At 38.4% G+C, this 72,089-nt stretch overlaps 2 protein-coding genes, 1 long non-coding RNA gene and 1 other non-coding gene across 4 annotated transcripts; 2 read left to right on the top strand and 2 right to left on the bottom strand.

The window, feature by feature from the left end:
* Positions 1-34,396: 34,396 nt before the first annotated feature.
* LOC121986516 (premnaspirodiene oxygenase-like) lies at positions 34,397-35,407 on the top strand. The gene is made up of 2 exons (XM_042540485.1): positions 34,397-35,285; positions 35,364-35,407. The coding sequence occupies exons 1-2, from the start codon at positions 34,397-34,399 to the stop codon at positions 35,405-35,407; spliced, it is 933 nt and encodes a 310-aa protein (XP_042396419.1).
* Positions 35,408-35,481: 74 nt separating this feature from the next.
* On the top strand, positions 35,482-35,997 carry LOC121986515 (alpha-humulene 10-hydroxylase-like). The gene has a single exon (XM_042540484.1). The coding sequence runs from the start codon at positions 35,482-35,484 to the stop codon at positions 35,995-35,997; it is 516 nt and encodes a 171-aa protein (XP_042396418.1).
* A 21,661-nt stretch (positions 35,998-57,658) lies between these two features.
* On the bottom strand, positions 57,659-59,035 carry LOC121984143. The gene is made up of 3 exons (XR_006112795.1): positions 58,553-59,035; positions 58,207-58,477; positions 57,659-57,757 (listed from the first exon to the last, which is right to left on the bottom strand). It is a non-coding gene; the product is annotated as an uncharacterized LOC121984143 (long non-coding RNA).
* Positions 59,036-70,260: 11,225 nt separating this feature from the next.
* On the bottom strand, positions 70,261-70,366 carry LOC121988130. Its single transcript, XR_006113884.1, has one exon. It is a non-coding gene; the product is annotated as a small nucleolar RNA R71 (small nucleolar RNA).
* Positions 70,367-72,089: the final 1,723 nt, after the last annotated feature.

The raw sequence follows: 72,089 nt of genomic DNA, 5'->3' as shown, positions 1-72,089 counted from the left end.
AAATTGAAATTAACAAAATTAAAGATTTGTTAGAAAATTTCACAACTAGATCTAAAAATTTGGACCTAATATTAAATAATCAAAAAGCAATATACAATAAATCCGGGCTTGGTTACAAGCCAAATTCAATAAATAAATCATTTATGCCACTAATAACTCAAGATAAAACACAAACTAAAGCTTGGGTTCTGAAATGATATCTAACCACGCAAGTAAGAATTAATCAATACTATATACCTAAAAATAAAGTAAATTATGTAAAAACAAATAACCCAATTTAGAATCCTAATTATAAAATTAAATCAACTAAACCAAAATCAAATAATAGAAATAACTACAGAATCAAATCAAACCCAAACTATCATCAAGTTCATTACAATCATAAAAGTAATCGACATAAACCCAAAACTAAAATTTAATCTACATCAATAATTCAGGAGGAGGCTCCAAACTAGTTGACACCTCCAAAACTAACCTACCCGACAGAGTAATTAGGATTAGCTTAAAAAGGGACAAAGTTTAACTTGACGTATGGTACTGGTGAAGTTTTGGATGATAGTGTTGGTTGCTACTCGGAAAGCCTAGAGGTTCTACTGTACAAAAATTTTGTACAAAGGTCTGAACCTTTTCCTAGCTACCATGTGTTCTTTTAAATTAAATTTTGGATCGCCTGCGGAACTTAGCACGTTTGATCCAAAACTTAATCTATTTGTTCTTTTAGGTTTTGACTTGGATCTCCTGCGGAACTTAACACGTTCGACCCAAATCACCTTAAGTTATTAATTCCATTAAATATTAATTTCCATAATCGATTCCCAGTACTGACGTGGCGAGGCACATGGCCTTCTTGGATATGGGAGCAACCACCACCGACTAGACAAAACCTTTTATAGAAATCTAATATTTAATTTCCTAAAATAACTTTAGGTTAACCGAAGAGAACAATCAAATCACAAGGAAAAGAAAAAACAAAAGAACACAACATCGAAAAACATATTCGAAATTCTAGAACGTAAGCCTCTTGTATTTGATATTATTTCCATAAATAACTAGTATGATGCGGAAAGAAAAATTACTAGTTATACCTTGTAGAAAAACCTCTTGATCTTCTACCGTATTCCTCTTCTAACCTCGGACGTTGTGTGGGCAATGATCTTCCAAGATGAGAAATCACCAACCACCTTCTTCTCCTCCTAGCTAGGTTCGGCCAACAATAAGGAAGCTTCACCAAGGAAGAAGATCAAAACACCAACCAAGCTCCAAGAGATGCTAGCTTTCTCTCCTTCTTCTTCTTCTTCTCCAAGTAGTATCCGGCCACCACAAGAACTCCAAGAGGGATGAAGTGTTCGGCCACCAAAAGAGGAAGAGAGGAAGAAGATGATGGTCGGCCACAACACCAAGGAAAAGAGGGAGAGAAAATAATAGAGGTTGTGTTTTATGAAGGCACTCTCACCCCTTCTTTTATATTCCTTGGCCTAGGCAAATTAGGAAATTTAATTACAATAAAATTTCCTTAATTCCCTTGACATGATTTAATTGAGAAAAATAAAATAAAATTTCCCCAATTAATCTCTAATGGCCGGCCACATCAAAGGAGTAAAATTAGACAAGTTTTAATCAACAATTAAAACTTCCTAATTTGTTTTCAGAAATTTTAAAATTAAAATTTCTATTTAAAAATCTCTTCATGGTTGATAAAAGGAAATTTCTATAATTTTAATTCTATCAACATGTGGATAATTTGAAAGAGAAAATAAAATATCTCACCAATCTACAAATAAGGAAAGAGATCAAATCTCTTTCTTTAATCTTTTGTAGATCTTTTACAAGAGAGATATTTTAATTTTAATTCTCTTTAATAAATTATTTCTTCCACATAATAAAAATTAAAATTAAAATTCCTTTTTAATTTAATTTGGCCGGCCCCCACTAGCTTGGGTTCAAGCTAGGGCCGGCCACCCAATTATACCGGCCCTAGCTTGGTTCCCAAGCTAGCTTGGCCGGCCCCCTATTGGTGGGTATAGAAGGTGGGTATAGGTGGATATAGTACTCTATAAATAAGAGGCTACGATAGGGACCGAGAGGAGGAATTGGTTTTGGTCTCCCGATAAAATTAAGCATCCCGTGTTCGCCCCAAACACACAACTTAATTTTATCAATAATAATTCATTCCACTAGAGAACTATTATTGAACTACCGCACCAATCCCAAATTACATTTTTGGGCTCCTTCTTATTATGAGTGTGTTAGTCTCCCTGTGTTTATGATATCGAATGCCCACTAATTAAGTGAGTTACTGACAACTCATTTAATTAATATCTAAGTCCAAGAGTAGTACCACTCAACCTTATCGTCATGTCGGACTAAGTCCACCTGCAGGGTTTAATATGACAATCCTTATGAGCTCCTCTTGGGGACATTATCAACCTAGTATCTCTAGGACACAGTTTCCTTCTATAATCAACAACACACACTATAAGTGATATCATTTCCCAACTTATCGGGCTTATTGATTCATCGAACTAAATCTCACCCATTGATAAATTAAAGAAATAAATATCAAATATATATGCTTGTTATTATATTAGGATTAAGAGTACACACTTCCATAATAACCGAGGTCTTTGTTCCTTTATAAAGTCAGTATAAAAGAAACGACCTCAAATGACCCTACTCAATACACTCTGAGTGTACTAGTGTAATTATATAGTCAAGATAAACTAATACCTAATTACACTACGACCTTCTAATGATTTGTTCCTTTCCATTTTGGTCGTGAGCTACTGTTTATAATTTATAAGGTACTGATAACATCATCTTCTGCATGTGACACCACATACTATGTTATCTACAATATAAATTAAATGAACAACTACAAACAAATGTAGACAATTTGACCAAATGTGATTCTTTATTCATAATGAATGTTTACAAAGCTTAGGCTTTTAATATACATTCCAACAATCTCCCACTTATACTAATGACTAAGCTGCCATATCTTCTACCATACATCTGATTCCCATTCCCTCCACATGCCGATCGAAAGCTTTTGCCGGAAGGGCCTTAGTGAAAGGATCTGCAAGGTTATCCGCTGATGCAATCTTGGCGATGACAACTTCTCCTCGCTTCACGATATCTCGTATCAGGTGGTACTTGCGCTCTATATGTTTACTTGCCTTATGAGCTCGTGGTTCCTTCGAGTTTGCAACTGCACCACTATTATCACAATAAATTGTGATGATTTTGGGCAAACCAGGAATCACATCTAAGTCCATTAGAAAGTTCCTGAGCCATACTGCTTCTTTAGCTGCCTTAGAGGCTGCTACATACTCAGCTTCCATGGTTGAGTCCGATACGCATTTCTACTTAACACTCCTCCATGAAATGGCTCCACCTCCTAAAGTAAACACATAGCCTGATGTAGACTTACTGTTATCCCTATCTGATTGGAAATCTGAATCCGTGTAACCCACAGGGAGCAAATCATCTGCTTGATAAACTAGCATATAATCTCTAGTCCTTCTTAGGTACTTTAATATATGCTTTACCGCAGTCCAATGTCCTTGTCCAGGGTTACTCTAATATCTGCTAACCATGCCCACGGCAAAACAGATATCAGGTCTCGTACATAGCATTGCATACATTAGGCTTCCTACAGCCGAGGCATAAGGAACTGCTTTCATGTCCTCTATATCTTTTGATGTCTTCGGAGACATCCCTTTAGATAGAACTATTCCATGCCTAAAAGGTAAGAAACCTTTCTTGGAATCCTGCATGCTAAAACGAGCAAGGATTGTATCTATATATGAAGCTTGGGACAGACACAACATTCTTTTCTTACGATCCCTTATAACTTTGATCCCGAGAATGTGTGCACAATCTCCTAAGTCCTTCATATCAAATTGTTTGGACAACCATACCCTTACGTCTGATAATACCTTGACATTGTTGCCAATTAACAAAATATCATCTACGTATAGTACAAGAAATACCACCACGTTTCCGTTACACTTCTTGTATACACAAGACTCATCTGGACACTGAATAAATTCATATGACTGGATTACATCATTAAACCGGATGTTCCAAGACCTTGAAGCTTGCTTCAGTCCATAAATGGACCGATTGAGCTTGCACACTAGATGTTCTTTGCCTTTTTCAATGAACCCTTTTGGTTGCTTCATATGGATGTTCTCTTCAAGACTTCCATTAAGGAAAGCTGTCTTGACATCAATTTGCCAAATCTCATAATCTATATAAGCAGCAATGGATAAGAGTATCCGGATAGACTTAAGCATGACTACCGGTGAAAAAGTTTCCTCATAATCGATTCCCTCTTTCTGAGTGTACCCTTTCGCAACAAGCCTAGCTTTGAAAGTTTCTACCTTCCCGTCTGTCCCTCTTTTCCTTTTGTAGATCCACTTGCATCCAACGGCTTTTACACCATCAGGTGGTTCTACAAGCTCCCAGACCTTATTAGAGTACATAGACTCTATTTCAGAATTCATTGCCCTTTGCCGATATCTGCATCTATATCTTGGAGTGCTTCATCATATGTTCAGGGATCAGGTTCATGTTTACTGGATCAAGTCCGAAGACTCTCCCAAAACATGAATCTTAGGTTGCTTTACAACCCTCCCACTACGACGAGGCACTGTCTGTGGTTGTGTATCATGTGTGACACGTGTTGCAGTCTCTTGTGGTACTTCATCTTGTACTGTTGGTACTAAAGTAGACGTGTCCTCTTTAAGTTCTTCTAAAACAACTTTTCTACTGGGCTTGTGATCCATTATATAGTCTTCTTCTAAAAACTGGGCATTGGTGCTAACAATGACCTTCTGGTCTTTAGGACTATAAAATAAACCACCTTTCGTTCCTTTGGGATATCCTACAAACACGCGAACTTCTGTACGGGATTCTAACTTATCAGCATCTGGTTTCAGCACATGTGCTGGACTACCCCAAATCCGAATATGTCTTAGACTGGGTTTTCGCCCATTCCACAATTCTATGGGAGTAGAAAAAACTGATTTAGAAGGTACTAAGTTCAGAACGTATATTGCTGTTTCCAGAGCATATCCCCAAAACGAATTTGGTAATTCTGAATAACTCATCATCGATCTAACCATCTCCATAAGAGTCCTGTTCCTTCGTTCTGCTACACCATTCTGTTGGGGTGTTCCAAGTGCAGACAATTGGGATTGAATCCCGGCCTCTGATAAGTAATTCCTAAACTCTCCTAAGAGGTATTCGCCACCACGATCAGACCGTAGTGTCTTGATACTTTTACCTAGTCGTTTCTCCACATCAGCCTTGTATTCTTTGAACTTATCAAAGCACTCGGACTTGCGGCGCATTAGGTAAATGTATCCGTATCTTGAATAATCGTCTATAAAAGAGACAAAATATTCAAAACCACCTCTTGCTTGGACAGACATAGGACCACACAAATCAGAATGAACCAATTCTAACACTTCTTTGGCTCTATACCCCTTGGCCTTGAACGACCTCTTGGTCATTTTACTTTCTAAGCAAGATTCACAAGTTGAAAAATTTTCCAACTCTAATGAACTCAAAAGTCCATCGGCTATAAGCCTCTGAATCCTACTTAAGTTAATATGACCAAGCCTTAGATGCCAAAGATATGCTTGATTCATTTCCGAAGGTTCTTTTCTCTTATTAGAATTAGAAGATGAGTTATAAATTTCCATGTTTTGCTTTGTGGAAGAAATTGGATTTAAAGTATACAAATTGCCAACTAATGCACCAGAACAGATAATCACTTTATTTCTTTTAATAACTACATCGTTACTGAAAGAAACTGAATATCCATCTAAAAACAGTTTAGAAACTGAAATTAAATTCTTTCTAAAACTAGGTACATAAAGACAATTTCTTAAAATCAAATTTCTATTTCTACTAAAAGATAAGTAGACGTCTCCCACTGCAACAGCTGCCACCTTAGTAGCATTGCCCATGTAGACGATAATCTCTCCTTCAGATAGTCATCGGGTTTCCTGGAACCCCTGCAGAGAATTGCAGACATGATCAGTGGCTCCCGTATCTACACACCAGGTGCTGGTAGATAACACCGCTAAACATGTTTCAACAACTAGAGCATGAGATATACCTTTGCTTTGGTTCCTACGAGGACAGTCCGCCTTCCAATGTCCTGCCTGCTTGCAGATGAAGCATTTGCCCTTCGGCTTCTTCACTCCAGCTTTAAATCCCGTACTCTGAGTTTATTCACTTTCTTTGCTGAACCAGCTTGTTTCTTCTTCTTCTTTCCTCTCGGTTTAGAAGTAGAACCATTTTCAGCATAGTGAATTTGAGCATTGTGACGAAATAATCCTTCTGCTGCTTAATAAGTAGTTCCGCTAATGAATAAATCCTCTTATTCATATTATAGTTCAGTGACTGCTCAAAACTTCTAGGTAGCGTTGGAGGATCATATCGATCCGGGTTTCCCATCAATTTCTCCTCCAAGGATCTGATCTCATTCGGATAAGCCATCATCTTTAGGATATGATCCCTCACGAGTACCCTCATGGTGGCGGTCATTATCTTTCTCATGGCTTCTTGCCTAGAAGCCCTATCCTGATGACCAAAGAGTTCCTTGAGATTGTTCATAATATCATAGGCTGTTGGTAAATCTTGATGCTGATGTTGCAATACATTTGACATTGAAGCCAAAATGTAACACCGCGCCATCTCATCTGCTTTTACCCATTTCCTATGATATTCAATCTCCTCTTGGGTAGATTCACCATTAGGTGCTTCAGGGCACTGCTCAGTTAGTACAAATTTATAGCTCTCAGCAGTAAGGACAATGTCCAGGTTCCTTTTCCAATCTATGTAATTAGGTCCAGTAAGTCTATTCTGTTGAAGTATGATGGACAGTGGGTTGAAAGTCATCCTAAGAATCACAAATAACTTTTGGTCAGAACTCTAAATTTAGAATAATATTGATTCCTCAAACAATACTATTTTAAATTAACCAACACCTCAAAACACCGTGAATTTTGTATGCCACGTTAGTGTGGACGTATACTAATTCAACATTTGTAAAAGGAGGGTTTTAACCCATTAATTTTATTATCTTGTCAACCTAACTTTTTGACAAATAAAATTAATAGTTGGTATCATTTGGTCACACAAATAATAGCAGTGACTCCGATGGGGAGGATACTATTAAATGTGTCTAAGTGTATACCACTACTTGACACTAAGTCCATTAATAAGATTATGCCCCTTCCGTTGGGGAAGATCACACACTCTTAATTAACTTCCTATAGTCATCCAAAAATGGAAGTCTGTTCTAGTGATCCGCAAACAAGCTCATCCGTTATGGAGGAAGGCACTCAGAGCCAACGCGCAAGCTTGTTTGCATCACCTACAAACCAGTAATGGAGACCATGGGATTTACTTAAAAATCCCTCTCCCACTTAGTTATTTATAAATGAGGAATTTTAACTATGATAGCCTACTAAACTTGTAAACTAACATGCACACACAGCACAATATAAAAGCAATAAATAGAAAATCTAATTTTCAACTATTATGACTTTTGTCTCTAGTTGTCCTCCGTGTGTTGTCATCCCAAGCTGCTGCCATATTTGGCCACCGCCACCGGGTCTAGCTGTCGTATCCATCTTGCTCCTAGTTCCGCTACGCCTCTGGTCCTTAGAAGGTTCCACGCTTTGCAAGATTTGATCCGCGACATAAATAGAATTTTACATTTTTGATCCTATATTCCATAAAAGGAATGTACATGTATCTAGATCAAAAATAAAATCCTAATAAAATTAAATACAGCTCCTGCTGTATTTTAATACAATCATGCACACACATATAAATACCCTTGACATGTCCAAGGGTCCAATCACACACATAATAACTAAAAGCCATAATAGTTGGATCCTGCATCCACAAAGTTAGCACATCCTACTATTAACCTACCTAAATTATGTATGACATGTGCATAATTAACCTAATACCAAATACACAGAGGCAAAACCCTAGCTCTGATACCAATTGTTGGTTGCTACTCGGAAAGCCTAGAGGTTCCACTGTACAAAAATTTTGTACAAAGGTCTGAACCTTTTCCTAGCTACCATGTGTTCTTTTAAATTAAATTTTGGATCGCCTGTGGAACTTAACACGTTTGATCCAAAACTTAATATATTTGTTCTTTTAGGTTTTGACTTGGATCTCCTGCGGAACTTAACACGTTCGACCCAAATCACCTTAAGTTATTAATTCCATTAAATATTAATTTCCATAATCGGTTCCCAGTACTGACGTGGCGAGGCACATGACCTTCTTGGATATGGGAGCAACCACCACCGACTAGACAAAACCTTTTATAGAAATCTAATATTTAATTTCCTAAAATAACTTTAGGTTAACCGAAGAGAACAATCAAATCACAAGGAAAAGGAAAAACAAAAGAACACAACATCGAAAAACATATTCGAAATTCTAGAACGTAAGCCTCTTGTATTTGATATTATTTCCATAAATAACTAGTATGATGCGGAAAGAAAAATTACTAGTTATACCTTGTAGAAAAACCTCTTGATCTTCTACCGTATTCCTCTTCTAACCTCGGACGTTGTGTGGGCAATGATCTTCCAAGATGAGAAATCACCAACCACCTTCTTCTCCTCCTAGCTAGGTTCGGCCAACAATAAGGAAGCTTCACCAAGGAAGAAGATCAAAACACCAACCAAGCTCCAAGAGATGCTAGCTTTCTCTCCTTCTTCTTCTTCTTCTCCAGGTAGTATCCGGCCACCACAAGAACTCCAAGAGGGATGAAGTGTTCGGCCACCACAAGAGGAAGAGAGGAAGAAGAGGATGGCCGGCCACAACACCAAGGAGAAGAGGGAGAGAAAATAATAGAGGTTGTGTCTTATGAAGGCACCCTCACCCCTTCTTTTATATTCCTTGGCCTAGGCAAATTAGGAAATTTAATTACAATAAAATTTCCTTAATTCCCTTGACATGATTTAATTGAGAAAAATAAAATAAAATTTCCCCAATTAATCTCTAATGGTCGGCCACATCAAAGGAGTAAAATTAGACAAGTTTTAATCAACAATTAAAACTTCCTAATTTGTTTCCAGAAATTTTAAAATTAAAATTTCTATTTAAAAATCTCTTCATGGTTGATAAAAGGAAATTTCTATAATTTTAATTCTATCAACATGTGGATAATTTGAAAGAGAAAATAAAATATCTCACCAATCTACAAATAAGGAAAGAGATCAAATCTCTTTCTTTAATCTTTTGTAGATCTTTTACAAGAGAGATATTTTAATTTTAATTCTCTTTAATAAATTATTTCTTCCACATAATAAAAATTAAAATTAAAATTCCTTTTTAATTTAATTTGGCCGGCCCCACTAGCTTGGGTTCAAGCTAGGGCCGGCCACCCAATCCTAGCTAGCTTGGCCGGCCCCCTATTGGTGGGTATAGAAGGTGGGTATAGGTGGGTATAGTACTCTATAAATAAGAGGCTACGATAGAGACCGAGAGGAGGAATTGGTTTTGGTCTCCCGATAAAATTAAGCATCCCGTGTTCGCCCCGAACACACAACTTAATTTTATCAATAATAATTCATTCCACTAGAGAACTATTATTGAACTACCGCACCAATCCCAAATTACATTTTTGGGCTCCTTCTTATTATGAGTGTGTTAGTCTCCCTGTGTTTAAGATATCGAATGCCCACTAATTAAGTGAGTTACTGACAACTCATTTAATTAATATCTAAGTCCAAGAGTAGTACCACTCAACCTTATCGTCATGTCGGACTAAGTCCACCTGCAGGGTTTAACATGACAATCCTTATGAGCTCCTCTTGGGGACATTATCAACCTAGTATCTCTAGGACACAGTTTCCTTCTATAATCAACAACACACACTATAAGTGATATCATTTCCCAACTTATCGGACTTATTGATTCATCGAACTAAATCTCACCCATTGATAAATTAAAGAAATAAATATCAAATATATATGCTTGTTATTATATTAGGATTAAGAGTACACACTTCCATAATAACCGAGGTCTTTGTTCCTTTATAAAGTCAGTATAAAAGAAACGACCTCAAATGGCCCTACTCAATACACTCTGAGTGTACTAGTGTAATTATATAGTCAAGATAAACTAATACCTAATTACACTACGACCTTCTAATGATTTGTTCCTTTCCATTTTGGTCGTGAGCTACTGTTTATAATTTATAAGGTACTGATAACATCATCTTCTGCATGTGACACCACATACTATGTTATCTACAATATAAATTAAATGAACAACTACAAACAAATGTAGACAATTTGACCAAATGTGATTCTTTATTCATAATGAATGTTTACAAAGCTTAGGCTTTTAGTATACATTCCAACAGATAGTAGGTTAGGGAAGGTCTGTCTATGCATGTCTAGGAAGATATGGTTTCTACCTGGTACATTTGGCTGAGTGGAACTAACTGAAGCTATCCCTTACGGATCCTAACTAATTAGACTAAGGTTTTATATTAAGTTCAGTGGATAGGACTATTTGGAAAAACTTGAAAGCATGGTTACTATAATGATCTCCAGGTGACTCACCATAACTTAGAAGTTTATCCAAAGAATGTTTATTTGTTGAGCCCAAAGCTAAACCTGAATCTAACACAAAGTAAACCAAACCTTAAAATTGAACTTAACTCATCTCACAAAAATTATAGGATTCCCTTATTGAAAAACATAGATCAGGTGAGATGACTAAGAACTTTAAATTAAATTTAAAATTAAAACCAAATTAAATTAAATTTAAAATTAAATAAAATCAAACTAAAATTAAATTAAAATTAAATTAAATTAAATTAAAAATTATATCAAATTAAACTAAATCAAATTAAATTTAATTTAAAATTAAATTGAAAATTTAATTTCAAATTATTTTAAAATTTATTTTAACTTTAAAAAATTATCTTAAAAATTATTTTAAAAATTATTTTAACTTAAAAATTATTATTTTAACTAAAAATTATTTTAATTATTATTTCAACTTAAAACTTATCTTTTAAATTTATTTTAACTTAAAAATTATCTTTAAAATTATTTTAACTTAAAAATTATTTTAACTTAAAAAATTATTTTAAAAATTATTATTTTAACTTAAAAATTATCTTAAAAATTATTTTAACTTAAAAATTATTATTTTAACTTAAAAATTATTTTATTTATTATTTTAACTTAAAAATTATATTTTAAATTTATTTTAACTTAAAAATTATCTTCAAAATTATTTTAACGTAAAAATTATTTTAACTTAAAAAAATTATTTTAAAAATTATTAAAAAAATTATTTTAACTTAATAAATATTTTAGCTTAAAAAATTATTTTAATTTAAAAATTAGTTTAAAAAAAAAAAAAAAAAAAAAATGAAGGCGCCTCGAGAGGGCACCTCCCGAAGGCGCCTTTGGGAGTGGCGGTAGAAATCTCACCAAAGCGGTGGAAGGTGCCTTCCACTGATAGAAGGAGCCTTCCATGGGTTATGGAAGGCGCCCTCCATACAGATAGAAGGTGCCTTTAAACTGGAATTTTCCAACGAATAGAGGTCATCTCTGTTTGTTAATTTCCGCGATTTCAGCCACACCAAGGCGCCTTCCAGCCCCGTTTTTCATCATCATCCTCTCCACAACCTTTGAAAATGCCTCCTAGGTATAATCTACCTTAGTATATTACTTCAATACTTAATTTATATGCATTTTTTTGTATTTATGCCTGTATGTTTGTATAAACATTAGGAAGAGACAACATGTTGCCCCTAGACCTAACAATGGCCCATCTACTGATGCTAGGTTCCCTTCTTAGCAGCTTAGATTGTCCTTTTTACAGCATACATATGTTCCATTGAAATCTAGATACTTGAGTAGGACCTTTTTCACCCAGTATTGCAATCCTATCATACAGGTCATTGAGCATTACCAGCTAGAAAAACTGGTTTACTGTAATCATGCAGTAAATCTCAAATTATGTGCTCAGTTCTATAATAACTTAGAAAAAAATGGATGACCTGACTTACTCTACCAGAGTTGGTGGAATGGATTTTTAGTTTTCTCCTACCTTATTATGTACCACCCTAGGACTCAGGCTATCTACATGTCCATTTTTGTATTAACCTGGTAGGGATCTGTCATTTGGCGAGCCCTACTCCCATATTATATTAGATACCATCTATATGTATTTTTTGGGGGAGGAGAGACCACTTGTAGTGGCTGACTTCAGGTCACTCTCTCTTAGGGTCTAGGACTATATCTTGTATCGAGTCTTGACTACCTGCATTTTGTTGATCACATCTCGTGACATTACAATGATGTGACCCTCCCACTCTTTCTTTTTGTATGCTCTTTGTCAGCGTCTAGACATTGACATTACATTACATATGTTTTATAATGTCATACATGCATCCAGTCTAGTCACTAGGCATCAGATTCATATGCCCTATTGTCACATCCTGACATATATATATTTTCCACCATAGGAGTAGATATGACCTAGGGTACGTCTATCTCCCTTAGTGCATATGATGAGTTTAGACATCCTCAGCTAGCTCTAGAGCATATAGACAACACTACTCAGGGGATCCTAGCCTGGAGAGGTGGGCCATAGCCAGCTGCTTCAGTTGAGGATGAGATTTTTGTTCCAGCCGAGGGAGATGAGTGGATAGAGTTCACAGTTGAGGAGATATTTGGACATCCCCCCACTCTGGCACTACCCTCGACTTCGACCCAACCCTCGACTTCACTTTCCGTCGAGGATCGACTCGCTCATCTCGAGGAGTCTTTTGCGCAGATTCGGCAATCAATCTCGGATAGTTTCAGCACACTTCGGGGAAAGATGACCTCTGGATTCACTTCTCTCCAAGATGACATGACCACCAGATTAGCTGAGATCCTTCAGATTCTGCGCGCACCCAAGCAACCCCTACCTCCACCTCCAACTAACGATAATCAGACTTGATCAGACTACATACATTATTATGCATTATATATATTTGGCTTGCTTTTATAGACAGTTTATTTTGGTCTATTTAATAAATTAGGAATGTACTTAATAGAATAGGACCTTTACTTTCAAAATTATTTTCAAAATTTTTCTTTGAAATTCTAGGATAAAGCTTTTTTATTCATATATCTCAAAGTTTCCTATTTTTAGAATTTTCAAAATCAGTTTTAGCTTTAGAGCATCCACATCAGTATCCTCATCCAAAATCTAAAATTTAGGGTAAAAGAACTACTTTATTAAATTTAGATATCTATTTTTCACCACATGATACATCAGTTTCCCTATAATTTATCATATATTTATTTTTTTATTATTTTTTCTCTTTCCTTCATATTTTTTATTATTAGATGGAGGAAAGAGATAAAGGAGAGAGAAATTTTTTATTATTAGAGGAAGGGGAGAGAAGTTTTTTATTATTAAAGGGAGGAGAGAGAAATAGTATTTTAATGTTTAGGGAATGAATTTCATTCCCTAAATTTAAAGAACTACTATTCATAAAATGTATATTTAGGGAATGAGTAGGGTACCTGATGCGGATGTTTTTTTAATGCAAAATGTAAAATTTAAGGTAAAAATTTAGTTTAGGGTAATTGATGTGAATGCTCTTAGTATAGATCAAATCCTTATAATGCATGCTCCTATAAGTCTAGAACTTGAGCATCTCACCAACACATTAGGACTACCTTGTTTGTGTATTGCTAAACTTAGAAAGGGGTGAGATGCATAGGCAGATTGCCTGGACTTAAAGATGCTTATATCAGTGCATCAATATAAGTCTTGGCGTTAAAAAACAAACTTACAGTAATCATATTAAGTTGTTCAGATTAGTCAAACACTGACTGAATAAACTAAATATAACCTGACTAACCAAGTGAAAACTACTATCTTCTGATAGTTAGTAAGTAACTAATGGTTAGACAGTTAAGGATGCTTTCTAGTTATTTTATTTTAAAGTGATGATAGGTTCAGGGGGAGAATTACTATTCAACATATTTTGCAAAATTGTATCTAAATTTTTAACCTTTTCAAAAGTTCTTTTAAAATTAAAACGATAAGTTTTAAAAATAGCTTAAAAAAGATCAGTTTTTTTTAAGATTTCAAAATCTTACTTAAAGTTTTACCATTCGATTTTTGAAAACTTTCCTTTATATCTTTTTCAAAAATTCATTTTTGAAAAGTTTTCTAAAATTCTTTGAAAAATTATCTTATTTTTAAAACTTCAATTTTTGAAAAGATATTTTTAAAACACCCCCTATATCTTTTTCAATGCTTTTTCAAAATGTTTTGAAAGTTATATTCAATTTTAAAAATGTTTTCCAAACTTTTTATTTTGAAAATGTTGTTTCTTTAATCTTCTAACTTTGTTCTAGCATTTTCAAAATTTTGGAAATCTAATGAAAAAATAGTAAATTTAAAAAATTATATGAAATTAGTAGACTTTGAAAATTATTTCTAACTTCTTAATTGAAAATTTTTATTTTTAACAAGTTATTAACTTATTTTTATAAGTTTAAACTTCCCCCAGTAATCCTCAAAATTTTCTGTTATTAAAATTTTTTCCTTTCCTTTACTTAGCTACTTTTCCCAAACTTGTCTATGCTTATTATTTTTGATGAATGCCAAAGGGGGAGGGTTAGGTGGATTAAGTTAGCAAAATACTAGACAAAATACTAACCTAACTAAATCAAAAATATTTCATTGGTCCAGTTATTTTTGCATATTTTTCACTAACTTAACCCAAGTTGTCATTGTATCAAAAAGGGAGAGATTGTTGGTGCGGTTAGCACTAACGGTGTAACTCAGGTTTTGATGAATGACAAAGTAGGTTAAGTTAGTTTTGTTGTGATTTAACACTTTGATTGAGTGTGCAGGAGAAATCCAGCTAAGTCGACGGGTCGATCGGATAGCTGGCACGAAGTCTAGGTAGGTCAACGGGCTGACCAAATATTTGGCACGAAGTCTAGCTAGGTCAACGGATCGACCGAATAGCTAGCACGAAGTCCAGACTAGTCGACGGGCTGACCAAATGTCTGGCAAAAGGTAAGTAAATGTAAGTCACTAGAGGAGAGTGACTGTGAGGATGCGTCTTAGTTGAGGGACAGTAGGTGTCAGTCCAATTTAGATCCATTTGGGATCCCTAAACTGAGACCTTGACTAGTTCCTGATCTTGAAAGGACAGGAACTAATTACTCTATTTTTTATATTATGCTAACACTTGTCTTGCAGAGTATTTTGGACTAACACATTTGTTGTAGGGCAAGAAAGCAAGCAAAGAAGCAAAGCTGCCTTCGGATGAATAGTACCCAAAGGTGTCTTCCATGGTTATGGAAGACGTCTCTGTACTATTCATGGAAGGCACCTTCCATGATTATGGATGACACCTTCCACGGATAAAATTTGACCAGTTCACAGATAAGGCGCAGCGATGTCGGGATAGATTCTATCTCATTGGAGGCACCTTCAAGGCCTTTGGAAGGCGCCTTCCAAGCCTTATATAAGGTAGTTTCGAGGATGCTTTGGAACAACAACTACATACGAGCTACTGTGCGCACATTTGAGCCTTCGACTGCTCCCAATTCCTGCTGCAACTCTACTGTGAAGCTGCTGAGCCCGACGACTGCTCCGAGGAGTTCTGATCACGCTCGGCAGACAGACATCTACACAAAGCACCTTATTTCAATACCTAAAGAGTTTTGGTAACATTTGTTTTTTGTACATAATCTTTATAAAAGGGAAAGTGCAGTTTGTTGCACTTGACTTAATTCTTTTGTACTCGATTCTCTCTTCCGGGGGTACCGAAAGAAGTTTTTAGTTGATTGCCCATCGATAGGTTCGTGGGATCTAGACCTTGGAGTAGGAGTCGCCGAAGGCTCCGAACCAAGTAAAAAATCACCTGTGTTCTTCTCGTACTTTCTTATCTTCGAAGTTCTTACTTTTCGCTGCGTACTCATGTTTTTAAAACCGACAAAGAAGTGTTTTTGAAAACCACGTGATTAACCCCCCTTCTCACGTGCATCACGATCCAATAGGAACTTCCTAATAGGGATGATAATTTTTCCCATGGGGTCCTGTCGGAAAACTTGAAACGGGCCGGGGGGGGGCGAATTTGGGGAATTTTTTCATAATTGGGTTTATATTAGGGGATTTTTCAAATCCCCACAAGTTGAACGGGGGAAAGTATGGGGATGCTATCCCCATCCTTAAATCTACCCCAATATAATATAATATAATATAATTGATTTCTTGTATTAATACTTTGATGAAAGAAGTTGAAAATTAAAAATCTTTTTTGCCAAGTTAATGAGCATTTGAAGTGGGGATGGAGATCTAATCCCCGCGAGATCGAGGATGGGGATTCCCTGATTAAACAAAATCGAGAATGGGGACTGGGATGAGGGAGTGAATATAATTCAGGGTGAGGATAAGGATGGCAAACTCGCTCCTGTACAACGCTATTGCTGTCCCTACTTCCTGGTGATTGACAGAGATGAAGAAGATGGCAACACAACAAATCCTTCATCTAAAGATGACGAGGTGAGAGAGGGTTTGATGCCGAACATGTCTTTGGCACCCTTGTCTATGCTCTCTGAGTGGCTCACCTTCAAGATGGCATTGAGCAAGAAGTGGAACACATGATGCTGGCGGGATCGATAGGAGACTTCATGAGGCGGCTAGTGGTGAAGCCACCATGGCACCTTTGGGTACATAGGCTTCACTTCACCAGGCTTCATTACTTGGTGCACATGTACAATCGCATGGTGCTCGTAGCAATAGGGTTGAGCATCTGCGTGTTCCTGAGTTTCTTGCTGTAGCCCTGCGCTTCAAAAGTTTGCATGGTGTGGGTGACCAAAGGCATGGAGCACAACTTTGGGTGTGAGATCTAGGAGATGATGAGTGGGCATCCTAAGGGGAAGGTGATCGTGATCTTCATGATAGTGCTATCTGTCTGTGGTCATTCCAGGTAGTAGATAAAGCTTGCAACATCTTCGATGCCATGCCTTTCCCCTATGACATTTCGTTGAAGATAGAGCACTACACATGCATGGTCCAAGTCCAAAGATGCGGCAGAATGCTTCAAGAGATTGATGAGTTCATCGAAAAGATGCCAATTGAGCCAAACTGCAAGGCATGGGGCGTGCTGAGCAATGGTACATGGTGATGTTGAGCTTGGGTGACTTGACTTTGAACATCTACTAGAGATTGAGCTTGAGTGCATAGGGAACTACCTTCTCATGGCAAATTTGTACTCCAAGGATAGGAGATGGGAAGAAGCCAAAGTGGTAAGGAAATAGATGAAGGAGATAGGGCTGGAACACATTCAGGGTTGCAGTTAGATTGAGCCATGTGATGGTCCATAGTCATTTGTAGATGACAATATAGTCAAACATATTAGATTACATCTAGCAAGCATCTGTCCATAACAAATAATTATCTATATGGTGTCAAATGATTTTCCTCCTCTTGGGCTACAACCTAACCCTACTCTGAAGTTAAGGATAATTTCTTTTCAAATCGAGGTGACTGATATAGTAGGATTCAAAGATTATTATTATTATTAGTAGTAATTTTTATTTCTTTTTGGTAATTTCATTTTTTTTTTGGTATTTTAGGTATTTTTGATAATTTCTATTTTCTTTTGTATTTTTGTATTTTTTTTTTATTTTGAGTCTATTTAGAAAATTTAGATTATGAGTTTGTTAATAATTTTTTCCTTTCTTTTAAAATTTCTTTTCTTTCTTTGTGTCTTAGGGTTGGAGTATATATAATAATGTGTTTAGCTATTTGAGGAGTAATCCTCAAATATTAAATATATATTTTTTTCAGAAAAATCTAGAGGATAAAGGTTATCTCTTCTTGCTTTCTCCTCAAACCTGTGAGCCCACAAGATAATCGCTATTCTGTCCGACGTCAAATATCTAGAGATTTCACTCACAATGCTCAACAAAGTAGATTGGTTATCCCCATTATCTTTTGCATCAAATGTAATATGAATATTTATTAAAAGAGTTTATTGCAATTAACAAACCACTAGTTTCATCACTATGGAGTTAGAAGACTTATCATGCACTATGTTTTCTAACACGCTAATCATAGAGTTATACATATCAATTATGCTAAAAATTGAGTTTAAATATTAAACTTCAATGAGTCTTTCATAGTAAATTTCTAATTTGATTACATCCTCACTCTATCGGTATCATGTTCACTAGTAGTTAACATATGCACAACTTCAATTCTTTGAGTAGAATGTAACTCAGTATGATGTTTAGTAGTTGCATTAATGACATTATAAAATGAAATTCAATTTTGAAAAGAAAAACCAAATGGATACCTCTTTTTAGCAGCTGCAGTTAATGCTAGTTGAAGTTAAGGAGAGAAATAATGTATATAATATGAACATGAACAATCTTTCAAGAAAAGAGCCTATAATCCATTCTGACACCGAGTAGGATAGTAATTTTCCTGTGGGCTAATGAGAGGGGAGATTAGAGGAGAATTCAAGAAGAGAGAACACCAAAAACATGGAAAACTTATCGGATTTATTAGAAAAAGAAACTTTGTTAATAAAAGAGGGATTAATTCCTATGCAGCCATACATGTGTTTATATAGATTCTAGACCCTATATCTAAGAAAGAAAAGAAATCCTAATATATGAATTTCAATTTTAATTTTATAGAAAAAGAAAAGAGATCTTTATAGGAAAAAAATATCTTGATACAAATTAAAATTAATAATATAAACCGCTATTATAGATTAACTATGACTCATAATTACCAAGAATACTAAAAATACCCTAAATACCATAAAATGAAGATTATTAAAAATAGTAATAAAATCTTCAAAAGTTTGATTAAGTGCCAAAATGGTGGAATTTGGGCCCAAAAGTTGGCAGTTATGGGTACTCCAGTAATAAATATATATTTTCAAATTCTATACGCATGAGATTCAATAGAGCTTGATTCTGAGTCCCGAGTCAAAACTCATGACTGTTTGAAGTTCAAGGGGTCATGTTGGATTGATTCTACATCAGTCTCTCTCGGTGGAAAGAACTCGCCCTCGAGTTCATAGTAGCCTCATCAACATCTACTGAATTAGGAGTCAAGTGCTTCACATTGAAGACATTAGACATCTTCAGCTGACTAGGAAGGTGCAACTTGTAGTCATTGTTGTTGATCTTTTGCAGTATCTCACACGATCTAATTTTTTTATCCTTCAGCTCATTGTACTCACCAACAGGGAAATGATCATGAGTTATAATAGCCTAGACAAAATCTCTAACCTCAAAAAGTACTTGATGACTATGACTGTCAACCCGAGTTTTGTACTTGATATTGCTATCCAGAATTACCAATTTTACTTATGAATATTCCGAAGATATTCTGTCATCTCATCTACTTTAGGATTAAATCATCCCATACATTAAACAAGGGCTAAGTCCAAAACCCCTGATGGGTTCCACCCATAGATAATCTCAAAAGAACTCAAACATGTGATCTTGTTTCTTGATCTATTGTAGGTAAACTTTGTTGGAGGTAACACCAAGTCCCACTAACTTTTTTATCCTTCAGCTCATTGTACTCACCAACAGGGAAATGATCATGAGTTAAAATAGCCTAGACAAAATCTCTAACCTCAAAAAGTACTTGATGACTATGACTTTCAACCAGAGTTTTGTACTTGATATTGCTATCCAGAATTACCAATTTTACTTACGAATATTCCGAAGATATTCTGTCATCTCATCTACTTTAGGATTAAATCATCCCATACATTAAACAAGGGCTAAGTCCAGAACCCCTGATGGGTTCCACCCATAGATAATCTCAAAAGAACTCAAACATGTGATCTTGTTTCTTGATCTATTGTAGGTAAACTTTGTTGGAGGTAACACCAAGTCCCACTGCTTTGGTGTAGTTCCTATTAGACACCTTAAAAGATTACCTAAACTATGATTTTCCATATCAGTCTACCCATTTATCTGGGGATGGTAGTCACTGCTAAAATTTAATTGTGTTCCTAGTTTTCTCCATAAGCTCTTCTAGAAATGGCTGATGAACTTGGTATCACAGTTCAAAGTCATGGAGTGAGAAATGTCATGTAAGCACATGATCTCCTTGAAGTAAAGATAGGTAATCCAGACATCATCTATAGTCTTTCTACAAGTTATAAAGTGTGTCATCTTTGAAAACTTGTCAACCATAATAAGACTAGAATCCGAGCTTCATTGGGTGTGAGGTAATACCAATACAAAATCCATGCTGACATCGAACCAAGAAGCTTCAGGGATAGGTAAGGGAATGTACAAGCCTGCATTGGTGAGTACCACCTTAGATCGCTGACATACAACACATCAGTCCATAAAATAGGCCACTTCAGTAGTTAACTTGGGCTAATAAAAATTAACAAAGATGAGAGTCAACGTCTTATCATGTTCAAAGTGCCCCTCATTATGAAGCTCACTCATAATCTACTGCCTCAAAGAGTAATCTGGAATGCAAAATTGCAAACCATGAAATAGATAACCATTATGCAAAATAAAATCATGTCGATGTCCATTATATATCTCTTGGAATATCCTTCCAAATGATGGGTCAACTAGTACATATCTGGAAACACCTTAAAGTCTGCAACATTGGTACTCATGGTGGTGAGTAATGAAGAACGACGACTCAAGGCATCTGCAACATGATTCAGACTTCTAGATTGGTTCCTCAGTGTGAAGGTGAACTCTTGTAAATAAGTCACCCACATAGTGTAAGTACCCTGTGGTAGTTTTGATGTGATCAACTAAGTCAAGTTAGGTCCTGTTGTGATTTGATGCCTTGTGTCTAAGTGTGCAGGAACTTAGTAACATAGGAAGTCGAGCGAAAGACGCAACTAGCGAGAAGGATGGCATGGGAGAGGGTCAATAGACTAGGCCCGTCCGAAGTATGAGGTGCTGCGGAAGAGTATGTTGACAAACGAGAAGGAAGCACACAACATTTTTGAGGGATGAGAAGCCTGAGCGGAAGACTGCTTGAGAAGGCCAGAAAATGAGTTCGGGTGAGTCCTATTCCGGATGTCCAAAATCACCTAAGTGAGTGGAACCAGAGCGGAAGCTACTCGTGGCGCCCAGACCACCTTGGGGCTACCCAGGGCGCCTCAACTCCTCGATGCTGATCCACAAGGGTCTGGCTACTCGGAGCGAGATAAAATTTTATCCCGTGCCCCTTGTGTAGCCATTTGTGCGATGATAAGATTTGCCACACTGGAGGCGCCTGGAAAGAGTTTGGGTGTTTGGACCGTGCCATGTTAGCAAACAGTCATTTTTGACCAGTGGGTTATAAATAAAGCTCTGGTCTTCTCCTTTTTGAACAGCACACCTTGTACTTCGAATTCTATTCAGTTCTTCACTTCCGAGCTACATTTTCATGTACGAGGTTTCTCTGCCTCCGACATTTTGTTCAAGAAGGAGATTTTGATAGTGAGCCTATCTTCCTTGGAGTAGCAATCCTCTGATTTCCAACCAAGTAAAATTATTATCTCGTACTCTTTTTAATTCTATTATATTTTTAGTGTGTAATTATTTTAAAGCCTGATCGAATTGAGAAAGGTATTTGTCATTTATTTGTGCACGACAATTTATCCCCCTCTTGCCGGTCGCAAGGTACCTACAAGTGGTATCAGAGCCCAACCACTTCAAAAGGACTAACCGCTGAATGAAGCACAAAAGACGATGGCCAGAACAAGCATCCACCCGCTAAAGTTTGACGGAGACTTCATCCACTAAAAGGAGAAAATGGAGTTTTTTTTTAAAACTGATTTTGATATATTTCTTATCTTAAAAAATAATTTTTCAATACCTACCAACAACAATGGTGAGTTGAAGAAAGAAGAACACTGGACAAAGAAAGAACATGCTGAGTTCATAGCCAACGGAAAAATAGAATTCCATCTGCTAAGCACACTGCCACCTCAAGAGGTAAACAGAATCAAAGTCTAGAGTCTGCAAAAAACCTCTAGGAAAAATTCCTGAAGCTTCACAGAGGATCCTTTGAAGCCAAGCTCACAAGAAGATATCTACTTAGGAACCAGCTAATGAATATGTGACTAAAGGAAGGTGAAACAGTTCCTCAATTGCACGCCAAGCTAAAAGAGCTTGTCACTGAACTCACAAATCTTGGAGAAAAGGTAACCAACCTAGATTCGCTAAGGTATGCACTTAATGCTTTCCCTAGAACTCCTTAATGGTCAACTCTAGTAGATGCATATTTTATCTCTATAGACTTAGAGGTAAGTAATTTAGAAGAATTATTCTCTTCTTTTGAAATTCATGAATCTAGATGTGCATATAAAAAGGAGTTAAAGTAGAACATTGTCTTAAAGGTAAAAATAGATTAACCAGACTTTGAAACATCTCTTAATGACAATGAAACGACATTCATGGTAAGGAAGTTTAAAGTTTTTTAAAGTTAATAAGTTCAATCAAGTGCAGGATAAAAGAAGAAAAAAAAGTGAGGTGCTATCATTGCAATAAAGAAAGACATGTTAAAGACAACTGTCTAAAACTAAAGAACAAGGACAAGGACAACAGTAAAGACAAAAGACCGACCTAGAAGAAGTACAAGAATCTAAAGGCGATGTGGGACAAAACGTCATCATTAGATTCGGAAATCGTAGCCTATGCCGCACTTGCACTGATGGCAAGTCACCAAGAAGACGACGAAGCAAGCTCATCGAAGATGAGCGTCGAGAGCATCGATGAAGGAGGAGCAATGTCAGAAGAAAGCAACTCTTCAAGAGGAGCTTCAGATAATGGGATAGATGAGGTAAGTCAGGTACGGTCTCTACCTCTTAACCAGCTTTTCAAATTTATTAAAATATTATCCAAAAATTCATGTCAATTTGAACATAGGAATAAAAAATTATTAAAAGAAAACCAATAGCTAAAATGAACTTTAGCAAAATCTTGTCTACTAGAAGATTTCGACAAAATAAATATAGAAAACAAAAAACTAAAAGAAGAATTAGAAAATTTGAAGAATTCTGCATGTTGAAATTTAAATTTTAGAAATTATTCAGGATTTAATTGATATTTTAGATATCATAAGAGTCAAATTAGAAAATTATTATCAAAATATATTCCTAAAAAGTTTTTGATTAATCAGGTTGGAAGGAACCTATATTGGGTTCTAAAATCGTGCTTAAATTAAATTTTCATACATGCCATACTTTTAAATTGATTTAATTTTTTCTTAGAATTATCTAGTTAAATTATTTCATATAATTTCTATTTGAAATTAATTTTATCTTTAATTTTTTTGAGAAAGAGGATTTCATTACTTATTGTAGGAAAATTTTTAAAATTTGTTGACCATTAATTTTTTTTATGAATTTCTTAACAAAAATTATATTTTTAATTTTAAAATATTCCACAAAGTTATTTTTGTAAACTTTATTTTTTTATGAAAATTTATTATGTTCTCTATCTATGAAAAAATTTGAATTTTTTTTTGAACTATTGAATTTTATATGAATTATATTGATTTAAATACTAACTTAAAAACTATTTTAAATATTTTTTTAATGAAAGTACATCTTTCTTTTCAAATAATTTATTACTGCTCAATTCATTTTCAAATTTTTGTGATAGGGGCAATCAGAGTGTTAAAATTTTTGATAAATCGACAGTAGAAAGAAGCTAAGCCATGAAAACTTTTAACATCGTGCAAGGACCTTGGCTACGACCACTCCAAGACTATATCTATCTTTGCTTGATCTGCATGCACACCATCAATAGACATAATAAAGGCAAGGAAAGTTATCGATGTAATAAAGGATGAATACTTCTTCATGTTCATAAATAATCACTTTGTCTTCAGTTTTTGAAAAACAGCACGGAGGTGATCAAAGTGGGATGCCTATGTCAGACTGTAGACAAGCATGTCATCAAAGTAGATCACCACAAACTTTCCTATGAAAAGGCCACAGAATCTGATGCATAAATCTCATGTAGGTGCTAGGTACATTGGACAATCCAAAAGGCATGACCATCCACTCATATGGCTCATGTTGCGTCTTGAATGCAATTTTCCATTCATCTCCTGGCCTTATTCTGATCTGGTGGTATTTGCTTTTAAGGTCAATTTTTGAGAATACCTTAGAACCAAATAGCTGATCCAACATGTCGTTCAAGTGAGGAATTGGGAATTTATACCTCACCATGATCTTGTTGATGGCTCGGCTGCCAACACACATACGCCATGAACCATCTTTCTTTGGCACTAATAGGCTGGAACTGTACATGGGATAATGCTCTCATGGATATAACCCTTCTTCAGTAATTCTACCATTTGTCATTGTAATTCTTCAGGCTCCTTGGGACTTAGGCAATTTGCTGGTCAGTAAGGCAAGCTCGACCCCCTAATAAGGTCAATCTGATGTTGGATATCTCGCATGGGTGGTAGCCTAAAAGGAAGATCCTCTAGCATCAGCTCATCATAATCAGCTAACAGCTATTGTACTCTGGATGGTAACTCAGTGTCCATGGCTTTGCCTTTGCTCTGGCATGGTAGCAAAGCATAGACAACGCCTCTATGCTCCATCTCATCTAAAAACCTGGATATATAAAGCAGATTAGTATTCTTGGCTACCAAAATTGGAGTGGTTCTTTCCCGCCGTGGCGCTAATATAATTTTTTTCCCTTCAACTAAAGACTATAGATATTCTTTTTCCCATCATGAATAGCACTGCGATCATACTGCCAAGGTTGCTCCAATAATACATGACATGCATCCATGATAACCACATCATACTAAGCACTATCAAAATATTTGCCAATTGAAAAAGACATGAGGCATTGTCGATCTACTGTTTCCTCACTATATTTATTCAACCAGGATAACTTGTATGGTTTAGGATGACAGTCCATTTTTAGCTATAATTTTTGGATAGTCTCAGCAGATTTCTCACAATTGTCGTTGTTGATGATCATCTTGCAGACTTTATCTGAGATGATGTAGGTAGTATGAAAAATATTGGTTCTCAACCAATTTTCCTCCGAATTGCTCTTGGGAGTTAGTATACTCTTATGAATGACCAATGTCTCTTGGTTGTCACCATAAATCACCTCACAAGCGCATCATACATCGGGTGGCCAATTGTTTCGGTCTCTTTTTCTATATCTTCCTCGATCAATAGATTTTTTCCTTTCTGATTTGCAGGAGCAGGCTTCCTACATTGGCTAGCCTTGTGTTCCTATTCACTAGAATGATAACATGTGATAGGCGCATTAGGATTAACCTGTGGAGGCTGTTGTGGTATGGATAGTGAACCTTGAGGGTAAACTGATCTACCGTTTTGGTCTCCTCTCACCACTAGCTTCTGGTTCTATTATTTTGCAACAACTAGTGCACACTAGTAGACTTCAGACATCGTCAAAAATGAATGAAGGTTGAAAGCATCTTGTAAGGGTTGACGCAACCCCCTAAGTTGTAACGCCCCGCCCCTCCTGCTCAAGGGGCAGGGGTTACTTTACTTACTTACTTACTTGCATACTAATAAGTTTTTTTTTTCTCTTAAAACAGCGGAAGTCTTGTCTATAAAATTTCTCTTTTAAAACCTTTCTTTTCTTTTCAAATCACCATTACTAACTACCTAGCATATAAGGTCACATAGCATGCTTAACATGATTTTAAGTCATAAAACCAGTAAGCATGATTAAATGTCATGGAGTCATGAAACAATAACATAAGCTAAGCATAATTCTTATTAAATAAAAGAAGGTCTTTCTCTTTTAGCCGAGCCACTACCACACACATCCTTCTTGCCCCTCCTGATGCTCCCTTAGTTCATCCATTCCTTGCCTTTATCTGTAGTACAAGGAAAGTAAGCTATGAGCACACAAGGCTCAGTAAGATCATTCCTACTCACAAAAATCGTATAGCGTAGCATAATCACAAGGCATAAAGCATGGAAGTAAACTCATCATATCATGTATAGAAGCATCATATCGTAACTCTCATAAACATAAAATACAGAACATCTTATCATATCATGTCATATTCATAAGAGCATCAAATCATATCATGTCATAAAGCACATCATAGCATATCGTAACATAATCATAAGGTATCATAGCATATCAAGACATAATCATAAGGTGCATTCTGGTATATTATAACATAATCATAAGTATCATGGCATATCATGGCATAATCATAAGGTGCATTATGGCATATCATAACATAATCATAAGTATCATGGCATATCATGGCATAATCATAAGGTATATGCAAGATGACTTTCAAAACATGCATCATGAATATATATATGCAACATGTCTTTTGAAAACTTATTATATACATACTTAAACATAATCTCAACATAACTAGGGCCTCGGCTTGTACCACATACATAAATGCGCGCGTCCTATATAGGTCCAAGGTAGCAACTCTTGAACCCTACAAGGCATACATACTAGGCCCGTTTCTTAGTCCATCGACCTAGGGGCACTTAAGAGTCCATCCCTAACGAGGCCAGTTTCTTAGTCCATCGACCCCGGGGCGCTTATGGAGCTCACCCTTGGTACAAGCCATATAAAGTAAAGTAGCATGTCATACATATCATGGTTCTTATCATTTCATGCATATCATATTTCTTAACATATCATAAAACATGCATAATTTGGGCACATAGCTCATCATAATAGCATGCATAAATTTGGGCACACAGCACATCATAAACACATGCATAATTTGGCACACAGCTCATCATAATAGCATGTATAATTTGGGTACACAGCACATCATAAATACATGCATAGTTTGGGCACACAACTCATCATAATTGCATACATAATTTGGCACACAGCATATCATAAGGGTTATCAACATGCATAGATCATGAGCATACGTAAACAAACATAGAAGCATAGCATGTCCTTATCATATCATGAAGCATTGCATGTGAGACACATGGAGATCATAATTAGGTCTCTAACCCTAATTTTTCATATAGTGGTCGAAACATATGATTGTAAATTAGGTTAACAATCAACATACAAGCATGTGAACCCTAAACCAATATCATATCATATATCATAAGGAACATCATGAGCATGTTTAGTTTAGGTTCTAGGTTTCCTAAGCTTAGAAACTTGTCATGGCCGAATCTTATCAAGCATTACATTGGGTTAAAAGCAACATACAAGCATGTGAACTCTAAACCAATATCATATCATATATCATGAGGAACATCATAAGCATATTTAGTTTAGGTTCTAGGTTTCATAAGCTTATAAACTTGTCATGGCCGAATACCATCAAGCATCACATTTGGTTAAAAATCAACATACAAGCATGTGAACTCTAAACCAATATCATATCATATATCATAAGGAACATCATAAGCAAGTTTAGTTTAGGTTCTAGGTTTCCTAGGCTTATAAACTTACTATGGCCGAAGCTTGTAAATCATGTAACTAGGTTTCATGTGGCATAAAAGCATGGAAACTCTAAACAAATTTCATAGTATTTATTACCAAGAACATCATGAGCATGTTTAGTTCAAGTTCTAGATTTTCTAGGCTTATAAACTTGTTGTGGCCGAAAGTTCATGGAGCATGAAATAGAGTTCTAACCAACCTACAAGCATGAGCATGTCATGTTAACTTCATATCTTGCCCTAAGGAAAATCATGGCATACTTAGTTTAGGTTTAAAGATCTCCTAGGCCCTTAATCCTACCATGGCCGAATGTTCATAAGCATGAAATAAAGTTTAATCAACATACAAGCATGAGCATATCATATTAACTTCCTACCTTATCTTAAGAAGAATCATGGCATGCTTAGATTAGGTTTAAGGTTCTCCTAGGCCCTTAATCTTATCATGGCCGAAAGTTGAAAGGGAGACATCCTAATTCCAAGCAACATACAAGTATGAGAAATGTTAACAACTCTCTTATCATAAGGTACATATCATAAAAAAACAAAGGGAGCATGTTTAGTTTGAGTCTTAAACTTACCTAGTTCTTTTATTCATGCTTGGACGAGAGTCTAGGATCATGAATCCAAGTTCTAACCAAACATTCCAGCATAGAAACATTAGATTAATCCCCTACCATAAGATACATATTACAAGAAACATATTGAGCATATCTAGTTGGGTCTTAAAATTTCCTAGGTCTTCTTTTTGTCTTGGCCAAAAATCCATAAAGAAATCCTAAGTTTTTAAGCAACCTAACCTCATAGAAAAACACATGAACTATTGTACCATAGGTGAGGGGAAACTTACCTAATTCCCGCTTGTTGTTCCTTAAGAAAATGATACCCTTGTGAGGAGGAAGAAGAACTTCTCTTCTTAGTTTTCCCTTTTTGTTTTCTTCTTCTTGTAAGAGGTAATCCTTGAGACTCCTTCTTGGAAATAAGGTTTTCTTAGAGAGGAAACCTTAACTTGACTTTTGAGAATGAGGGAGAAAAGCTCTAAGTTTTGGTGGAGAAGAAAAAAGGAGGAGGAAGAAGGAGGAAGAAGAAGAATTAGAAATTCTCTGTCTCTTTTCTCCTCTAAATCCTATTTATTCATCATGGAATGAATCATGTCCTTATTCATTCTCCCTTAACTCCTCTATTTCTTCCCTCTTTAATTCCCACGAAAACTAGAAGGAAAGAGGGTGGGAAGGCAATTTGCCTTTTTCTTGCTCCCTCTCTTAACCAAGAGGAAGAGAAGGTAAGCAACTTGGTTTTCTCTTACTCTTTTACTTAGTTCTTTCTTCTCACCTTTAACTACAATTTCCATTCCTTTCTATCCATCTATTATTCATTATTCTAGTGGTTATCATACACCAATTTAACTCTATTATTTGTGGGAGGTTCAAGGTTCAAACCTTCCCTCTCTTTTTTTTTTTTTATCTCTATTATTTCTTTTGATTCCTCTTACTTTTATGCTTTAACGAAAAATAATACTCATATCTTATAATTTCGTGAGTGTTACATAAGTATCATGCGACCATCTATTCCTTTATTTAGAATAGGTCATTCGGGCAGTTAGCTGGTGGAACTCATCAATATATTCATCGATCGATCTCGCTCCCTATCTCAATGAGTGAAATCATTAAAACAGAATTTGGGTGTAGCCAAAAGGCAGAAAGTTGCCCCTCCATTTCTTCTTCATCTTCTCTCCTCTCACCACTAGCTTCTGGTTCTATTATTTTTCAACAACTAGTGCACACTGGTAGACTTCAGACATCGTTAAAAATGAATGAAGGTTGAGAGCATCTTGTGGGGGTTGACGCAACCCCCTAAGTATCATGCGACCATCTATTCCTTTATTTAGAATAGGTCATTTCGGGCGATTAGCTGGTGGAACTCATCAATATATTCATCGATCGATCTCACTCCCTATCTCAACGAGTGAAATCATTGAAACAGAATTTGGGTGTAGCCAAAAGGCAGAAAGTTAGCCCTCCTTTCTTCTTCATCTTCTCCTAGTCATCTATTTTGGATTTGCCCTGTCTATCTCGTGAATGACACATCTATTCCTAGCACACTGAGGCTCACTTTTTGAGTCTAATAGAAATCAACTTCACCTTCATTTGAACTAGAACCTTCTTATATTAAAAAATTCACTCCACTTCATCAAACCAATCGACAAAACTCTCTGCTTGTAACATACAAGAAAATTTGGATAGTTCAACTTGAAAACCAAGGTCCTAATAAGGCTCCTCCTGAATACAACATTCTTGGCTAGCAATATGACGGTAGTAAGGATTCTTAAAGGTAGACTTAGATCCTCGATCTGAAATCTCCCAACCTTCAAGATTTTATGTCGCCACCATTGCTTCCGTCTACTGGTTTAACTCTATAACTTGCTTAAGTAAATCCTCAATCGTCATCATGTCCTGGATGCTATGTTCATGGTGCTTGGCTTCCTCAATCGAAACCTGCTTGTAGTTGTGATCATGACCAATATAACCACATCGACCTTCCATTGGATCTGACACTTGATTTCCTCATTCAGACACGACCAACTTTGATACCAATTATCGCTAGACAGGATAATGATTATCCTGCAGGCTAATGAGAGGGGAGATTGGAGGAGAATTCAATAAGAGAGAACACCAAAAAAATGAAAACTTGTCAGATTTATCAGAAAAGAAACTTTGTTAATAAAAGAGGGATTAATTCCCATGCAGCCATACATGTATTTATATAAACTCTCAACCCTATAACCAAGAAAGGATAGAAATCCTAAAATATCAACTTCAATTTTAATCTTATAGAAAAAGAAAAGAGATATTTCTATAAAAGGGAATCTCTTTATAGAAATTAAAATTAATAAAGCAGTACACTGTTATAGACTAACTATGATCAATAATTAATAGGAATATCAAAAATACCCCAAATATAATAAAAAAATAAAAATTATTAAAAATAGTAATAAAATCTTCAGAGGCTCAGTTTAGGTCCTAAACGGTGAAATTTCAACTCGAAAGTTGATGGTTATGGATACCCTAGTAATAAATATATATTTTTCAAATTATGCACGAGTGAGATTTTGCAGATCTTGATTATGAGTATCAAATCAAAAGTTATGACTGTTTGGAATTCAAAGGGTCATGTTGAATTGATCCTGCATCACATTCCAAGAGCCACGCATATTGCTAGTACCATCATATCTTTGTCCTCGCATATTATTGATATGCAAGTCATAACAATCAAAAGCATAAGATATTTCTTTCATAAATGTTGCAGCAGTTGTATCAGTCACATGTACAATGACAAAGAACCGCTCTCGTAAAAAGCCATGAATATCCACAAACCTTAATACAATAATCATTTTCTCCTTATTAGATGTATCTCTTGCTTCATCAACTAAAATGTAAATTTTGTATCCTCGATTTCTTTATGAATCTTGGTTCTCATTTGGTTGGTAAGATTAGCGGTGTCAATTCGGGTGGGTCGGGTCGGGTCAGGTTCAGTTCAGGTCGGGTCGGGATTTTTTTTAAAATCCTAACCTGAATCCGACCCAAATCCGAATACAACTTGAAACCCCTAAACCTGAACCCAAACTTGACTCTAGCCCAAACTCGACTCCGACTTGAATAACTCAATTCAAAATGATTTTTTTTAGTTATTTTCTCTATAATTCTTCACTTTTATTTTAATGCTTCATCATTATCATACTAACATTGATATTAATATACATAAAATCATCTTAATTTTTAAAATAAAATTTGATATAATCCTAAAATATCAATTAAATCTTAAATTTTGGTCAACCCGATCCGAAAATTTTCAATCCAAAAATCCACCAACTCGAACCCGACCCAAACCCGAAAATCCCAACCCAAACTTGATGTTTTCGGGTTGACTCGGATCAAGTTGTCGGGTCGGATTCATTTTTCATACCCATAGACAAGAATCTTCAAGACATCTTTCTGAATATCTGGTGAAGTATACTTTATATTTTTGAAGCTTTGTATAAAATGATGTCCCAATACTCTTATACATTTTCCCTATAAATTTTAGCATCTTGATAATATTTCTATGATTATTAGAAGATGGAGATTCATCTTACCCTCAAATTCACATGCTTATAAAGTGAGTCATCAAATGCTTTCAATAGTTGGTGTAACTTGCAATATGTTCTTTTACCTTTCTTATGAAGATTATGTATTTATCACTTTGTCAATATAACAATGTATATTCATCAAATTATCAAAATATTTTATAATATTATTATGTGGTGAAGTATTACCTCCTATATACATAAAAAAATGTACATCTATTCCCATCATTAACTCACTTCTAATATTTGAATAATGTACCTACTACAATATTTTTGAATGAGAATACTAGAAGATTCAAAAATATGGAAAACTTTGATTCCTCTTGATCTAGGCAATATGAGAGTTGTCGGTTCTCACCTTAGGTGCTGAAACTCACCTTAGGTGCTTCAGCAGTGGGTGATGGAATTAGCAATGCATGTTACGAGGAACAAAAATAAGTAACAATATAATATTTATTGCCGTTAGTTGGAACAAGGAAGAAATAAAACAGAAAGTTATTGAGATAGTAAAAGGATCTCTTTGCCGATGACCTCAACTAGCTCCGACGGGCTTTGACGATGTCCCTGACTAGCTCTGGCAGCTGGTGTTGGTGCTTGTTGTTGGTTAAAAATTGAAAAAGAAGGCGGTAACAAGGGCTGCTATTGTTGAGAAGAGGACATGTAAAGGATGCAGTTTAGTGGTTGGAAGAGATACAACAAGAACGAATTAAGAAGAACAAGAAAAGCGTAGTGCATGAGATGAAGCTAAAGGTGTCTGGAAAAGGGCAGCATGAGGCGGTGGGAGCAAAGTGTTGGTGCAACATCCCTCCGGTCAAGGTTGACCTGGTTGACCAAACTTGAGTCTTGGTTTGAGTTTCGATGTTTGACAATACAAGGTTTATTGAAGAAGAGTCAAGTAGGTCAAGGATGACCAGATACTTGACTGGGAAGTACTAACTAGGATGTTAGGCAGAAGGAAAGACCTAGTGAGTGAAGCTAGGCAGTGAGGAAAATCCTAGTGAGTGAAGCTAGGTGAAAGACCTGGTGAGTGAAGCCAGGCAGAAGAGAAGTCCTAGTGAGTAAAGCTAGGAAGATTGGAAGTCCTGGTGAGTGAAGCCAGGCACGGGGAAATCCGGATGGGTCAAGGTTGACCAGACATCTGATGAAAGTCCAAGTAGGTCAAGGTAGTGACCGGATACTTGGCAAGATGAAGAAAAGTCCAAGTGGGTCAAAGGGAGTGACCGGACACTTGGTGAGGGAGTCCTAGCAGGTCAAGGGTGACCGGATGCTAGGCATGATGAACCAACAGGTCAAGGGTGACCGGGTGTTGGTTTGGGAGGCTTGGGACTTGGTTTTGGGCAAAAACCAGAAGACGAATCGATCAGCCGATCGATTGGCTGGAGCCAAATCGATCGGTCGATCGATTGGGGTGTCCCTGCGAGAAGCCTTCGTCCCAATCGATTAGTGGATCGATTGGGAGGAAGTCGCGAGCGCACAGAATGCCTCTGGATCGATCAACCGATCGATCCAGAGGTCCCAATCGATCAGTGGATCGATTGGGAAGGTGCTGTGTGTCGCGATAAGCCCTGGATCGATCAGCCGATCGATCCAGGCGTTCTTCCAGAGCACAGAGGCGCTTTGGATCGATCCATGGATCGATCCAAAGCCTCCCTGATCGATTGGGAGCATTCCAATCGATTGGGAGCATTCCAATCGATTGGGATTCGACCGTTAGCGTCGATTTAAGCCGCAGGTGTTCATTTCCTTCGGTATCGCTTCCACGACAGACCTCAGATCTTCACCAACGACTCCACAGAGCTCTCCACGCCAGTTCTTGAAGTACTTGGAGGTTCTTCCAAGTCAAGAGGCGGATCTATTGCAAGAGGAAGAAAGCTAGGGTTAGGGTTTCTTGTACTCATTGTAAGCTTTGTGCTTGTATTTTGTATCCTTTCCCCTTCTTCTTGTAGTGTGAACTTGTAGGGCTTCTCCGCCTTCGGTAGTTACCGAAAAGGAGGGTTTTATTAGTGGAAGGTGCGTGAGTAGGTGTGGATCCTTGGACTAGTCACCTATTGTGAGGTGGATACCAAGTAAACCAACCTTGTTAGCGTTGTGTGGTTTGTTTCCTGTATTTCCGCTGCTCATCTTTGAAGAAACAAGCAACGACGAGCACCTAGCACGCGACGAGCTATTCACCCCCCCTCTAGCTACTTTTCGATCCCAACACAAAGTACGTGGAGAATAAAGAGATTCTTAAAAATATTTTAATTTATTTTAAATTAATCAAATCAATTTAATCTACCATCATAATTTGATTTAATCATATCTAAATTAATCTTAATTTGAACCAACTTATTTTTTATCTTGATATCTATCCATTTAATTTTATTCAAACTTAATCCAATTTTAATTCAACGTCCTCATCAATAATTAGATTTGTTTATATTTTAAATTATTTTATTTTATTTTTTGCTTCAGGATTTTAATATTTATTTTTCCCAGTACTTATTAATAATTTTGATGGGTTGAAAAAAAATTAAAAAAATATTAATTTTTCTGAAAAAAAATAAGTGGGTGGGAGTCCATCACCGTGGCTGCGCCCCCTTGCATCAGACATGTCAAATCCACGACGCCGGAATGACGAAGGCAATGTGGCTAAATTTTACAGGATTGGTCCCATATCCTCAAACCAGCAGGGATCCTCTGGTAATAAAGTCGTTGCCTGGGCACTGTCTAACTAGCTTTTGCTATATAAAGTCCCGCAAGGCACAGCCAATTAGCCAAGCCACTGCACATCGAGATTCAAGATGGAGTTTCAACTCCCGTCTCTTCCCATCTCGCTCTCCATCTTCTTTGTTCTCCTGATCATCGTCAGGAGGCTCTTCACCTCCAAGCCTAACCACGTGGGGCCGGAGTTTCCCACCCCCTCAAGGCTGCCCTTCATTGGCAACTTTCATCATCTCGTCGGCAAGCAGCCCCACCACGCGCTCCGCGACCTAGCTCGCAAGCATGGGAATGTCATGAAGCTCCAACTCGGCCAAGTCGACCAAATCATCATCAGCTCGCGGGAGGGCGCGCAGCAGGTGCTCAAGGAGCAGGACGCCAACTTCGCCTTTCGCCCCGAGATCACTGCCGCCAAGATCATTGCCTACGGCCAAAGCGACATCGCCTTCTCCAACGGCAATTACTGGCGCCAGCTGCGCAAAATTTGCGTCATGGAGCTGCTCGGCTCAAAGCGTGTCAAGTCGTTTGCGTCTTTAAGGAAGGAGAAGGTCGGTCGTCTCATGAGCGACGTCAGCTACGCTGCAGCCATCGGGAAGCCAGTCAACCTGGGGGAGAGGCTGAACGAGTTAACCAACTCCATCGTGGTCCAAGCTTCGTTTGGGAGAAGCTGCCCGCAACAGAAAAAGTTCATGCAGATTCTCAAAGAAGTCATCAAAATGTCTAGCGGATTTAGCGTTGGTGATCTTTTTCCATCCCTTAAAGTCGTTGATGTCCTCACTGGATTTAGCGCTCAGTTAATCAAATATCACAAGAAACTAGATGTGATCCTCGATGAAATAATCAAGGAGCATCAGATGAACCGTGATAGAGGTGAACAGGAGGATCTTATTGACGTTTTACTCAGGCTCAAAGATGAAGGCAACCTAGAAGTGCCAATCTCATTTGGCAATATCAAGGCTGTTGCGATTGTGAGTATATGTGCCTATATGTTTCATATAGCGACATATTTATCAAATTTATAATGATTTCTTCATTGGTTGGTTTGAGCAGGATATGTTCGCTGGAGGGACGGACACAACTGCAAGCCTCATTGAATGGGCAATGTCCGAGCTCATGTTGCGCCCTTCGACATTAGAAAGAGCTCAGAAGGAGGTGAGAGCGAGGAGCTATGGAGGATAAAGGTTATATCGAGGAGACTGATGTTCCACAATTTAACTATATCCATCAAGTGGTCAAAGAAACTTTAAGGTTGCATCCACCATTCCCGATCTTGTTTCCACGAGTGGCTCAAGAGACTACTGAAGTTCTTGGCTACATACTTCCTGCTGGAACAAGAGTCCTCATCAATGTTTGGGCACTAGGAAGGGATCCAAGATACTGGAAAGATGCTGAGAGCTTTAAGCCGGAGAGATTCGAAGAAGGTGTCGACAAAGAATTCAAAGGCAATGACTTTGAGTTCTTGCCATTCGGTGCCGGTAGAAGGATGTGTGCAGGCATGACCTTTGGATTGACGACTTTAGAACTGACATTGTCTAAATTTCTGTTCCACTTTGATTGGGCGTTTCCAAAGGGAGTGAAAGCCGAGGACATTGACATGTCTGAAACTTTCGGAGCAAGTGTTTCAAAGAAGGTTAATCTTCTCTTAGTTCCTTCACTTCGCTACCCCTTCCCGACATTCGAGTAACCGTGAAGAGTTACCAGTTGAAGCATTATCTTTCACAAAGATATGTAAGACTTTGTCAACAATAATAATGTCCAATAAGAATAATTTATAGCACCACTCTGAGATGTAGTTTAGTGCTTTTATAATGGGATATGATTAAATATATAATCAAAATAATTAATTATCTTTTTATTAGCTTCGGCGATTTATTATTATTATTATTATTTAAAAAATAGTACGGTTGATCTGGTCTAAAAATAAAGAAGGTGACTAGTTGGAAAGATAACTTTGATGTTGATCAAATGAAAATTCCTCGCTATCTTGTATGTAAAAAGAAGTGTTAGCAATCAAGCCAGGGAAGAGATCCCGACGTAAGCCCTACGACACTCAAGTTAGTGACTGATTTAAAAATAGTGAATAGTGGAATGAACAGTAACAAATGAGAGTATGTGATTGCGTAGCATTGCATATCTACGACTGTAGATGGAGACACTTTTTATAGTGTCACTGTTTATGTACGAATCTCAAAATGATTTCAAAAAATGGACAAACCATAAAGATAATCGGACACTTTTTCTAAAATAGATGCACAATCTCTACATTTGGTAAAAAGGAAACTTCGAATACATAATTTGCATGTAGAATATTCTCTGTGAAGGATCGATATATGCGATAGAGGGGGGGATATCACACATTAAAAACGTTTCTTTTGCTTGTAAACAAACAAAACAGAATAAGCAGCGGAAAATAAAAAGAAAATAATACAGATGACACAAGTTGGTTACTTGATTCGGAACCTAAGTAGACTCATACTTCAAGACCCGTGATTCTTAATTGCACCGTTGGGCAATTCACTAAAACTATTCTTTCTAAAATCTTCGAAAAAAGCAGTGCGTACAATATGGAGAATGTAAGATAGTAATAAACTACTATCTTTTAGAAATTAAAATAATACAAGCATAAACAAAAAGTTATACTGACACTAAATAGAAGATGAACCTTGGTCAGTATTTCTGGATGAAATAGCTTACTTGTGAAAGTGAAGCGCAGAGTAGCAGAACGAATAAGAGCTTTTGCACCACGTTGACTTCAAAATTGATTACTCACCTCGGACCTAGAGCTCTACTTATACAAGCCTTGATCAGTCGATTGATAAATCGTTCGATCGACTGATCAGTTCGGTCGACCAAACCTTCTATCGGTCAATTGAACCTTGTGCTTTCCTTCTATGCTGAGATATGATCTTCACACATTTATGAGCTTTAATGGTTCGGTTGACCTGCCCCCTTGATCGGTCGACCGATTAGTTTGGCTTCTCGGTTCGTCGAGATCCTTCATTAATGAGCTTTAATTGCATTTAATGTTCGGTCGACTGATCAGGCTGGCTTCCAACTTTGCTTTTGATCGATCTGGTTTGTGCCACATTGACTAGGTTTGGTCGACCGATCCACTGGTTCGGTCGACCGATCAGTTGTCTGACCGAACTTTGCTTTAGTCTGAATTCTAGTTTGAGTTGACCTAGTTCGGTTGACCGATCCCTGGGTTCAGTTGACCGATCAGGCTAGTTCTTGCAAAATAAAGTTAAATAGAATATCCTTGCAAAATAATATTAGCACAGTATAATATATGAGTAGTAAGATGCATGAGTAGAATTTGACAGTAGAACTGTCTTGATCTTAACTTAGAAACCTTCTCGTTTTCTTCAGTTAGATCAGCGACCTAGAGTTTGTTCCTTTCTGGAGCACGACCTCATTGTTGCTCTTATCCAGTTGCTTACCTCTACTTACTTGCCAAACATGGTCCTCCAGGCCTATTTGGACTTTCTCTACTCAGTGTCTGATCTCTGATCCACTTAGGATTTTCCTGCAATATTACATTAGGCAACAACAATAATAGTAGTACAGAACACTATGGTAAACTAAACTTAGATTTACCAAGATCCACTGTTCCGGTCGACCACGTGATCAACCTTGTTTAGAGTTCACTCCTCTAAGACTTCTTATTACCTAAGGTTACCTCCCCTAGGATTTTCTCCATCTGGCTTCACTCACTAGAACCTAGAGTTACCTCCCTCTAGGGTTTTCTCCACCTGACTTCACACACCAAGAATTAAGGTTACCATCCCCTAGGGTTTTCTCCACCTAGTTTAAGTAGCCAAGACTTAGCATTGGATCGGCCCACCAGGGATTCGAAGATATTGGGTCCTCCAGATCTATCGAATCCACTTGGCTTCCACGATCTACTGAGATTTTCTTTGCTTATCCATAACTAGGACTTCCCTTATTTAACCATAGTTAGGACTAGTCACTCGGTTGATTTATCACCCTTTCCTAGCCTTGACTAAGACTTTCCTTGCTTAAGCTCCATTAAACATATTTGTTGAACATTAAAACCTTGGAGGTCGATTGCACCAACACTCTTTCCTCTGTGGCATAAAGTGCCAAAAAAGAATATTAGGCTGTTGGGCTATGAGCCCCACAATAGGATCACCTGGCTAGTTGACCGAGTCCTTAATATAGTCTCATTGACCATCACTTCCAAGAGTTGGCAGGTCAGTTTTGATGAATGCAGTCGATGACTCGGCATTCACTAGACTTCTTTACTCGAACAGAGAGCTTGGGTGGGCCAGGCGTCTAGTACGTCTAATCGGGCATATGCCCTATCAGCAGAAGAACTCAATTGAGCTAGTTAATACTTGGCTTCAAGTCTCATCAATGCTTAAGAGATCAGGGTTTGAGGCTTGATCAACCGGAGGGTCCGATCGGGTAAGCTCTTGGTTTAAAATGATGGTAAACCCTTGCTTAGAATATTGACCGCCTCTTGACTTTGACCACCCTGTCAGTCGACCTTATGGACTTTGACCCAACTCAGAGGGCCCTACATTATTCACCATATTACAAGCCTATCCTTCAAGTCTAATTGAAGAAGGCTGCAAGTCCGACTGACTGGACACTTGTGTTGTTGGTATTCCTTATTCTCTAATCGGACGTTCATTCTTCATGCTATCACTCGGTCTGTGTTGATGCTACACTTAGTTGTCAACGCTTGTAGCATCCTCAGTTTCCTGATTGGATGATCATATTTTGTACCATTGTTCAGCTTAAACTAATGAAATACTTAACTGCTGCTTCATGCATCCTTTGTCTCCTGACCGGATGCTTAACTTTTGAACCATCACTCGGCACTAGCTAACGTCACACTGGCTTCTTGGAAACCGAGAAAATCACTTATCATTAATGCGAAGCATGCTGAGTATAATTTTTTATCATAAGACTCCCATCCCTCATAATGTGACCTATGATTTGCTGCCACGTGTCACATGTGGAAGGCAAGAATATCTGATGTGACAAGTACCTATTGAGATACCTTTGATGGTTTAAATTCAATGATCTAGATCAAACTTCTCTCCTCCGTCCTTTTGATGTAACAACTGTGAGCAACCCTTCTTAGGGTTTTTTAAGTTGCATGCTTTGACGCCATTGTATCGCTTTTTTCTTTCTCTTCATCCTCTACTTCTTCATTTTCTGCTCACCACCATTGATGATTACTCTCATCTTTCGCTCTTCTAATTTCTAGTAAGTTTCATTTCCTCTCTTTTTCCAACCTTTCCTGTCCTATCCTAATGGCTTCCGGTCCACCCATTATTGTCTATTGGCTTTGGTACACCTCCATCGCCTCTGATTTCAATGACGACGAGGTGGACGAGATGTGCCACTCTTATCATATTCCACTCGACTATCGCATTGTTATCCCTTTTGGTTACAATCATCCTCACCTTCGTCTGGCTGGTTTTATCACTTTCTTCAAGGACCGGTTCATGGCCGACCTCCGCTTTCCCTTGCACTCTTTTCTCTCTCAAGTTTGCACCTATTTCTACCTCACTTTGCAACAATTACCACCTAATTCAATTAGGTTATTGTGCGGTGTTATTGTTTTATTATGAATGTACTGAGTTTCTTTGCACCCTCAAGTTTTCCATTACTTTTATTGTCCAAAGAAATCTGAGCCAAGTGTTTTCATTTTCCAAGCCCTAGTGGGTGCAGTATTTTTTGATAAGATGTCTTCCTCTAATAAAGGATGGAAGTCCCATTACTTCTTTTGCCGATCGGTTTGTCCAGTAACCTTCCCAACCGGGTGGCAAATGGAGATGCCTAATCCTCCCAAGTTAGGCAGGTATCGATGGGAACCAGTCTACCTTAAGGCTTCTACTCAACTAGCCAGTCTGAAGTACCACATCCATAAGCTGCTGACCGAGGGAGTGCTATACATTTTTGGACTGAGTCCCATAAGAACCTGACTGTCCGACAGCTTCAGTAAGACACTCATCTTTTTATTTCTGTTGGATCCAACTGATTTTTCTTGCTATTTTACAGCTGAAACAATATGGAAGACCTTGCTGAGTGACTCTACTAAGTTGGTGGGTGAGGAGATGGAGGCTCGGGGCAAAGCTGAGGTAGAGAGTCACGGGCTTTTGGTGATTGGACCATCTAAGGAGCCGATTGGTGAAGAGGGGGTAAGTCAAGCTGCTGGGTGTGATGCAGTCGCAAATATCGAAGAGATGCCACCACCATGACCTTCATTGCTTCCTATTGTTGTTCCCTCAGAATCTACAACCTTTGTCGAGCCTCTAATAGAGCGCCAATGGTGCAAAAGGCACGATGTGACAACACCCGTTGATTGGAAACTCCATCTCCATAACCTTCTGGCGCCACATTGATCGCTCAACCACCATTTGAGCGGGGAGAGAGCTCGACCTTCGCAATTCTTGGAGTCGCAACTATTCAATCTACTCTGACTTCATCTCAGTGGACACCCTCCCTTTTTGAGTTGCCGATTGGAACTATCCCAGCATAGCTGATCTCTTTTTTGATGCTACCTCCGACTGAGCCAAAGCAACCCCTTTCTACAATATACTTTGCTCCCCTTTCCAAATCAAAGAGCAAATCGAAATCCAGCTCCACTGAATTAAGTGGGTTGAGCAAGCAGAAACGAGTTAGGGCGATCATTAGGATATCCACTCATGATCTTCTATCTATGCACTCGGTCATGTCCCTAGCCCTGGAGCACAAAATAACTATATAAGGTCCCTTGGCCCAAACTTGACCGGATGCATGAGTCCGAGCAGCCTCCAGTTCCTCCGAGGAACTAGTAGTCTACTTTAGTCAAGGAATCATTGGGGTAAGCTTATTCTATCCTTGTATATTTGTTTATCTCATGTGCTTCATCTAACCTTCTTCTTATTTTGATAGTTTTGGGTGGAGGGCCACTTTGTCAGAAATTGGCAAAGTTTAGCCACGAAGTCAAAACTCTCTAGGGCTCAGTCAGGGAAGTAAGCACCTCAAGAGATTCAGTAGAGCGCCTGGCTCAACTCAAGAAAGAGTTGGATACCCAGTCGGAGTTACTGCTGGGGACCGAGCGGGCCCTCACCATAGAGAAAAATAAAAATCACGACCAGGCTATTTAGCTCGAGAGGCTAAATAAACAAGTACAAACTTTTGACTCACACATCCAGTTGGCTAATGCTTGGAAGGTCAGGGCCATTGATGACTTAGAACTTAAGAATAAGGAGGCTCAAGCTTTGTTCAAAAAATTAGAAGAAACTAAGGCTAATCTCCTTGCTAAACAAGAGTTGCTAGGGAGGTTCAGATAGAGGAACAATTACAGGTCCTCGCTGCGAAAGATGCCTAGCTGGAGGCGCTGAAGGCCGAGCTAGAGGCCACAAAGGCAGAGTTTGCTAAATACAAAGAGGGGAAATCTGATCGGCTTGAGAGCTTTAGAGTAGATTATCTACGGTCTAAAGACTTCAATCAAATGCTAGCCGATCGAACTACTAAAATGTTTGGCTATGGAGAAGGGGGAGCCATGAAGTAGCTACGGGAAGGTGGTTATCTGACAGCTAGTGTCCCTAAAATTTCATCAAGCATCGGAAAATCATGGAGGGCATCCCTGATAATTCTTTTCCTGACTTTACATGATGTTTTCTATAAAAAATTTTGATGACTTTGTAAGAACTTAACCACTTCGTGGTTGTAAATATTTCCCTTCATTTTTAGCTTTCACCACTTGTTCTACTTTAGTATTTTGCCCATCCTTTTGCTTTCCTTAGTATTGCTTCATCCAGTTTACTCAAACTATATTTGAGCAAACTTCAACTCGGGTAACTTCACACTTTGTAGGCTTTCTTAAAGTTATAAGTATTATTGGTGCAATCGACCTCCAAGGTTTTAATATTTGACAAATATGTTTAATGGAGCTTGATCAAGGGAAGTCCTGGTTGTGACTAGGCAAACGTGAGAAGTCTACTAAGTGAGTAGTCCTAACTGCAGTTAGGCAAGGAAAATCTTAGTCATGGCTAGGTAAGAGAAATCTTGGCAGATCATGGAAACTAGGTAGAAGATTCGATAGTTTTAGAGGACCTGATATCGAATCCATGGTGGGCTGATATGATGCTGAGTCATAGTAAGTGAAGCCAGGTGGAGAAAATCCTAAGGGAGGTAACCTTAGGTCCTAGTGAGTGAAGTCAGGTGGAGAAAACCCTAGATAGAGGTAACTCTAGGTTCTGGTGAGTGAAGCAGAGGAGAAAATCTTAGGGGGAGATAACTTTAGATAACGAGAAGTCTTAGAGGAGAGAACTCCAAGCAAGGTTGATTGGATGATTTTCGATTAACCGCGCATGGTTGATCGGACCAGCGAATCTGGGTAAATTTTAGTTTTACCATAGTATTTTGTATTACTATTATTACTGTTGGCTAATTTAGTATTGCAAAAAAAGTTTTAGTGGATAAGGTGATCAGATACTGAGCAGGTAAAGTCTAAACATGTCTAGAGGAAAAATGTTGGTAAGAGGTTAAGATAAGCAACTGGAGAGGAGCGATTGTGAGGTCATGTTCCAGAAAGAAACAACCTTAGGTCGCTAATCCAATTAAAGAAATTGAGAAAGCTTTCAAGTTGAGATTAAGACAGTTTTATTGTCAGTTAATACTCATGCTTTATATATTACTATCCTAACTTTGTTTTGTAGAAATATTTGTTTAACTCTATTTTGTAGGAACTGGTCTGATCGGTCGACCAAACCCATGGATCAGTCAACAAAACCAGTTTAATTCAGACTAGAAATTAGACCGTGCCGAAGTAAAGATAGAAACCAGGCCGATTGGTCGATCGAACCCAGGGATCGGTTGACTGAACAATAAAAGTATTAAAGGAAAATTAATGATGAATCTCGGTTTAGAGGAAAACTGCATAGATTGATCGATCGATCAAGGGGATTAGTCAACCAAACCATAAATGCTCATAAATGCACGAAGATTAGATCTCGTCGAAGAAAGAAAGCAAGGTGTTCAGTCGACCAATAGGAGGATCAGTCGACTGAAAGGATCAGTCGACCAAACCAGGCTTATATAAGGGGAGCTCAAGGTCTGGGGCAAGGCATCGATTTTTGGTTCATCTCTATGCAAAACTGTTGTTCATGCCCATACTCTGTGCTTCATCTTCACAAGCAAGTTACTCCATCAAGAAGTATTGATAGAGCTTCATCTCCTACCTATTGTCAGTATAACTTTTAGTTAAACTTGTATTATTCTACTTTCTAAAAGATAGTAGTATGCTACTATCTTTTCTTTTATACGAATTACTTTTTTCTACAGGTTTCAGAAAGAAAAGTTATAGTGAATTACTCATCAGTGTGATCAAGGATCATGAACATAGTAATCTTCTTAGAGTAGGAGTCAACATAGGCTCTGAACCAAGTAATCAAATGACTTATTATTTTCTGCTACACTCTTATTGTTTTCTTGATATAAAAGAAAGAATTTTAATGAGCGATATTCACTCCTCGTCTATAGCTTCTTTTCAATCCATCATGTATGATGCATTTAAGTATTTGAGCAAGGGCCTTTAAAATGTGATTAAGTGGCTTAAGAATTAGAGACTTAGTCATGAGAGCAAGATCACTTATAGCTCGGCCACTCGGCGCGAGAGTCTGGGACTTGGTTGTGAGAGCAAGCTCACTTATAACTTGGCTGCTTAGTACAAGATTCTGGGACTTGGTCATCAGAGCAAACTCACATATAACTCAGTCGCTCGGCATGAGAGTTTAGGACTAGTTATGAGAGAAAGCTCACATATAATTCGGTCGTTCGGCACCAGAGTCTAGGACTAGTCATGAGAGAAAGCTCATATATAACTCGGCCGCTTGACATGAGAGTCTGAGACTTGGTCGCGAGAGCAAGCTCACTTATAACTCAGCCACTCGGCGCAAGAGTCTGGAATTTGGTTATGAGAGTAAGCTCACTTATAACTCAGCCGCTCGGTGCGAGAGTCTTAGACTTGGTTATGAGAGCAAGTTCACTTATAACTCGACCGCTCAGAACGAGAGTCTGGGACTAATCATGAGAGAAAGCTCACTTATAACTTGACCATTCATCACGAGAATCTGGGATTTGCTTATGAGAGCATGCTCACTTATAACTCGGCCGCTCGGCACGAGAGTCTGGGACTTGGTCGTGAGAGTAAGCTCACTTATAATTCGGCCCCTTAGCACAAGAGTCTAAGACTTAGTCATGAGAGTATGATCACTTATAACTTGGCTGCTTGGTACGAGAGTCGACTTGGTCATGAGAGCAAGCTCACTTATAACTCGGTCGCTTGATATGAGAGTTTGGGACTTGGTCGTGAGAGCAAGTTCACTTATAACTCAGACGCTCTACGTGAGAGTTTGGGAGTTAGTCGTGAGAGCAAACTCACTTATAACTAGGTCACTCAACGGGAGAGTCTGGGACTTGGTCATGAGAGTAAGCTCACTTATAACTCGGTCATTCGACATGAGAGTCTGAGACTTGGTTGTGAGAGTAAGCTCACTTATAACTTGGTCGCTCGGCATAAGAGTCTGGGATTTTTTTTTTAACTTGAGTTTGCCTGCATTCATTGAGTATAAATTTTTATAAACTACACTATTTTAGTACTAACATATGCTCAGGCCCGATAGGGCTGTAGATGATTCATGCTTTAGGGTTGGTCTAAGATTTTCCCATTCACATCTAGTAGGAAATAGGAATCCGAGTTGAGCTTCTACACCACTTTGTATGACCCACCCCACTGCAGCTCCAATTTGCTAATGTCGCCAACCGACTTAATTCTCTTCCATACTAGGTCGCTAACCTAAAAAAATCTTAGAATGACCCTCTAATTGTAGTTATGCTTCATCCGTTGCTAGTAGGTCATCAGCTGAGTGGATACCTTGTATCTAATTTCATCTATAAGATCTAGCTCTATAAAATGCCGATCGAAATTATCTTCATCATACAATTGTTTCTGATCGGACTCAATGCCAACTTCTATTGGTATAACTGCCTCTCCTCCGTACACCAAATGGAAAGGGGTTATTCCTATGGCCTCCCTAGGTGTAGTGCGATAAGCCCATAATACATTGGGAAAGCTTATCGACTCAACTTCCTCTAAGATGGTCAAATCGGGTTCTGAGTCCTCTGATAATTTCTCTGTTGGTGACCTCCACTTGGCCATTTCTTGATAATTTCTCTGTTGGTGACCTCCGCTTGGCTATTTATTTGGGGATAAGCCATGGAAGTAAAAGCTTGTAGAATGCCATAACTCGCTCACCATTCTCGGATCCCCTAACTTTGAAATTGCCTTCCATTTTTAGAGACAATCTTGTAAGGAATACCAAACTGACACATGATATTTTGCCATAGAAATTTTATGACCATCTGTTCTGTTATCTTAGTTAGTCGGTCAACTTCCACCCACTTGGAGAAGTAGTCTACTGCTACGAGGAGGAATTTCCTCTGATCGTATGCCATTGGGAAATTTCTTACAATGTCCATGCCCCACTTGTCAAACGGGAAAGAGACAATTAATGTCTTTAAAAATTCTGTGGGTTGGTGCAGTATATTTTGGTTCTTTTGATATGATAAACAAGTGGCTACAAGCTAAGCTGAATTTGCCTGTAGAGTGGGTCAAAAATATCTACTTAACAAAATCTTCTAAGTGAACGACCAACCGCCCAGATGGATTTAACATTAACCTTGATGTACTTCTTACAAAATATACTGGATGTCATCTGATTTGACACACTTGAGTAGCGGTTTTGAAAAGCCTCTCTTGTATAAATGATCTTCAATCAATGTGAATCGACTATCTTTATCATATGTGCTTGCTCTCAGTCGATCGGTAAACTTCCTTGTCAATGGAACACAATCAATGACGCTCGCTAATCATTTTATACTTTGTCTTCAACTTGTCGTTCGATATAAACAACTAATAGTGTGTGCTTAATTAATTTATCCAACGACCATGGGCTCAAGGAACTAGCCAACTTGGCCAGCTCATCCGCTTACTGATTCTGCACTCGAGTAATTTTTTGTAGCACCACCTCTTTAACCCCCAACTTTAATTTTTCAAATGCTTCTTCATACAACTTCAACTATTCATTATTTATTTCGAAATTACCTGAGAGTTGCTAGTTGAGAATCCAAGTAAATGAAGACTCGGGCAACTCCCACATGTCTTGCCGCCTGCAAACTGACTATTAGGATCTCATACTCCACTTTATTATTAGTGACTCGATAGTCAAGCCCAATGGATAGTTTCATTCTATCTTCACGCGGTGATATCAAAAGGATTCCAACTCCACTACCTTGCCAAGTGGACGATTCGTCCACATAAATTTTCCAAGTTTCCTTCGGCTTTGGATTTTGAATCTCCATCACAAAATTGTCTAAGGCCTGAGCTTTGATGGCCAATTGAGGTTGGTACTCTATGCCACGCTCACTTAGCTTCATGGTCCACTTGATCAATCTTCCAGATACCTCTGGGCTGATGACTACTTAGCCCAGCGTACTATTAGTCAAAATAATTATGGGGGTGAGAGAGAAAGTAAGAGCATAACCTCCGAGTGGCCAAGATCAGCTCGTATGCCAACTTCTCGAGATTAGTGTAGCTACATTGGGCATCTTTCAATAAATGGCTTACAAAATACACTGGCTATTGTTAATTGCCATCTTGGCGCACCAACACTGACCCGACCACCCTTTCAGTAGAAGACAAGTATATCCATAGTAGCTCGTTGGCAATAGGCTTCGTAAGTACAGGTAAAGAAGATAAATAAATTTTATGATCCTCGGGTGCCCCACTGAAATTTTATGTCTTTGCGAAGAACTTTGAAGAAAGGTAAACTCCAATCGGACCTTGAAATGAACTAAGAGAGCCATGATCTGTTCGGTCAAACACTGGGATTCCTTCATATTGCATGGTGGGGGCATATCTTAGAGGGGCTTCACATTGCTCGGGTTGGCTTCGATTTCCCACTCAGTCACAATGTAACAGAGGAAGCATCCACTCTTTGCCCCAAATAACATTATTGGGATTAAACTTGACTCCATACTTCCTTATGGTCTGACACATCTCTTCAATATCTACACATAAATCAGCAGCTTGGAGGGATTCAATCCTTATATTATTAACATATACTTGCATATTTCTACCGATCTACCTTCAAAACACCTTGTTCATAAGTCGTTAGTAGGTTGCTTCTGCATTCTTTAGTTTGAATGACATAATATTATAACAGTACATTCTTTCAGTAGTGATAAAGCTAAACTTTTCTTGGTCTTCCTTGGTGAGCGGAGCTTGATGGTAACCTTGATATACATCCAACATACATATCAACTCATAGCCGACAGTCGAGTCTACCACTTAATCAATGCATGAAAGTGGATAGTAATCTTTTGGGTATGCCGTGTTAAAATTTCTAAAATCAATGTAGACTCGCCACTTGTTCCCGAGCTTAGACACAGTATCACATTTTCTAGCCAGCTTGGGAACTGTACCTCACAGATATGCTCGACCTTAATTAATTTGTCCATCTCCTCTCGGATGATTTAGTTCTACTTTGCTCTGAAATTCCTCTTTCTTTGCTTGACCGACCGAGCGTCCAGTCAGATGTATAGCGTATGCTCCATTATTATTGGTGAGAAACCCAAGAGTTTATAGGTTGTCCAAGTGAAGACATCGTTATTGCGTGTCAAGTAAGTGATTAGCTCTGCTTTATTCTCCAGGCTCAGATCGATAGCTATTTGTGTGATTGCCTTCGGTCGGCTAGGGTGGATCTGTACTTCCTTCTTCTCTTCATAGACTAAGGTCAGTTGAGCTTCTTGAATTGCATTAACTTCCTCTTGATGAATCTTTCAAGTGGCGTGAACCTTGGTCTTTACTACTTCCACATAGCACTTACGTGCTACCAGTTGTTCTCCTTTGACCTCACAGACCGAGCTGTCCACCAAAAATTTTATCTTTTGACAGAATATGGAGACAACGGCCTAGAATTTGTTTATCATCTATCAACCCAAAACTATGTTATATGCTGAAGGTGCATCCATCATGATGAAATTCGACCATCAATTCCTTATGAGTGGTTCTTCACTGAGAGATATAGCTAACCAGACTTGTCCAATCGGCTGCACCTCATTGCCAATGAACCTATACAAAGGTGTAGTCATTGGCTGGAGCTCACTTTTGTCTGTCTGTAGTTACTCAAATATCTTCTTGAAAATGATGTTGACCGAGCTGCCTGTGTTAACAAAAGTATTGTGAATATTACAAGTGGCAATCACAACTTTAATAATTAATGCATCATTATGGGGTATCTCCACCCCCTCTAAGTTTTTAGGGCTAAAACTAATATCTGGTCCTTACACTTTCTTTTGGCTACACCTGACTACGTGGATCTTCCGCCGACATGTATGTGATTTTCTAGCCCAATTGGAATCACCGTCAGTTGGGCCACATGCTATGATACTAATATCTGTTGGTTGCTACTCGGAATACCGTTATGTTTCCCCTGTATAAAAATTTGTACAAGCATAGAACTTTACCTAGCTACTCATGTGCTCTACTGAAGTTAAACTTGGATTGCAAACGGAACTTAACATTATTAATCCAGGTTGTCCTTCAGAAGTTAAACTTGGATTGGAAACGAAACTTAACATTTTTACTCCAAGTTTAACCGATGTGCTCTTCATAAGTTAAACCATATTACAGAAGTTTATTAAATATCTATTTCAAGGATTGACATCCAGGTTAAATATGGCGAGACACTAGGCCTTCTTAGGTATGAGATCATCCACCACTTACTAGACAAAGCATTTCAAAGAAATTGGATATTTAACTTCTTACAGTAACCCTAGGTTTAACTAAAGAGACCTCAATAGAAGCACAAGATCGAAATACGAAATCGAAACATGAAATTGAAAATCTAAAAATGATAGCCTCTTGTGTTGGTATTTTAGGATCCACACAAAGAAAACAAACTAGTACGCAGCGGGATAATAAACTAGTTGTACCTTTCTTTGTAGACAAAAGACCTCTTGATCTTCTGTTGTATTCCTCTCCTCCTCTTGGACGTCGTGTGGGCGATGATCTACCAAGATGAATTCCACCCGAACTACTTCTTTTCCTCCAAGACTCTCGAGCCACTAAGGGATGCCAAAATAGGAAATTTCCTTCTCTTCTTCTTCCCCTCCAAGCAACTGGCCACCTTCTTGTTCCTTTCCTCTATACCTTCAACCACAATAGGATCTAAGATGAGCTCCAAGCAAGGTTGCCCACCCTAGGTTATGGAAGTAAACCCGCTGGCCCTAGCTTGAATGGAATCCTTTTGTGCCGCTGGTTGTAGAAGGAAGATGAGTATTGTAGCCGGTCCTTAAGGAAGGAGATAAAGGAAGGGCCAACCACCAAGGGATTAGGAAGAGAGGGAACTTAGGTTGTGTGTCTCATGAGACACCCTCTCCTTCTCTTTTATAATCCTTAGTCATGGCAAAAAAGGAAAGTTTTAAACATAATTAAAACTTCCTTATTTGTGGCCTCCCCTTAAAAAAGGAAATTTTAACAACAATTAAAATCTTTCTTTTCTAAATTTCCTATTGTACATGGCAATAAAGGAAATTTTTAAAACTAATATCTCTCTTTTAAACATTGTAGACGACTATAAAAAAGAAAAGATTAAATTTAAAACTTCTCTTTTAAATCATTGTTACAAAAAGGGAAAGTTTTATCAAAATTAAAATATCTCTTTTAAGCATTATAGATAACTACAAATAAGTAAAGATTTTAACAAAATTAAAATCTTTCTTTAATCCTTTGTAGATAGCTATAAAAGGAAATATTTTTAAAAAAAATTCTCTTTTAAAACCATGTGGATGACTATAAAAGCAAAGTTTTTAACAAAATTAAAATCTTTCTTTTATCCATTGTAGATAACTACAAAAAAGGAAAAATTTTAATAAAATAAAATCTATTTTAACCATTGTAGATAACTACAAATAAGGAAAGATTTTAACAAAATTTTGTTTTAAAAATAAAACTTCCTTTTCCTTTTCTAATGGTCGGCCCCTAGCTTGGGCACCAAGCTTGGCCGACCACCTCTTGGATTCCAAGCCCATGCTTGGCCGGCCCCCTTGTACTAAGCAAGGATGTGGCTGCCCCATTACTTGGGTAAGAAGTGGACTTTATGGATACAAGGATTTATGGAGGCTACAACAGGGACCGAGAGGAGAAATTGGTTTTGGTCTCCCGATGAGCTTGAGCTTCCTGTGTTCGCCCCGAACACCCAACTCAAGTTCATCAATAATAACTCATACCACCAAAGAGTTATTATTGAACTACCGCACCAATCCCAAATTACATTATGGGCTCCTTCTTATCATGAGTGCATTAATCTCCCAATGTTAAAGATATCGAATGTCCATTAATTAAATCAGTTACTGATAACTCACTTAATTAATATCTAGCTCCAAGAGTAGTACCACTCAACTTCATTGTCATGTCGAACTAAGTCTACCTGCAGAGTTTACATGATAATCCTTATGAACTCCTCAAGGGGACATCATCAACCTAGATTACTAGGGGACATCATCAACCTAGATTACTAGGGCACAGTTTTCTTCTATAATCAACAACACACCATATAAATAATATCATTTCCCAACTTATCGGGCATATTGATTTAACGAACTAAATCTCACCCATTGATAAATTAAATAAATAAATACTAAGTCTATGTGCTTGTTATTATATCGGGATTAAGAGTACGCACATCTATAATAACAGAGATTTTGTTCTTTTATGCAGTGAGTATAAAAAGAAACAACCTCAAATGGTCCTGCTCAATACACACATAGTGTACTAGTGTAACTTTATAGTCAAGATAAACTAATACCAAATTACACTACAACCATTCCAATGGTTTATTTCAATCCATCTTGGTTGTGAGCTAATATTTATAATTTATAAGGAATTGATAACATGATCTTCTGTGTGGCACCACACACCATGTTATCTACAATATAAATTAAATGGACAACTGCATTTAACATAAATGCAGACATTTGACCAATGTGATTCTTATGTTCATACAAAAGCTAGGATTTTAGTATACATCCCAACAATATCACCCTTAGCAGCATTGCTACGATTTTCTTCCTCCTGAGTGGCTCGGCGTGGAGATCGCTTGGCAGACGCCTGAGCCAGTGCTTGGTTATTTCTTTGTTGGGGCCACTGTTGATTTCTATCAGCTCCTGTAGGGTTTCAACCCGGGGGTTCTTTCAGTTGGAAGTGACATTGGCGGTTAGGAGAAGGGGATCATTGGCGAAATCCCTAATTAGCTAGTTAGCGCAACTCTTGATTATAATAGTAGTAATCTTCTGTATTATGAGTTCCCAAGCAGTAGTAAGTACAAAACATAGGAGACCATTGTCGGGGATTGAGGAAGTGTGCTTGATTGGCCTCTTCATGTTAAACTACGTGCGTTCTTGGTTTATGATGATATGGCTAAGGGTCCGGTCGGGGCCCTTTTGGAGGTTGATGTATTTGGTGGCTTGTTCTAGTAGATGATCGAAATCTCTCGGAGGCTTATTGATGAGAGAGCAGAAAAAATCATTATCTATAAGTTCCTGAGAGAAGACACTCACTAAAATCTCTTGGGTGGACGAGGGGATGCCCATGACTACCTAATTAAATTTCTTGATGTAGGCCCTCACTGTCTCCTTGGGCCATTGCTTGAGCAAAAAAAACTCAACATTGTCTTGTGATAACGATGGCTACTTGCAAAATGATGGAGGAACGCCCGACGAAAGTCTTTGAAACAAGATATGGATTTAGCTGGGAGTCGGTTGAACCATCATTGCGCTGAGCCGAGCTAGCCATAGTAGTAAGGAATACTCCACACTTGACCCTGTCTATATACTGGTGGAGGATAGCCGCATTTTCAAATTTGAGAAAGTGGTCCTCAGGGTCGGTTGCACCTATATATTCCCCGATCACTAGGGGTTTGAAATGAGCTGACAATTTATCTTCTAGGATTTCTTATGAGAATGACATACTCACCTACTCAGGGGAGCTACTAGTCATTGGTGCCTTGCCTTTACACTAGTCCCGGTGGGCGTATTTTTAGAAGAAGATTCTTGGGGCCTTTTTACTTGGCCCATGTCATTAAGGGGCATTCAGAAGAATGCTCGGTGATGGGGGCACGGGTGGAAGGTCGGTCGGGTACACAGGTACTTGCGGGAAGGCAACCTGGGGAGGGTGGATCAGTTGGAACCCAATCAGGATTTCCACTCAGGTCCCTTGGACGACGACCTGCTAGCCTGTCATAGATACTGTGGGGTCATTCGGCCAAGGGTACTTAGTGGCCACTTGTTGTTGTTGCATCATCCTTGTCATTCAGGCAGTTATCAATAGTTCTAAATCTTCTTACATTAGAGTCATGGTGGTGAGTCACATAGTCTCGTCCATCTCCACGTTTTGAATGCAAGCAAAGTTCCCACGGACGGCGTTAAATATGATCATGTCTAAAAACGGTGAAGTTCCCTCGGGACGGTCTAGTGGCTAGCGCATGAGGTGCTACTATCATGAGATCTGGGGTTTAAATCTCGTCATAGCCGACGTAAATACCTCCTTCATGTGTCAGTCATTATTTCAAAGGCTAGTAGTCACCCATGATTTAACTCCTACGTATTGGCCCTGGGACGGATTGGCAGGGGCGCTGGGGGCAAGCGTAGTCACCTTTTGCCACTATGTCCAAAAATGGTGAAGGTGTCTTTGATGTTGACTAAATGAAAACTCATTGTCCTGCGTGTCAAAAGGATCGTTAAGAACTGGGCTAGGGAAGAGATCCTGGCGTAGGCCTTCCGATGCTCAAGTCAGTGACCGGTTTAAAGATAGTGAATAGTAGAATGAACAATAGCAAATGAGAGTATGTAATCCCGTAGCATCGCATACCTGTGCCTGTAGATGGAGACCTCTTTTTATAGTGTCACTGTTTATGCACGAATTTCAAAGTATTTTCTAAAAAAGGATAGACCATAAAAATGATTTGACATGTTTCCTAAAATGGACTCGCAGTCTCTGTGTTTGGCCGAAAGGAAACTTTGAATGCATAGCTTGCATGTAGAATATTCTTTGTCCTTCGTGACATAAAGTGCCAAAAAAGAATATTAGGCCGTAGGACTACGGGGCCATAATAGGATGACCTGGCCAGTTGACCGAGTCCTTAACATAGTCCGACCGACCATCGCTTTCAAGAGTCGACAGGTTGGCTTTGATAAATGCAGCCGGTAACTCGACATTTGCTTGGCTTCTTTACACGAACAGAGAGCTTAGGTGGTCTAGGCGTCTAGTACGTCCGATCGGACATATGTCTAATCGGTGGGAGCTCTCGGTCGAGCAAGTTAATACTTGGCTTCAAGTCTCATTGATGCTTAAGAGATCAAGGCTTGAGGCCCGACCAGCAGGAAGGTCCGATCTGGTTATCTCTTAGTTTAAAATGATAATAAATACTGACTCGGAATATTGATTGTCTCTTGACTTTGACCAACCTATCTGCTAGCCCCTAGGACTTTGACCAGACTTGGAGGACCCCATTCATTGTATCAACTGTGAAAGTCTTTCATAAGTTCTCCAAATACAATATACCCAAGTATCAAAAACACTTCATTAAATGCATCAGGCATTGAGATTCCCCCCATAATTGTTCATCTCCTTGAGAAAATTCCCAACTATCCATCCAATAAACCTATCTTTGCATTTCAAAGAAATCTTGTCAGACTAAGATATTAAGTTGGAGAAATTACTTACTATATATGTTTACTGAACCACCTAAATAGATTTCCATATTACTCATTTCGCATACTAAAATTTTAAAATGTCAAAAACACGTAATATATTCCCCTCCTTTATCAATAGTTTATTATTCCTTCACTAACCGTCAATTACTATAAATAGTCAAGTACATCAATTGATTTCAAATTTTACTGTGTTATATTTGTGATCAGTATTCAACTGTTCATAATCATCAATCTACTGCTAAACTTTCTATGCTATGACAAAACTATTATATTGCTCATTGTGTCAATTTCAAAAACCATAGCTCTTTATTGAAACTATGTAATTCATGTATGAGTATGGTTATATGTAGTATGATATAGGGAGTGCAGTGATCTTGGTTGAAGTGATTTTGGGGTGCCTAAAACCATCAATGAATTTTAGATTATTGAAACTATGTAATTCATGTATGAGTATGGTTATATGTAGTATGATATAGGGAGTGCAGTGATCTTGGTTGAAGTGATTTTGGGGTGCCTAAAACCATCAATGAATTTTTCCAAAATTCATTGATGACCTTAGACACTTCAAAATCACTTTAAACCAAGACCATTGCACTCTCGAGAGGCACTTGAGTGTAACTAGGTTCTTAGATATAGATTCTACAACCTAAATTGAAAGATGCTGGTTTTTAACATATTTACAATCTTAAGATAATTTGACACAAATTCATTAAAGGGTCTAGGCATGTCATACTTACTCACTAACACTACTAAATAGTTTTAGGATTTCCTAATTTAGACCATGTCAAGATTTAAAATTTTAAATATTGTAGGGTTATTAACTAGTTTTGGTTAAAATTAGTTAATATCCTTAAAAACCTTATAATAGCTTCAAAACCAGACCATTACACTCTTGGAGCTTCCTATGTGTAATCATGCCCTCAAACGTAGATTCCACAACCTAAATTGAGAGTTTTGTAATTTTCACAACTTTAAGATAATTTGACACAAACTCATTAAAGGGCATAAGCCTATCATACTTACAAACCAACACTACTAGATAGTTCCTACGACTCCCTGTGGCAGGCCTGAGTCTGTCTTCAAATCTCCATTTTTGCTCCTTTTCATGCCTTAACAAAAGAAATACACAAGAGCAGTTCTCTAAAATAGAAATGTAGCAAAATGAAGCATAAAGAAATGATATGTGAAATTGATGCATAAAAAGTAAGACAAAATGTGCATAAAACTATGATGAAAACACTACATAAAATACACACATCAAAGTACCCCAGACCAATCCTTTGCTTATCCTCAAGAAAACATTCATATCTAAAATGCATGTGAATGAATATCTCCCCAAACCTCAATAAATTCATCTAATCTATCAAATAGTATCACTTTTAAGTGAAGACATTCAATAAGTTTCACCAAGCCTACAAGCTAGTTTACGTGCACAGTGCAAGTTTGTTCCTAAGGTTTCAAGTTCCATCCTAAGTCAAGTCGTCATTCTATTGTGTTCCTAAAGTTTCCAGCTTTAGACACTTACCTTCCATACGTGGGTTTCATCCCCTCTTCCCAACATAAAGTCTCAAAGGTATGCTATGTCACGCCCCCAGAGGAGTCCCTACCAGACAAAAATCTGACAACATCTCCCCTGTACCGGTGACAATCTGAAGCATACATACATATAAAATACATCAACCACATACGCCTGAAATATATACACAGCCACACAGTTATATATTCAGCCCACTCGGCTGAAACAAAATAAAATACAACCACGTAGTTATATATATACATTAAACAACCCACTCGACTGTACTAAAAATCGACACAGTGGAAAAATGATAAAAGAAAAGCCCATACAAACTAAATCAACACACTGCTAGCCGACTATGTTTTACACAACAACCACAACCACAAATACAAGACACCAACACAGCGGAACTCCAAAATGACATCGAAATAATACAATGCCAAGCTCATAAATTTATAAAACAGATACAGTAAGAAAACAAAACCCAAAATCCATCTTCGGATGTGACGTAGGACCCGGCAGACAGGATACTCCAAGCGACACACCAACCATCTACCTGCTACCTGAAAACATAAAGGTATAAATGCGGTGGTGAGTGCGGGTCACTCAGCGGGTAATAGACAGAATAGTGCATGACCCATAAATAAACATGGAGATGAAAAATATACAGTCTCAGTAGGGAATAAAGAACATGATCATACTGACATAGCCAAGATACACAACTACCAGTACCAGACTATCCTACATGGTATAACGATCATAGCTGACATATAAATTGGATAAACCACAACTAACATAATGATAAATACATACCCAATCTGGAAATCGACACATCGTACAATGATCAGTACTCACCGGTTCAATAACAGATCTACTCGTAACACCTGTGCAATATATAAGATAGCATATACATGTATAATAAATGACATGTATGCAACATGACAACCAAATGCAACAACCATAGCTCAATCAAGTGCAAAATATCACAATCACATGCAACTAGTATCTACTAGGTATGTATGCAAATATATCTCTAAAGATGCACCGCGCATCATATGCAAATGCGCATGCATGCTCCATGGTCACCCCCGCCACCTCTCCAGACACCATGACCCCTATATGACTGAGAGACTTGGGTCCGTGACAAACCCTACTAGCCTCCAGTACATGCACCGCTATAGGCGGCCGAAGCAGACAGGTCGCTAAGTAGTTATATAACTACATAGCGAAAGGGTCCCTGACCACTTACATCTCTAGCCCTCTAACTATTATACCCTCAAGACTCACTACTCCAGAGTGGTCGAGGCTGACAGAATACTGAGCAGCTGAGTAAGCGCGACAGGACTAACTCCACTCCTAACTACCACTCTCCAATAGTGGCCGAATGGGAAGCTATCAACGACTGACGACTCTCTCAACCACAAGGGAGGCAATGGTCGTCAGCAATGCAATGAATGATGAACATGATATATATATAATCATGATGCATCCACAGTCATCATCAATGCAACCTCTAAATCCGTATAAGTACCCCACAACATGAGTATAATCGTCATGATACCTCCACATATCCCACCAAACGCATATACATAACTACACATGTATAATCAACCAAAAATCTCCAAAAATCCCACTAGACACATGTACACAGAACATAGGTATAATCAACATGTATCCTCCAGTAAAACACATCAGACATGTGTATATACAACCAATATACAATCAACATAACTCCTCCAATCATCCCACCGGACAAATGTATACACGACATACAAATGGACAATCATCATATAAACACAGCCAACGAAATATCCCCTACTATACATACTCTACATGTAAAAATACCATAGAGTATAGATAACCAAAGTATAGACTGTATAAGAATTAAATAGATCATCACAAGGGTCAAGCATAAGTATCAAGCAGGAAAGCAACAAATGAACACGATATAAGATAAAGCAGCCTAATCCATCACATAAAAATCATGCACTAAGTTCAAGAAAAACTACGTAGAGGCCAAGGAAGAAATACTTGCCTTTATACGTCGATCGTGCTAAATAATCTCACGTTGATACGCTCGTCCTAAAGAATAAATCCCTCATCGTGATGATGGCCCCATATCAAAGTCCTGCATCAATCAATATATATATTTTATTTAGCTAAATTCATATGAATTAAATAGCTAAATAAAAGCCCTAACCCAATTAGGATCACTCTAATCAAATCTGATATCTGATTAATCTCCAAATAATCCTTAATCATACAACCTTATTAGAATAGGTTTATACACGATTCATCTCCAAAAACTCACCCAAATCAACATATCACAACCAAATTCCAAATTCTACTCATTTACTTCAATTAACACCATCATTTAATCTATGTATTATCTACTAACATCAAGAATCAATCCTACATAGTTCATCCACCTCAATTAATCCAACCACAATAATTCATCCAATCCACATCACACCACTCATAAATCTAAGCAAGCACAAACCCTACCATCCTTTAGAAAACCTAATTTAGCAACCTACTAATGGGAATAACAGAGATACCTCATTAGAAATCACTTACCTTGAGATTTGGCAGCAATTCAGTAGCTTATAGCCCCACAGTCCACTGCTTGGAAGCTACAAAAGAACACCCACACACCAATTCTTCCAAGAATCAATCTAGAACCTAATTGCACAGCAATGAATTACTAAAACACTAACCAACAGAACAATACTTAATTCAATAGATCCCTAATCCCCCAACTGAGACTCAATCAACCACAAGAAATGGAATGCAGTGATCGGCTTCAAGGAAAGTCCACCGGTACGCTGATTCGATGCATCCCTCTAGTCTAAGATAGAAAGAACATCACAAAGGGGACTAATTAGGCAAGATCTTGAATCCATATGAATCAGATAAAGCTTACCCACACTGATCGCCCGATTCGACCCAGCTGGTGGAGAGACATAGACCACTCTCCAGCAACCAGATTGAAGAGGAGGATTGAAGAGATCGGTCAGCTAGGGTTGACGCGAGTCAACTCCCACGTCGTGCCCTAGAGCCGATTCCCCTTCGATTGCGTGCAAGAAATGGTTGATGAAGCGATCGCTCTACCAGAGATAGCCTGGACAATGTCAGTACCCTCAAGATCCGGTGACTTTCCTCTCGGTGACGCGGTGAAGACGAGATCGTCGGTGAAGAGCACTGCTCTGTCGGTATCTAGCTATCCGCGCGCGAGAGAAAGGGGAAAGACTCCACACCTCGAGAGGGAGAAGGAGGAGGGAGGCTCGGCCGGTGGTGGAAGGAGGGAGGATCGGCTGGCAGGGTCGAATGGCGTCGGCGCGATCAACTCCCTTGTGGCGTCGACACTGGGGAGGAAATGCTAGGCGCGGGGAAGAAATCGGGAGAAGTAAGGAGGAAAAAGAAATAAAACTTAGGTTTAATATAATTAAACCCTAAGTTAAATCCTCAATCAACTCCCATTTAAGGGATATTTTAAACAGACTTCCATCTAGCCCCACCGATTCATCCCCTCAAAACAAGCCATTTGGACTCCGTTTAAATCTAGAAAAATTTCTAAAAATTTTGAAAAAAAAATCCAATAAGACTATTTCTCCAATACTCTTATTATTTTATTATTATTTGGGTGTCATATTTTATATGCTCGGTAATGAAAGAAATAAATAAATATTTCTCAAGTAACTTAACTTAATCTCAAAGGGACATTTTATCATTTCCATTCACGATAATTATTTTCTATCCTATTATTGCTACTCAGACTTTCTTCTTCCACTCAAATGTTTTATTGCAATTTTATTTTTTTTTCTCCTTTGTCTTTTACATGGGATTTTAATTTTTCTAAATGGGTTGAAACAATCGTAGCATAATCTAGTAACTAAAATATTAGAAAAGGATCACCTATAGTCACCATGGTATTTGTCCAACAAAATGAATCATGTCTATTATGTACTAAATCCACCTTTAGGAATTAAATCATAAGTGAAGTGTAATGATCAAATTATCAAGTAGGCATATGGTAAAACCAAATTAACTCAATAATGCTTCTATAAAATTCTACTACAAGATAGGAAGATATGAACTACCGAAGAAAATGAGAGAGTGCATTCACATGGTATTACCAATTGCCAAAAACAAAATTTATGCTAAAGGACAATACAATGACGGTTGTGCTTCATTTTGAACCAATAAGACTAAGCAACTAGGACATAAAACTAACACTAAATCATAAAAGAAAAATGTCTAAAGAAAGAATCATCAAATGCTATTTAAAAAAAGAACTCACCATGAGCATCAAAGTGGGGGTTAAGGAGGAATATGGGGAAAATGAGGCCCTTTGGCTCTACTAAAACTTTAGGAGTAATATTGTTGCTGCCACAAATACATATGCTTAGCTTGAGAAGATATAAGCTCCTTCGCCTCTTGGTGGAATTACAAGATAGAATACGGAGTGGAAAGTAAATAGAAAAAAAAAAAGCAATGCTAACACTTTTCTTTTACTTGGTTTGAAACCTTTGATGACTTCTATTCTAAGGTCTATATTCGTTATGTGTTTTTGTTGGACAATTCACTATAAGCTTGATGATAATATAAATGAATTGAAAGTAAAGTACACATAAATAAAAATGATACCAACAACTTGAGGAATGTAGTAAACTTGAGCTTTGGTCATTGGAACACCATTTCAACATTGTAGAGCGAGTTTTGGAGTAGTAGGTGAGTACAAAAGTTGTAGTGAAGTGTCTTGAAGCCGTTGGTAGAAGTTGCTTTTATAGGCTCATTCAGGTGCCCTAGGTGCTTGGACCTCCCTCGAGCGCTTGAATTGCTGACATGGTTGCACCTCGGTGAAGCTTCTTTATCCAAGTTGTCTCTATCCCTTCCCGAGCGCCTGGAGCACTCCTGGGCACCTAGATGATGACCTAGGCCAGCCAACCAATGTCTACCAACTCATCTGCTCAGGAAGTTAGATTCGGACCATTCCGATCACTTGCACCCACTCGAGGTGCCCAGAACTCCGAGCGCTTGGATCCCTTCCAAGCACCTAGAATGCCTTAACTCAAATTTTGATTTCCTGCATCACAGAGTTAGCATAACATATAATAGTATGAAATATAAAAAGATTTATAAGTTAGATCATGTCTTACCAAGACTAAGATCTAATCTTAGTTTCAACTTAGACTTTCAAAATAAATCCAAGTTGGACTAACACCTATAGTCCCACTAGGACTCATCCTCATTAGATCTCTCCTCTAGTCGCTTACCTCAATTTATCACTTGTAGTCTTACTTGTTTATGATCTCTTGACCCACTATATCTTCCTACCAAATGTCCTATATAGATTTTAGCCAGTTGTCAGGTCCCATAGACTCAACTAAATTTCCTGCCAGATATCAACCTATCTGGGCTTCCTACCAATTATCATGTCCTCTAGACTTAACTGGACTTAGCCTGGTTTCAGGTCCTATCAAGTCTTTCAGTCTTGCACATTTGGTAAATAGATTAGAACACACAATATCTAATGTTAACATTTTTTTATACATTAAAACCTGAATTTGATTATCAGTGCTTATTACACTGACAGTCTCCTCCTTTCCTCATCTTGAAAATATAATTTAGCTTCATCATAATGCATTTCCATCCTCTAGAAGTGCCCCATAAAGTCATGAAATCCACTAGTCCAAGTCCCTCCTTGTTGCTCCAAATATTGCCCTATAGCAAACTATTCTATATGAATAGTATTAAGACTAGAGCGAAAGTCAAAAATATCATATGAATGAGATCCTGTGGGTTGCTCAACATGAGAAGAGGAGGGTCCATTCGGTTCAGTGCATGGCTTATCCCTACCTAGGTGAACTATGGTAGCATGAGGTACCTCAGGAGGGGGCAAGTTGCCTCTCTAGCTTGAGGGATAGGGTGGATTCAAGCTAGCCTCCAATTTGAAGGGTTGGTTATAGTAGTGTATTCACCATTGTGTTGGATCGATAAGCACGTGAGAGGGGAGGGGAGGGGGGGGGGGGGGGGGGGAATCACATAGTTTTAAAAACTTTTCTTTTCAGTTTTAAAAATAGAGTAAAGAACGCAGCGAAAAATTAAAATGAAAAGGCAACACTAGAAAACGTAAGCGGTTTACTTGGTTCGGAGCTTTCTGTGACTCCTACTCTAAGACCTAGGTCCCACAAACCTATCGATGGGTAATCTACTATAGACCTCTCCCGGTACCCTTGGAAGAGGGGATCAAATACAGAGAATAATTTGGATAAGTGTAATAGGCTACACTTTCCATTTGCATAATGTAAGTGCAACAATAAAGTTTGTTACTGACACTTAGAGTTTGAATGTGGAAGCGTTCGTGTGTCGATGTCGGTCTACCGGCCACGATCAAAAGTCCTCAGAACAGTCGTCGAGCGCAGTAGCTTTGCAGCAGAGTCGTAGAAGAAGCCTGGAGCAATCAGAAGCTTGAATGAACGCGCAATAGCTCGTATATTGGTTTTGTTGTGAAGGCTTCTCGAGACAGGCATATAAAAGGCATGGAAGGCGCCTTCCATAGCCATGGAAGGTGCCTCCAATGAGGCAAATTTGATCCTGAACAGCCCGGTGCTTATCCATGACTTCGGCCAAAATTTATCCTATTGAAGGCGCCTTCATAGAAGGCGCCTTTCATAGTCATGGAAGGCACCTTCGGGTACTGTTCACCTGAAGGAAATTTCCTTCTTTGTGTCCTGCAAAACAATGTTAGTCCAATAAATCTGCAAGACAAGTGTTAGCAAAATTAAAGAGTAGTATAAATTAGCTCCTATCCTCGTAGGACTAGGAACTAGTCAAAGTCTCATATTAGGGATCCGAAATGGACCTAACCTGGACTAACACCTACTGTCCCTTCAACTGAGATGCGTCCTCACTTAGTCACTCATCTCCAGTGACTTATCTTAACTTACTAGTTTGCTAGACATCCGGTCAGCCAGTCGACTTGTCTGGACTTGATGGCAGCTATCCAGTCAGCCCGTTGACCTAGCTAGACTTTATGCCAGATATCCGGTCAACCTGCCAACCTATCTAGACTTCGTACTAGCTATTCGGTCGGCCCGTTGACCTAGCTTGATTTTCTGCCAGATATCCGATTAGCCCGTCAACCTATCTGGACTTCTCCTACACACTTAGTCAAGTGGTTAGATCACACAAAACCTAACTTAATTTACTTGTGATTCATCAAAATCTGAGTTACACCGTTAGTACAAACTGCACCAACAATCTCTTCCTTTTTGATGCAATGACGACCTGAGTTAAGTTAGGGAAAAAAATGCAAAAAAGACAAATAATATGGTTTAAGTTATTCGAATTTTGATTTGTTTCAGAGTTTGCTAACTTAATCAACTTAACCCCTTAACTCTCCCCCTTTGGCATTCATAAAAAAAAATGAATAGATATTTAAGCAAATAAAGTGCTAAGGAAAGTAAACAGAGAAACATTTTTTTGTAATAAAATAATTCTCAAGATTACTTGAGGGAGGAAAAATGTTATAAACTCTTTTCAAAAAATAAAAAATTGTTTTACAACATATGTTAAAGTATGTTCTGTTGGTGCGGTTAGTACTAATGGTCTAATTTAGGTTTTGATGAATGAAAAAGTAGGCTAAGTTAGTTTTGTTGTGATCTAACACTTTGACCGAGTGTGCAGGAGAAATCCAGCTAGGTCGATGGGTCGATCGGATAGCTGGCACGAAGTCCAGCTAGGTCGATGGGCCGAACAAATAGCTAGTACGAAGTCCATCTAGGTCGACGAGCCGACCGGATAGCTGGCACTAAGTCCAGATTGGTCGACGGGTTGACTAAATGTCTGGCAAACGGTAAGTCACTGAAGGAGAGTGACTGTCAGGATGCATCCCAGTTGAGGGATAGTAGGCGTCGATTCAGTCTAGGACCATTTGGGATCCCTACACTGAGACCTTAACTAGTTCCTGGTCCTGGGAGGGCAGGAACTAATTACTCCATTTATTATATTTGTGCTAACACTTATTTTGCAGGGTATTTGGACTAACCCATTTGTTGTAGGGTAAGAAAGTAAGCAAGGAAGCAAAGCTGCCTTCGGGTGAACAATACCCAAGGGCACCCTCCATGGCTATGTAAGGCGCCTCGGTACTATTTATGGAAGGTGCCTTCCATGGCTATAGAAGGCGCCCTCCATGGATAAAATTTGATCGATCAGCAGATAAGGTGCAGCGAAGCCGAGATAAAATTTTATCCCATTGGAGGCACCTTCCATGCTTATGGGAGGTGCCCTCCAAGCCTTTTATAAGGCAGTCTCGAGGAGGCCATGGGATAACAACTACATACGAGCTATTGCGCACATATTTGAGCCTCTGACTACTTCCAATTGATGCTACGACTCTACTATGAAGCTGCTGAGCCTGACACTGATTTGAGGAGTTTCGGTCATGCCGGCAGACAGACATCAGCACAAGAAGAGCTCTCATTTTGATCCATAAAGAGTGTTGGTAACGTTTTCTTTTGTACTGAATTACTATCAAAGGACAAGTGCAATGTGTTGCACTTGACCTAACCTTTTGCACTCGATTGTCTCTTCCAGGGGTACAGGAAGAGATTTTTAGTGGATTGTCCATCGATAGGTCCATGAGACCTGAGCCTTGGAGTAGGAGTCACCGAAGGCTCCGAACCAAGTAAAAAATCGCTTGTGTTCTTCTTGTTACTTTTCTTTTACTTTCCGCCGTGCACTCGAGTTTTTAAAACCGAAAAAGAAGTGTTTTGAAAACCACGTGATTCCCCCCCCCCCCCCCCCTCTTATGTGCATCATGATCCAAAAAGTGGTATCAAAGCAAGTACTACTCTGATTTGGTGCAACTACCAGTTAGGAAAAGGGGGTACCGCTCTGATCGGGATGTGCGATTCTCGAAGCCCTGATGTGTGATTCCGAAGATAACTCTACACTTGGTAAGTAGAGGTAAGTCACTAGAGAGAGTGACTAAGTGAGGATACGCCTCCGTTCAAAGGGACAGTAGGCGTCAGTCTGATTTAAGTCTATTTTGGAAACCTAAATTAAGACATTGACTAGATCTTGGTATCTGGGAGATAGGATCTAATTAGTACTCTTTACTATGAGTGTGCTAACTCTATTTTGTAGGGTACACCTTGTATTATTGGACTAACATGTTTTGCAGGGCAAAAGGAGCACAAAGGCCTCAGGTGAACAGTGCCCGAGGCACTTTTTAGGTGAAGGAAGGTGTCTTCCTATTGTTCATGGAAGGCACCTTTAGTGCTGTGGAAAGCGCCTTCTACAATATAGATCTTGGACCTCATCATAGATAAAGCACAGCAAAGTCGGGATCAGATTTCTCAGGTTAGAGGCGCCTTCAAGGTCCTTAAAGGCACCTTCCATAACCCTTATAAGGGCTTCTCGACCCAAGCTTCTGTTGGTTGCTACTCAGAACACCGTTCTGTTTCCCCTGTACAAAAATTCGTACAAGCACAGAACTTAACCTAGCTACCCATGTGCTCTACTAAAGTTAAACTTGGATTGAAAATGATACTTAACATTATTAATCCAAATTGCTCTTCAAAAGTTAAACTTGGATTAGAAACGATACTTAACATTTTTACTCCAAGTTTAACCTATGTGTTCTTCAGAAGTTAAACCATATTACAGAAGTTAATTAAATATCTATTTCCAAGATTGACTTCTAGGTTAAACATGGCGAGGCACTAGGCCTTCTTGGTTATGGGATCATCCACCACTTCATAGACAAAACCTTTCAAAGAAATTGGATATTTAACTTCTTAAAGTAACCCTAGGTTTAACTAAAGAGACCTCAATAGAAGCACTAGATCGAAACACGAAATCGAAAACCTAAAAACGATATCCTCTTGTGTTGGTATTTCAGGATTCACATAAAAAAAATAAACTAGTACGCAGCGGGATAATAGACTAGTTGTACCTTTCTTTGTAGAAAAAAGACCTCTTGATCTTCTGTTGTATTCCTCTCCTCCTCTTGGGCATCATGTGAACGACGATCTACCAAGAAAACTCCACCCGAACCACTTCTTTGCCTCCAAGAAAATCGGCCACAAAGGGATGCCAAAATAGAAAATTTCCTTCTCTTATTCTTCCTTTCCAAACAACCGGCCACAAAGGGAGATGGAGCTTGATGTGCCGCCAGCCTTAAGGGAAGAAAGCAAAAGAGAAGAGAAAGGAAGAGAGCCTACCACCAAGGATTAAAGGAGATGTGATCCGCCGGCCCTTAGGGAAGAAACAAGGGTGCCGACCACAATAAATAGGAGAGGGGTAAGGCTTAGGTTGTGTATTTTCATGAGGCACCCTCTCCCTCTCTTTTATAATCCTTGGTCATGGCAAAAAAAGAAAGTTTTAAACATAATTAAAACTTCCTTATTTGTGGCCTCCCTTTAAAAAAGGAAATTTTAACAACAATTAAAATCTCTCTCTTTTAAATTTCCTATTGCACATGGCAACAAAAGGAAAGTTTTAAATTAATCTCTCTCTTTTAAACTTTGTATAAGGCTACAAAAAGGAAAGATTAAAATTAAAACTTCTCTTTTAAATCATGGTTACAAAAAAGAAAAAGTTTTATCAAAAATTAAAATATCTCTTTTAAACATTATAGATAGCTACAAATAAGGAAAGATTTTAACAAAATTAAAATCTCTCTTTAATCCTTTGTAGATAGCTATAAAAGGAAAGATTTAAAAAATTTAAAACTCTCTTTTAAAACTATGAGGATGAGCTATAAAAGGAAAATTTTTAACACAAAATTAAAAACTCCTTTTATTCTTCATGTGGCCACTAAAAAGGAAAGTTTTAAAAAATTAAAACTTCCTTTTAACTTATGTGGCCGACCACATCTTAGACACCAAGATGTGCTTGGGGCCGACCACCTTTTGGGCTCCAAATAATGCATGGTCGGCCCCCTTGCTCCAAGCAAGGATGTGTCCATCCCATTACTTGGGTAAGATGTGGACTTGGTGGATACAAGGATTTATAGAGGCTACAACAGGGACCGAGAGGAGAAATTGGTTTTGGTTTCCTGATGAGCTTGAGCTTCCTGTGTTCGCCTCGAACACCCAACTCAAGTTCATCAATAATAACTCATACCACTAAAGAGTTATTATTGAACTACCACACCAATCCCAAATTACATTATGAGCTCCTTCTTATCATGAGTGCATTAATCTCCCTGTGTTTAAGATATTGAATGTCTACTAATTAAATGAGTTATTGACAACTCACTTAATCAATATCTAGTTCCAAGAGTAGTACCACTCAATTTCATTATCATGTCGGACTAAGTCCACCTGCAAGGTTTACATGATAATCCTTATGAGCTCCTCAAGGGGGCATCATCAACATAGATTACTAGGACATGGTTTCCTTCTATAATCAATAACACACCATATAAATAATATTATTTCCCAATCTTATCGGGCCTATTGATTTAGCGGAATAAATCTCACCCATTGATAAATTCAAGAAATAAATACTAAGTATACGTGCTTGTTATTATATCGGGATTAAGAGTGCGCACATCCATAATAATAGAGGTTTTGTTCTTTTATGTAGTCAGTATATAAAGAAACAACCTCAAATGGTTCTGCTCAATACACACATAGTGTACTAGTGTAGTTTTATAGTTAAGATAAACTAATACCAAATTACACTACAACCATTCCAATGGTTTGTCCCATTCCATCTTGGTTGTGAGCTACTATTTATAATTTATAAGAAACTGATAACATGATCTTCTATGTGCCAGCACACACCATGTTATCTACAATATAAATTAAATGGACAACTACATTTAACATAAATGTAGACATTTGACCAATGTGATTCTTATTTCAAAATAAATGTTTACAAAAAGCTAGGCTTTTAGTATACATCCTAACAATCTCCCACTTATACTAAAAGACTATGCTACCATACATCTGATTCTCATCCTCTCAACATGCCGATCAAAAGCTCTCACCGGAAGAGCCTTAGTGAAAGGATCTGCCAGTTTATCTTATGATGCAATCTTGGCGACAACAACTTCTCCTTATTTCACGATGTCTCGTATCAGGTAGTACTTGCGCTCTATATGTTTACTTGCCTTATGGGCTCGTGCTTCCTTCGAGTTTGCTACTACACCACTATTATCATAATAAATTGTGATAATTTTGGGCAATCCAGGAATCATATCCAAGTCCATCAAGAAATTTCTTAGCCATACTGCTTCTTTGACTATCTCAGAGGCTGCCACATATTCAGCTTCCATGGTGGAGTCTAAAACACATTTCTGCTTAACACTCCTCCATGTTATGGCTCCACCTCCCAAAGTAAACACATACCCCGAGGTTGACTTAATATTGTCCCTATCTGATTGAAAATCCGAATCCATGTATGATGTGCGTAAATATTATGATCATTTATGCATATTTTAACGCACATTCACTTGTTTTATACGTATATATTCCTTGCATGATCGCCTCTTTTATCACGTATTCATCATATATACACTTTTATTCGGATATCTGCTCTTTGTTTGGTTTTGTGTTGACAGGGATAACTTTTGGAGCAAAAACGGTGATTGTCGACGCACCGGAACAAAGCAGAGAGCACGGTCGTGCAACCTTGCACGGCCATGTGGATAATCCAGAGAGGGATCAGGGTACGGCCGTGCAACCCTGCACGACCGTGCCTCACAGCCAGCAACCAAGCAAGGAACGACCGTGCAACCCTGCACGGTCGTGCTCCCAGGACCGCAACCAAGTAGCACACGACCGTGCAACCTTGCACGATCGTGTCCCAGGAGCCGAGCCCGGAGTTCACACGGTCGTGCCAATTGGCATAGCCGAGTAGCGCAGCCAGAGATAAGGAATGGCACGACCATGCCATCCTTACACGGACGTGCCGCCGCAGCCGCACCCTAGCCTATAAAAGGGGTTTAACCCTTTTCCTCAAGGGGGAGAGCCGGGAAGTGAGCCGTCAACAAGAGAATCACTTCGGTGTCGTTCCACGCTGTCCAGGACATTGGTCCAGCGATCTTTCATCACCACATCAACTCTAGTAGCAAAGGATTGGATCCAAAGATCACTCGTCGTCATTGGATAAGCATACTTCTTCTTTCTCTCTTCATGTTTGAGGATTGTATGTTTAAATATACTATGTCTTCGGGGTTTTCTCTGGCGTCTATGGAGTAGAGTCCTTGTTTTAGGATGAGGGAGTAATTGTGGATTGGTTTTGATGTAAGACTCGTATTATGCTTATATTTATTGGATGATTTCGTTTGCTTTGTTTCGATTACTCGATCTCTATATCGTGTTGATTGATTATGTATGAATTGCCAACCTCGTAGAGGGAATATCTTAGATTGTACACCCGAGGGTCCCGAGTGACAGGGGTAACCCGTTCACGGATATCTAGGGCACTTCCTTGAAAGGAGAGGCGACTTCTCCACAAGGAAGTAAGAGACCAAACTAAGCTCCTTAATTCTATCTTTGATAACATCAATTAGAGTTGTGTCTTTGTGATCTACCGAGGCGCTTGTGACAGAGGTTAACCGTAACAGGATTTCATAGGGATCATCTTTGTTTGGTACTTAAAGATAGTTGTTTTAGCTTTCAGTGAATGCATGCTGATGGACAATGAGTATAGGGTAATATGTGATACATCAATACCACCACAATGAAATCGAACTCCTAGAACGCTTCATAAACCAAGTGATTACTTCTCGTTGCTAGTCCTCATTTCTGCTTCCCAATCTCTTTTCTTAGATTACTTACAACCATCGATAGTGTAGCTTATCCTAAGTGTGTTATCACTAGTGCTTATAACCAGTCCTCGTGGGATCGATAATCTTTATTACTAACGATGAATTCGTGCGCTTGCAGAATTGTAACAAGTTTTTGCCATTGTTGCAGGGGACTGCGTCTATAACATTACTGATAATCATACTAGATTAGACTAGACTTTGTTTTCTTTATCCTTCCTTTATTTTGCATTTAGAGCTAAATAAAAAATTTTATTCTTGTTTTTCTTTACCTTTTGCATTTTCATTAAAATGCCAAAAATAATATTATTTCATCTTTCCTTCTTTACTATATTTCATATTTTATTATTTTTTTTTCATGCGTAGAGCTAATCTTTCAGGACAACTTCTACCGTTTGATCCAGAGATCGATAGGACCTTTTTGAGAAGAAGAAACCTACAAAAAGCATTTCAAGCAGTACAAGAATCTTCAGAGATGGCTGATAAATTGTTGCAAGATTATGCAACACTTTATACACGAGGGGTTTGGTCTAGCATCACTCGACTGCCAATCAAAGCTAACAATTTTGAAATCAAGTCTGCAGTAATTCACATGGTTCAGCAGAATCAATTTGGAGGAGCGCACGATGATCCAAACCATCACTTAGAGCTTTTCTACGAGATCTGTGGTACCATGAAGGTGAACGAAATCCCTCCAGAATCAGTAAGGTTATTGCTCTTCAGATTTTCCCTGAAAGATAGAGCCAAGTAGTAGCTAAATTCCCTTCCAGCAAACAGCATTACATCCTGGGAGCAGTGTGAGTAGAAATTCCTGGACAAATTCTATCCACCAAGTAAAACTGCTTATATGAGAAATTTGATAGCAAGCTTCAAACAGATAGACTCGGAATCATTATTTGAAGCCTGGGACAGATTCAAAAGTATGCTAAGATAGTGCCCCCATCATGACCTTGAGAAATGCTTGGTTCTACACACCTTTTACAATGGAATCAACTATCACACGAAGGTATCCCTCGATTCTGCAGCAGGAGGAGCACTGATGAATAAGAGCCTTGATGAAGCTGAAGAGATCATAGAGAATGTAGCACAGAATCACCATCAGTGGGCATCAAAAAGATCTGTTGGTTCTCTCTCAAAAAATCAAATAAAAGCGTCAGGAAAATTTGACGTAGATGCAGTCACTCTCATGTCTGCAAAGCTAGATGCTCTGACCAAGAAGTTTGAGGCCATGGGAAACAACAACAACACGGCCAAAGCGATAGTTTGTGTTTGTAAAACTTGCGGCAGTACGGATCATGCTCAAGATACTTGCCCCCTAGGGCCAATACAAGCACAGATAAATCAACTTGAGGAGTGTGATGCGATAGTCAGCTACAACCAAAGGTAAAACAATCCGTACTCCAACACATACAATCCAGGTTAGAGGAATCACCCAAACTTCTCATACTAGAATAATCAAGGCCAAGGGCCAGCAAAATAAAGCTATCAACCCGGACAACAGAGCTACTCACCTGGGCAGCAGGGCTACTCATCTGGATAATAGACTTTTCAACAACAACCTTCACAATTGTCCAGAATTGAAAAGATGCTTGAAGAAACTCTCTCAGAGCAAAAAGAGATGAAGAATGAGATCAAGCTGTTAACTCAAAGAATGGAAAATTCTAAGAAACATTAAAAGATGCAAGACAACCAGATAGCCCAGTCCATCTCAAGAGCACAGGGAACATTTCCAAGGAAGCTAGATATAAACCCAGTAGAACACTGCAACCTCATCAAGCTGAGGAGCGGACGAACTATGGGAGACCCCCAAATCATTACTCAGAAAGGACCTGACTCAGAGGAAGAGCCCTCTCCCCTAATGCCCAATCATATCTAGAACAGGGATGGAGAGGAGGTCACTAAGAAAGTTGAAGGAACTCTTCAAGTTCCCTCATGAAGTCAAACGATTCCTTTCCCTCAGAAACTGATAACATCCCAGAAGGATGAAGAGTTCAACCGATTCCTAAAGAAGATTAAGGAAATTTGCATAGAAGTACCACTGATAGATGCACTGCACCAAATACCTAAGTTCGCAAAGTTCTTAAAGGGTATTTTATCTAACAGGAGGCAGAAGGGCGACTTCGAGACTGTAGCATTAACGGAGAATTGCAGCGCTCTACTTATAGCAAATATTCCACCAAAACTTCAGGATCCAGGAAGTTTTTCCATACCGTGCAAAATTGGTTCTGAACTCATACAGAGAGCTTTCTGCGACTTGGGGGGCAGCATTAGCCTACTTCCATACTCTTTATGTAAGAAGCTGGGACTCCAGAATATTAAAATGACTACTATGGCACTGTAATTAGCTGACCATTCATGTAGATCCCCGATGGGAATAGTGGAAGACGTGCCAGTAGAAGTGGGTGGATGTATCGTTCCCACAGATTTCATTATCTTGGATATGGAGGAGGATCCCAAGATACCGATCATCCTTGGAAGACCATTCCTTGCCATAGCTGGAGTCATCATTAATGTGAAAAGTCACAAGTTATCCTTGGAGATCGACAAAGAAAAGATTGAATTTGATTTATCTGATTCTTCCATCTGCATCCCCTCTTCCCAGGAAAATTTTAGCAAGATCAACTTACACAAAGTCAAGGAGTGCAGTATCCATGAGAGTTCTCCTCCAGCGAGC

The sequence above is a fragment of the Zingiber officinale genome, chromosome 5B (assembly GCF_018446385.1).
Source record: "Zingiber officinale cultivar Zhangliang chromosome 5B, Zo_v1.1, whole genome shotgun sequence".
In the NCBI taxonomy this organism is placed as follows: domain Eukaryota; kingdom Viridiplantae; phylum Streptophyta; class Magnoliopsida; order Zingiberales; family Zingiberaceae; genus Zingiber; species Zingiber officinale.
Note: the sequence above shows the minus strand (reverse complement) of the source record. Positions and strands in the feature narration are given on the sequence as shown.

Coding starts and splice junctions, on each gene's coding strand:
- LOC121986516 (XM_042540485.1), top strand. CDS start 34,397: ATGGAGTTTCAACTCCCGTCTCTTCCCATCTCGCTCTCCATCTTCTTT. Junction 35,286..35,363: donor CAAGGCTGTTGCGATTGTGA/GTATATGTGCCT, acceptor TGGTTTGAGCAG/GATATGTTCGCTGGAGGGAC.
- LOC121986515 (XM_042540484.1), top strand. CDS start 35,482: ATGGAGGATAAAGGTTATATCGAGGAGACTGATGTTCCACAATTTAAC.